Source organism: Miniopterus natalensis, chromosome 3 (assembly GCF_054644295.1).
Source record: "Miniopterus natalensis isolate mMinNat1 chromosome 3, mMinNat1.hap1, whole genome shotgun sequence".
In the NCBI taxonomy this organism is placed as follows: Eukaryota; Metazoa; Chordata; class Mammalia; order Chiroptera; family Miniopteridae; genus Miniopterus; species Miniopterus natalensis.
In genome coordinates this window covers 73403082-73461490 of record NC_142083.1, presented here as the reverse complement: position 1 = coordinate 73461490, position 58409 = coordinate 73403082, and the positions used below count along the sequence as shown (strand labels likewise).

At 47.4% G+C, this 58409-nt stretch overlaps 7 protein-coding genes across 18 annotated transcripts; 3 read left to right on the top strand and 4 right to left on the bottom strand.

Annotated features, from left to right (window-relative positions):
* Window positions 1-3103: 3103 nt before the first annotated feature.
* On the bottom strand, window positions 3104-6863 carry MBLAC1 (metallo-beta-lactamase domain containing 1). Its single transcript, XM_016217821.2, has one exon. It carries the CDS (start codon window positions 6754-6756, stop codon window positions 5944-5946), a length of 813 nt encoding a protein of 270 aa, XP_016073307.1. The 5' UTR covers window positions 6757-6863; the 3' UTR covers window positions 3104-5943.
* Window positions 6864-8028: 1165 nt separating this feature from the next.
* CNPY4 (canopy FGF signaling regulator 4) lies at window positions 8029-11912 on the bottom strand. 2 transcript variants are annotated; one of them, XM_016217822.2, is made up of 6 exons: window positions 11673-11912; window positions 9428-9554; window positions 9233-9329; window positions 8887-9009; window positions 8282-8399; window positions 8029-8189 (listed from the first exon to the last, which is right to left on the bottom strand). In XM_016217822.2, the coding sequence occupies exons 1-6, from the start codon at window positions 11788-11790 to the stop codon at window positions 8035-8037; spliced, it is 738 nt and encodes a 245-aa protein (XP_016073308.2). In that variant the 5' UTR covers window positions 11791-11912; the 3' UTR covers window positions 8029-8034. The 2 variants fall into 2 exon arrangements, with proteins under 2 accessions (XP_016073308.2, XP_087671685.1); XM_087815559.1 differs by lacking the exon at window positions 8887-9009 and having other exon boundaries at window positions 11673-11871.
* A 106-nt stretch (window positions 11913-12018) lies between these two features.
* On the top strand, window positions 12019-20638 carry TAF6 (TATA-box binding protein associated factor 6). Of its 5 annotated transcripts, none has more exons than XM_016217819.2 (15): window positions 12019-12216; window positions 15533-15747; window positions 15848-15934; window positions 16088-16241; window positions 16449-16505; window positions 16603-16722; window positions 16939-17084; window positions 17190-17267; window positions 17380-17481; window positions 17588-17770; window positions 18091-18165; window positions 18298-18423; window positions 18953-19126; window positions 19372-19569; window positions 20108-20638. In XM_016217819.2, exons 2-15 carry the CDS (start codon window positions 15592-15594, stop codon window positions 20486-20488), a joined length of 2037 nt encoding a protein of 678 aa, XP_016073305.1. In that variant the 5' UTR covers window positions 12019-12216; window positions 15533-15591; the 3' UTR covers window positions 20489-20638. The 5 variants fall into 5 exon arrangements, with proteins under 5 accessions (XP_016073305.1, XP_016073306.1, XP_016073303.1 ...); XM_016217820.2 differs by lacking the exon at window positions 12019-12216 and adding an exon at window positions 12252-12580; XM_016217817.2 differs by lacking the exon at window positions 12019-12216 and adding an exon at window positions 13216-15129.
* Window positions 20639-21108: 470 nt separating this feature from the next.
* Window positions 21109-25161, bottom strand: AP4M1 (adaptor related protein complex 4 subunit mu 1). The gene is made up of 15 exons (XM_016217809.2): window positions 24962-25161; window positions 24772-24860; window positions 24306-24412; window positions 24134-24230; window positions 23892-24002; window positions 23723-23803; window positions 23442-23504; window positions 23279-23345; window positions 23136-23189; window positions 22881-22987; window positions 22687-22781; window positions 22353-22397; window positions 22066-22116; window positions 21802-21913; window positions 21109-21621 (listed from the first exon to the last, which is right to left on the bottom strand). The coding sequence occupies exons 1-15, from the start codon at window positions 25017-25019 to the stop codon at window positions 21397-21399; spliced, it is 1362 nt and encodes a 453-aa protein (XP_016073295.1). The 5' UTR covers window positions 25020-25161; the 3' UTR covers window positions 21109-21396.
* A 190-nt stretch (window positions 25162-25351) lies between these two features.
* Window positions 25352-32946, top strand: MCM7 (minichromosome maintenance complex component 7). Of its 4 annotated transcripts, none has more exons than XM_016217804.2 (15): window positions 25352-25459; window positions 26611-26690; window positions 27021-27185; window positions 27356-27480; window positions 27555-27735; window positions 28032-28169; window positions 28692-28841; window positions 29032-29146; window positions 29220-29351; window positions 29593-29676; window positions 29987-30380; window positions 30652-30735; window positions 31404-31572; window positions 32267-32376; window positions 32565-32946. In XM_016217804.2, the coding sequence occupies exons 1-15, from the start codon at window positions 25429-25431 to the stop codon at window positions 32764-32766; spliced, it is 2160 nt and encodes a 719-aa protein (XP_016073290.2). In that variant the 5' UTR covers window positions 25352-25428; the 3' UTR covers window positions 32767-32946. The 4 variants fall into 4 exon arrangements, with proteins under 4 accessions (XP_016073290.2, XP_016073292.2, XP_016073291.2 ...); XM_016217806.2 differs by lacking the exon at window positions 25352-25459 and adding an exon at window positions 26121-26139; XM_016217805.2 differs by lacking the exon at window positions 25352-25459 and adding an exon at window positions 26294-26440.
* COPS6 (COP9 signalosome subunit 6) lies at window positions 32292-36459 on the bottom strand. 2 transcript variants are annotated; one of them, XM_087815557.1, is made up of 10 exons: window positions 36379-36459; window positions 36043-36168; window positions 35705-35836; window positions 35294-35382; window positions 35126-35188; window positions 34763-34810; window positions 34572-34686; window positions 34387-34479; window positions 34201-34301; window positions 32296-34059 (listed from the first exon to the last, which is right to left on the bottom strand). In XM_087815557.1, the coding sequence occupies exons 1-10, from the start codon at window positions 36446-36448 to the stop codon at window positions 33919-33921; spliced, it is 978 nt and encodes a 325-aa protein (XP_087671683.1). In that variant the 5' UTR covers window positions 36449-36459; the 3' UTR covers window positions 32296-33918. The 2 variants fall into 2 exon arrangements, with proteins under 2 accessions (XP_087671684.1, XP_087671683.1); XM_087815558.1 differs by lacking the exon at window positions 35126-35188 and having other exon boundaries at window positions 32292-34059.
* Window positions 36460-40853: 4394 nt separating this feature from the next.
* On the top strand, window positions 40854-50436 carry ZNF3 (zinc finger protein 3). 3 transcript variants are annotated; one of them, XM_016217725.2, is made up of 6 exons: window positions 40854-40975; window positions 42111-42203; window positions 44424-44521; window positions 45627-45718; window positions 46004-46130; window positions 47949-50436. In XM_016217725.2, the coding sequence occupies exons 3-6, from the start codon at window positions 44467-44469 to the stop codon at window positions 49016-49018; spliced, it is 1344 nt and encodes a 447-aa protein (XP_016073211.2). In that variant the 5' UTR covers window positions 40854-40975; window positions 42111-42203; window positions 44424-44466; the 3' UTR covers window positions 49019-50436. The 3 variants fall into 3 exon arrangements, with proteins under 3 accessions (XP_016073211.2, XP_016073212.2, XP_016073210.2); XM_016217726.2 differs by lacking the exon at window positions 42111-42203; XM_016217724.2 differs by lacking the exons at window positions 40854-40975; window positions 42111-42203; window positions 44424-44521; window positions 45627-45718 and having other exon boundaries at window positions 45727-46130.
* Window positions 50437-58409: the final 7973 nt, after the last annotated feature.

Below are 58409 nucleotides of genomic sequence, written 5' to 3'. Positions count from 1 at the left end.
GGGGACCAAACCCACAACCTGGGCATGTACCCTGACCTGGAATCCAACCAGCGACCTTTCGTTGCACCGAACAACACTCAACCAGCTTAGCCACACTGGCCAGGGTGCACCTTTATTTTTGAAATGTTCTCATGACCAATGAATATTTGTCACAAAAAAATTGTTTAGACTGTTTAAGGAGCATGAGGAGAAAGAGGAGCCCTTAAAGGGGACTGGGAGGGAAGTAGACATTAAGGGAAGAACAGAGCAGTGTGTGGTCAAGAAATCCAAGGAAGAGGGTGTGGATTGCAAATTTCAAGAAATGAATATCGCCCAGCTGGGCGTGGCTCAGCGGTTGAGCATCGACCTAGGATCCAGGAGACTGAGGTTCAATTCCCAGTCAGGGCACATGTCCAAGTTAGGGGCTCGATCCCCAGTGGGGAGGGGGCAAGCGCGCAGGAGGGAGCCGATCAATGACAACTCTCTCATCATTGATGTTTCTCTCTCTCTCTCTCCCTCTCCCTTCCTCTCTCTGAAATCAATAAAGATATTTAAAGAAAAGAAAGAAAAGAGAAGAGAAAAGAGAAAGAAGGAAAAAAAGGAGGAGAGGAGAGGAGAGGAGAGGAGAGGAGAGGAGAGGAGAGGAGAGGAGAGGAGAGGAGAGGAGAGGAGAGGAGAGGAGAGGAGAGGAGAGGAGAGGAGAGGAGAGGAGAGGAGAGGAGAGGAGAGGAGAGGAGAGGAGAGGAGAGGAGAGGAGAGGAGAGGAGAGGAGAGGAGAGGAGAGGAGAGGAGAGGAGAGGAGAGGAGAGGAGAGGAGAGGAGAGGAGAGGAGAGGAGAGGAGAACACAAAAGAAAGAAAAGAGAACACAAAAGAAAGAAAAGAAAAGAAAAGAAAAGAAAAGAAAAGAAAAGAAAAGAAAAGAAAAGAAAAGAAAAGAAAAGAAAAGAAAAGAAAAGAAAAGAAAAGAGAAAAGAAAAGAGAAAAGAAAAGAGAAAATCAAGTGTTTCTGGATGGTAAAGTAAAATGAGCACTGAGTGTCTTTTGGATTTGTTGATTATGACATTCATGAGCAATGTCACCCAGAACCATTTTAGTGGAGTGGTTAGAGTGGAAGCCAGACTGAGTGAGACAGTAAAAGGAAACTTATGAAAAGGATTCAGCAAGGATATAAAGGAAATGTCTGGTAGGGGTGGGCAAGGGACTGCTCCATTTCTGGAGGTGAGTCTGGGTGCAAATGCTGTGGAGTTCTCCGGTAAGGCGTCCTGAAGCAGAGATAGCTGGATGATGGTCTTTGCTTTCTCTGTGAGTAAGTGCTGCCCCCTTCTGGGAGTGAGGAGGGAATGGTGCGGTGTGATTAGCAGCTGCTTCCAGGAATGGCAGTATAAAAGGACTTACCAAACACTGAAAATGACAACTTTTAGCATTACCAATTCATGCACACACCCATCGTAGTAGATTACAACAACAAATGGCCACAAATTCTTTGTAACTTCTTCTATCAAGAGGTGGAGGGTATTTTCTCATCCCTGAATCTGGACTTGCCTTATGGCTTGCTTTGAAGGTGATATAAGCAATATTGTGCAATCTCTGAACCTGGACCTCAATTGCAAGTGGCCTTGCAGCTTCTGCCCTAGCACTGGGAATCCCTCTGCCACCATATGAACAAGCCAAAGCTAGCTATTGTAGATTGAGAAACCACGTAGAGAGAAGCCCAGCCATCCCACCAATTCCAGCTGAGGCACCGTGATGGGAGATGAGGCCATCCTGGATCACTTCCAGATGAACCACAGAATTGTAAGAAATAATCTTTGTTCGTGGCTTTAAGCCACTACTTTTTGGGGTGGTTTGTTGTACAATAAAAGCGAATTCACTCATTCTTTAGATGATTTTTAAAGCCTATTCATAACTGTCTGGTTGTTTCCAGTCATTATGCTTTTGTCTGAGTTTTCATGCCCTCCTTGAGCCTTATAGAATGTAAACTCAAGAAAAAAATCTCTCTCCAAACAAGCTCTTGTTTTCTATTACTACAAAAGAAAAAATACAAAACCCAGTGTGTGTGTGTGTGTGTGTGTGTGTGTGTGTGTGTGTGTGTGTTGCTAGGAAGTTTAGAGCCAAAACAGTGTTCAGTATCTGGAAGTATCCCGATAAAATTTTCAAGTTCCTGATAAAATTATCTTCACCTTCTACCTGGTTTCTAACTTCTTTTTAATCTTTATGTTAATTATACTGTATTATATACATATATCTATAGTAGCCACTTGGAATCCTTTTTGAAAATAGACACATTTAAAATTATGAATAATCCCCTACCTAAACTCAAGCTTTTAGTCCTCAGCATGTCTTCATTCTTATCACAGTCATTTGTCTCTCCAGTAATGTGACAAGCAATGCTCTCCTTCAGGGCCTTTCTCTGATCCAGAGCCAGATAGCAGCCAAGAGAAGGAGCAGCTTGAGTGAGTCCATCTGGAATGGTCTGGAGTAGAGGGCTAGCTGACCTAGAGGGTTATGTCCATAGCTGGGATTAGCCTCTCCCTAGAGTAGTTAAGGGATGGCCATTGGAGTCTAGAAGCCTTCATTCACATGCTTGTACTAACATTTATGAACTCACTTCATTTAATTTCCCTATCTATTTTAAGAGGATGGTTATAGTTCACGCACGTGGCACAGAGTAAACACTCAAAAAATGTTAGCTTTTTATTAGTTAGCCTATTATATTTTTCTTCTTCCCTTGACCCCCATATCACCCTGGGCTTCTGGCCACCAAACTCTCTGGCATCTACCACTGAGATATGAAACACCTTGGTGTCCTATTCCAGCTGTTCCTTCTGCACTGTTGATAGCATCCTGGGCTGCCTAGCTGGCCATGTCATCCACATGATGGACTCCATTGTATGGCAGTGAAGAGTATCTGAGTGTCACTGCCGTGAGTGGCTGTGACAGGAGACAACAGGACACCTGAAGCCTCATAAAGAAAGAGGTGATTAGGGAGGGCTTTGAGAGATACCCCTTTGTTTGCATAAGTGGACATGATGCTGGAACTTCTCAGAGGATGGGCAGGGACAGACACCTAAATCCTGGACAAGGAGTCAGAGCTGGGCAACAGGTAACAGATACCCAGGTAGATCAGAAAAATAGCATGTATTTATTTAACGGCACTTATAGAAAAACACTGAGCTCTGGCACATTCAGAGAAGTGTCTTGCATAGTTTCTGCTCTTACCGGGAACAATGGAGAGAGGACATTTCCAGAAAAATGACCAAAGCCAGGCATACCGAAGTTTCTGTAGATGAGCTGAGCTGAGCCTGGATAGTGGAGAAGACAGGGAAGACAGCAGGGAGAGAACAGAATCAAAGTCCTGCAGGAGAAAAAGGGGTTGCGGGCTTGTCTGGAAGGAAGTAGGCAGTCCAGCCAAACTGGAGCAGACTTTGACTTGGAAAGAATCAGGAGAGAAAGTTTGGGTTATTCTGCAGATAATGTGGAGCCACTGAGTTTTTATGAGTAGAAGAATCTAATCATATAGGTCAAGTGTTCCTGAGAGTTTTCACAAAAAGCAAGCTTGAAAGGAACTTCTAAGAGTACACTCTGGGCCCAACTTCCTAATATTTTAAGCACTGCTTTCCCTGTTATCAACCCTCTCTCCACACCATCCTCACTGCCTCTAATAAATCATTTCCACCAGTGTTTTTATCAGTTCAGAACTCCTCTTGCTGCAAGCAACTGAAAACAGTCAAAGCTTAGGCAGGAAAGGAGTTGATTAGCCAGCCCAGGTGAATGATGAGTTAGGCAGTGGGTTTGACTTTCAGTGCTCAAACTTGTCATCAGGTCTGTTTCTCTTAACTGCTCACTTCGGCCCCTACTGTTTAGCTTCATTCTCAGTCTCCATTTGGTGGCCCCGGCAGCAGTGAGCTGTCTGGACAAGCAGCAAGATGATCCACCCTCCCATGTCAGTCTTGTAGGAAAAAAACTAGACTCTCTTCCACTAGCCCTAGCAAAAACCCTAAGATTACCAAGACTGGACTAGGTTAGGTGACCTGTCCATCCTAGAGACAATCAGTGTGGCCAAAGAGATGTGTTGTCCCTGAACAACCAGGCTTGAGTAATAAGCAGAATACCTATGTTCTGGAAAGTGAGTCAGGATTGGAATTTATGCTTATACAAGGTAGGAGTACATAGCTCTAAATAAACCAATTTCCCTCTCTTGTCCTCCCCACAGCCCTGAAATCAGTGGACCTACCTACATGCCACATATCAGACCAGGCTCCTGATGGCTATGGAGACCACTCAGGGCATAGTGCTGCATTGGCAGGCCCACAGCTGGCCCCTACACACCCTTTGCACACCAGTGGCCTCTCTGTTCTCCATGGTCCAGAACCTGGCCAGGGGCCCCCACACTGTGGTAGTGCTGGGTCTACTTTACCACCTTCTCTGTGTCCATCTTTATCTGATGACTGATAGGGATCGGGGCAGCTGTGGTTGCACTCTTGTGGTCATCAAGTTGGTCAACACTGCTATAAGTCCATGTATGGCAGTGACTGGTTCACTCTCGAGGTGAACCAGCTCCTCTGAGTTGCCTTTGCTGACCTCTGTGTGGCCTTTGTGGATGCCTGGGAAATGACCTCCAGCCTGGCCCTGCCCAACAGCATCCACCCAGGGAGGCTCATCATCCACAAGGTGGACTTTCTCCTCTCCTTCATCTGCCACATCTAAGCACTCTGCCGTTCCTAGAGCTGTGTGGATAGAGGGCATGGGGAACGGGACAGTTGTGAAGAGGACCACAGCCATAATAGGACTTCTGGAATACGGGCCAGGTGTCATCAACTTCTCTCACCTGGAAGACTGCAATAGCTTCCCAGCCACAGCCAATTCAATTCTTGCTCCACTCCAACCCCTTCTCCATTCAGAACAAGAGTGATTGTTTTAAAACATAAATGAGACCATTGAGTAGGTCATTGGCCTACTCAAAAGGCAAAGGCTTCAACCTCAGTAAAAATCCAAACCTGCCACCATGGTCTACAGGGCCCTGCATAATGGTCCTGCCTAACTCTGCAGCTTCATTTATTGCCACTCTTCCAACAATGGATTCTTGCTGTTCAAGCAGGTAAAGCTGTCCTGCCTCAGGGCTTTTATATCTGCTGTCCCAGGGACTGGAATGCTCCTCTTCCAGATCCTCCTATGGCCAGCTTTCTCCTCGTTCAGTTCTCTGATCAAACATTATCTCCTCAGAGGCTTTCCCTAACCACCCTCTCACCCCAGCACTTTATCCCCTTCTCAGCCTGTTTTTTCTCATATCACTAACCACAACCTGTAGCTATTTGGTTTACTACTATTACTGTTGTTGTTTACTTGTCTGTCTCTATAGAATAATATCCATAAGGGCCAGGGAGTTTGTCTAACTTGCCCACTGTTGTATCCCGGTACTTGAGACAAAGCAGGAGTTAAATAACTATTCATTGAATAAAATTAATGAATGAATTAAAGTCATATGATTGTGGTGTTACTTCTGTGCCCTGCACCTTCTCTCAGTAACCTGCATCTCATGAGAAATAAGCAATTGACCAAAAGGTATCCCCGTTTGCTGTTGATTACATTTGCATGACTGTCACACATATTAATGCTTCACATTTACATTAAGGCAGTATGATTTTCAATGTACTTTCCTATTTTTATTTGGGACAACTCTCCCAAGAACATTCTCCCACTTTACTAAGGAAGCCCCCAGAGGTGGCACACAGCTGATCCATCCTTGGTCCTAGTTTGGTTGCAAAAATAGTGATATTGGTGACAGCAGTGGCAGAAACACTCTGTCCTCGCTGGAAAACCAGCCTTCTGGAAGGACTGGAAGTGACCACTCGGACTCCTCGGACTCTGGCTGACTGGGTCCTCTCGGTATCTAGATGTCAGTTTCTTGGCTGGATGGTTGGGTGGGAGGGCTTCCCTGACAGGAGTCCTGTCTCTCCCAGGGCTTATCGGTGCATTGTCTGATCCATGTTTCCCACGGGACCTTGCCGGCTGTTCCCTGGATCCTTTGTCTCTAGATTCCAGGTTTCCCTGACCACCCGGAAGGGAGCTCCGTGACCAGGCACGACCACATCTGCAGTGCCTAGGACCCTCTTCCGGCTCCGTTCCTGAGCCACCGGGTCTTCACTCAAGGCCTGCCACGAGTCCCCGTCCCCATCGCGTTCAAACACATCGCCCACCACCATTACGGTGCCCATGGCCGTGCCCGCCACCACCACGCTCACGTCCCGCTGGCCCCCATGGCCAGGGGTGGCCCACACCTCGAGCCCGGGCCCCAGCCACAGGGGCCTCTCCTCCCCCAGCCCGTGGGAGAGGTAGAGGCCCCCGGGGAGGCAGAAGTCATGCGAGACCAACAGAGCCGCTCCTGGAAACAGCCCGAGGTTCCCGATATGATCTGAGTGTCCGTGGGTCCCCACCACCAGAGTCACGTCTACAGGGGCCACACCCTGCCCCGCCAAGGCCCCCAGGAGCATCTCCCGAGCCCAGGGACCTCCGGTGTCCACGAGGATGGGGCCACGGGCTGCCTCTTCCAGGGCGGTCTTCGCCTCGCCGCCCTCAGGTGGGGGCTCTCGGGGGCTGGAGGCCGGGCCCCAGGCCCGGGGCAGTATGAGGGTCACGGAGCCATCAGCGCGCACTGCGCCGCCAACCCCCTCGGGCTCCGCGTAGCCCTGCAGCAAAACCACCACCGAGTACGGGTCGCCAGGCACCCGCAGAGGGGGTTCTCCGGGCAGAGGCTCGGTCCGCACTGCACTGCTCATGGCCAGAGGAAGAAAGGGGAACTATGGATCACTGTCCAGTCCCCTCACGTCCCCAACGCGCCCGATCCTCCACTAAGTGGCACCTCCAAGTCTCAGTTCTTTGCCACCCCCTCACTCTCACAGTGGTGTCGCCCTCCACCCCCTTCCGAAGATGGTATCGCCCAACCTTTCCTTCCACTTGAAGCCGCGGGTCCTTCAGTCTTCGGCCCCCGCCTTGCAACTCTTGCGTAGTAGGTCCTCGCTCATCACCCTCCCAAGATGTCCTTTTTAGTTCCCTCACAATAACCTAAGCCGCGCTTTACCTTGGGCCCAGTTCCACGCCTCTTAGGTCTTGCCTCATTCTGAGGAAAGAACGGAAATCGGAAAGACGCGAAGGATTTTGTCCTCTGCGAGCTCCCATAAGCCCAAGTATGGCGGCCGAGGGGAGCCGCGCTCGGAATTTTATCCCGGCGCTTCTCCGGCGTGCGTGAGCACGGGCTGCACAAATCCAAGTCTCAATACTGTCCTCAGCCCGGGTATCCCTGCCAACCTCCTAGGGCTGGAACATTACAAAGCACCATTAGCTCCCAGGACGGCAGCCAACGGCCCTATTCCCTGGGCGGGGCGCTGCCTCATCAGCCGGCTATGATGTGTGCATGGCAGTTGCTTGAAACTGATCACAGCTGATACTTTTTTTTTTTAAACTCACGATATAGAAAACTTGAGACCTGTGAAATTATGTGGTGGCCATCGGTTAGATTAATATGAAGTGGACCAAGTACCCCGCCTAAATTTATCAACCCCATCCCGTGTCCCCTCTTCAGTTTGTTGGCATGTAGCCTGGACCCAGGCGGTGTATATAAGTCGCAGAGAAGGTCCTTCTGGCTTCTTCCTTGTAAGGGTCTGAAAAAGGCAAAGTGAGCTTCCCAAGGCCCACAACTCCTTTGCCACTGCTGACCTCTGGGTGGGATTGGGAGTAACAGAGATATTTAAAGGGGGAAAGCCTTCAATATTGTCTCCACACACACATACAATTAAGGGGGCTAGATGGCAGGCATAGGGCTCATCTGTTGGGGCAGGGCTTCCACCTACTGCTCACACCTTTCTCCCCATAGCTATGCCATGCTGTACCATCAGGATCCTTCCTGAGACCAGATGGCAGAGAACAACTACAAGCTCTGGGGTGGGTCACTCACACATACACACACACACCCTTAAAGCTGTGGGGCAGGGAGAGCTCAGACTTCAAAGTGTTCTTCTCCATGACCCCTACCCTTCCTGGGGGCTCAAAAGCAAGGGTCAAAGATCTTCTGGGTCATGCTTGGGGCGGCCTGGTGTGCTAATCATCTCTTCTTCCTTTTCCTTCTCCTCTTCCTCTTGATCTTGCTCCTCCTCTTCTGTCTTCTCTTGCCCATCTGTGATTTCCTTTCCAGTCCAAGTTTCCTGTAGACATGCTAAGTTGGGTGATAGAAAACAAATTAGATATTGGTCGTGGGGGTACAGGATGTTGTGGCCTGGCAGGAAAGGGGCCAGCCCACACACTTACCAGTTTCAGCAGCTGGGAGCACATGACCTTCACAAAGAAAATGTTGCAGGGGCTGCTCCTGATGGTGGAAGTACCAGTCTTCCACGACTTCTTCAAACTCCTCCAGCATTTTCTCACACTGGTCAAGTGGAAGGGTCAGAAGCATATCTGCTCTGTTGAGCTTTGGAAACCTTCCTCTTTGCTCTTTACTACCTGTCTCCCCAACCCACCTTGGAGAAGCAGGTATCCAGGAGGTTAAACTTGGCTTACTAGATGTGTGATCCTCATTCAATCAACAAACATTAACACAAACTCTACCAAGTAGGTTATTAAACTCTAAGTCTCAGCTCCTTGCCTATAAGGTGGGAAATGGTAATTAGGTTGTTGTGAGAGTAAAAATAAGGCAGCAGCTGAAATGTATGTGGCCCCAAATTTGCACATAGTACTTAGTAATTGGTAATGCATATTATTAGCCTCCATTATTACTTCTTGATATGCTCCTGGCTACATCAATCAATGACAGTCCTCACTCTGCCCCCTTCTCCCTGCTCAGAGGTTGACCTCCCTAAGATCTAGCTCCCCTTTCAGGTTCCCTTCTCACCTCCTTGGGCTGTATTCTATCCTACCTGCTTCTTGAGGAATGTGACCTCCACGCTGGGCTCATCCCACAGCTCCAGAGGGATCCCCAGATCCACTTTCACCCCCTTCTGCACCAGGCCTTTCAGCGTTGCCATGGTCTGACTCTGCCCCTGAGAGATGGGAATCTGGAATCAGCCCAGCCCACTACCCCACTTCTTCCTTCCCCTTTCTACCATATCAGCTTTGTTAACCACTGCAGTCTGAGGGGTGAGTTCCATGAGGGTGAAATGAGGGAGTCTAAAGATGAGGAGGGGACACTCAAGAGCTGAAGAAGGTAGGCCCCAGAGGATATAGGTCTGAGAAGTGGGATCCTGCCTTGGGGAAGAGTCTCACCTTGGCATATCTCAGTGAGCCCTTGCGCTCAGCATGAACACTGTAATCCAGGATCTGCTCACATAAATTCTCCAAGGCCTCTTCTAGCCTTGTCTCTCTGCGGGGAAAGGGGAAACAAAGACTCCCTAAATATTATACAAGCTCCCAGGGCTCCTTTGGGGGTTGAAAGGTGGAGGAGCACCAAGAAGGACTCACGAAACGCTGTAAGGGATGTGTCTCTTTCTCTTGCCCGTGTCTAGCACCTGCCCCAGCTCCAGCACCTCTCGAGATCGGCCAGTACGACTCAGCTTTTCCTGTAGCTCCAGGCTTAGCAGCTTGCACACTAGATGTCCAAAGGGGCGTGAGAGACAAACAAACACACCAGCAACTCATTCTGCAGATGAGCAAAAGCAGCAGAGCCATGATGGTTACAAGTGCAGACTCTGGAGGCAGCCTGATTTATAATCCTGACTCAGCCACTTACTAGCTGTGTAACAATCCTGCTGTACCTTGGTTTCTTCACCTCTAAAATGGAGATAATAATAGTACCTCCTCTTAGGGGTGTGGTGAGGATTAAAAAAATCAATCCATGTAAAGCCCTTAGAATAGTGCCTGCACATAGTGAGCAGTGTATAAGTCTTTGCTGTTGTTCTGCAGTTATTGAGCTCCTTCTGGATGCACAAGAGCAATAGAGAGCAATAAGATCCACCATCCCCATCCATGAAACATTGCCAATGTAGTGGGGGACAAAAAAAAAGATGGCAGTATGGTGTGATGGATCCTACACTAGGGGTTAAGACCAAGAGACTTAATCTCATTAGGAAATGCAAAATTCACTCAATGGTTAAGTATTGCCTTCCTGCTAGCCTGGGATTTCCTTAAGGGTGAGCATTGCATCTGTTCCACCACTGTCTTTCCAGCACCTACCATGTGACCTGGCACTTTATAGGTCCCAAGAAAGGGAGTGGCCTATACAGAAATGCCAAGTGAACTAAACACAGGGGCAAGTAACAAAAGTGCCTAAAATGTGCCAGGTACTACTCTAAGACCTGGGAGACACAGGTACTCTCTTTTCCTCCAAGGGCTTACAATACAGTGGGAGGTGACAAAAAGAAGACTTCCAAAGGAGGTGACATTTAAACTGGATCTTGGAGAACCACATACAGAAGGGAGAGGGTTATTCCAGGCAACAGGAAAAACAGGTGTGAAAGGATAAGGTAGGCTCACTGGCTGCTGAGTTCAGTGTGACTTCAGCATGGGCACTTTGGGGATGGGAGTTGGGTTATGGAAATGAAAGAAGGGGGGGGCATCATAAAACAAACAGACATATGCTCTGCCCTAAAAACAATTTTGGCTGTATTTGCTCACTGCAGGAGGCCTCCACTGGTTTAAAACAAGGACTAACAAGATTGGGTCTGTGTTTAGAAAAACAGACAGAAGAGTGGGGGCACAAGGGAAAGGAGAGTAGAGATTAGGTCCAAGTCTTGAGGAACAGTGATATTGAAATGCAGGTTAAAAGAAAAAGAATCCAACCCTGCCGACATGGCTCAGCAGTTGAGCATCAACCTATGATCCAGCAGATCACAGTTGGATTTCTGGTCAGGGCATATGCCCTGGTTTTGGGCTCGATCCCCAGTGGGGGACGTGCAGGAGACAGCCAATCAATGACTCTCTTATCATTGATGTTTCTATCTCTCTCTCTCCCTTCCTTACTCTGAAATCAATAAAGATATATATATTTTTCAAAAGAAAAAGAATCCAGGGAAGAAATTAAAATCAGGAAGGCAACAAACTGGGAAACCAGAACACTCAACGGCCAGCTCTGAAGTGCCCTCTCCCAGCTGGGCCCCACATTTAATGAAGTCACAGAAGATGCTGCTCACTGTAAAGTCCATACAGTACACACACACCCTTTGGAAAGCCTCACATGTATGGGGAACCTCTCCCAGTTGTGTGGCTTCCTCTTTCATTTATGAGCTTCAAGGGCTGATTTACTCATCTCAAACCCCCTCAGGAGAGTTCGGGACCTGTAATTTGGGACTGGCTCTGCCGAGGTAGTGCAGAGGATGCCCAAAAGTTGAGTCTCGCACCCCGCCCCTGCAGGATCTCCAGATTTAGGTCTAGTGGAATGGGGAAAACACACGCTGAAGATGCTCAGTAGAGTGGGTGGTCCCGCGCAGATAGTCCCTGGACTACAATTCCCACAAACCATTGGGGCCCGAGCCAGCCAGAAAAAGCGGGCTCTCTCAGGATGTCTCATGGGAACTGTAGTGCCATAGTTTTGGGGGTAGCACTATTAGGTTCCCTCCCTTGATCCCATTCAATGCCGCCTTACTCCACCAGAACCTTCCTCAGGTCTTCAAGGAGGTTGAATGACCCACCCATCACGATCCATTAGGTCCGGCCCAAACAAAGGAGGTGGGGCAGAGAGATGCAAAAAGGGGCTACTTCCTTCAAATACCTTCGCATTTGCTGGGCAAGCGATCTGTGTCATGGTCCTCATCCTTCGGCGTCCCAGCCCAAGCTGGGACGTACGCAGTCAAAATGAAAAGCAACATTCCCAACCGCACAGGTCCCATGACAAAGTGCTGTCCACAACTAACCAACTTCAGGAAGGCAGCGGGCCCTTTTAATTCCGAGGGAGTTCGCGGCAACTTTAATAGTCTTGCCCGTGAGCAGGGGAGGCGCACGCGCAGTGCAGACCCAAAAGGGGGTGGGGTCACCTGCACTCAGGCTTTCCCGGCCTAGGTTGTGTGGCGCCTCGTGAAGGTCCTGGCAGCCGGGTAGTGAAGGAATAAACAGAAGTAATTACAACAGAAGTGTTTGCTCCTTACACGTAGATATCGAAACAGCGTTTTTATGTCGTTTCAGGCCGTGAGTCTAGAGGACTTATTCCTGCTCGGAGAAGGGCTAGGACTTGCTCCCTGTCTCTGCCAGGACCTGCTCCTGGGAGGGGGCGGGGCCAACATGGCGCCGAGCGCCGGGTGAGAGGCGCTTTGGCTGCGGTGAGAGTTTTTTCATGCCCGGGGTGCTCGGCTGGCGGGGGAGGGTCGAACGGTACTCTGGACTAGACCCCTTGACGGGCCTGTGTGGGGACCTGGAGGAAGACGGTTGGTTGTGTGTCCGTACGCTTGAGGACTCTGTGTGTTTGCAGTGGAGGGATGTTGGCGGATGAGGTGGGCTCTCTCCTCCTTTCGCGCTGGACCCGTTGCCTGGGGACCTTCGACCTGTTTTCCTCCTGGGGGAACTACGCACATGTAGCTCAACTTAATCCTCCTCTGTGAAGCCTTTCTACCGACTCTACTGACCTGAGGGGCCGTGGAGTGTTTTGAGCCTTTTCTGGCGGAGGGTACCTCAGGGTATTGAAGGGTTAGTAGCAGTTCTCCGGGACGCTGGGACACGACCGCTTGTATACCCAGCTCCAGGCACGGAGTATGTGTTGAATAAATGTGTTGTCGGCAAATAAGACTTACAGAAGTAGGGGAGGAGAGCTGGGATGGTTTGAGAAGAACCAAATTCTCTTTGGCGTCCATCTTCTTACCCCTTTAGCACGTCCCCACTCGGCCCCACCGGCACCCCGCAGTCAGTTTTAAACACTTTTGACATTAGTCTTCCTAATACCAGCTTCAATGCGAGCCACTTTTATGTTGGCTGCAGAGTAGATTCCAAGCTTGGGCCTGTACTTGTTCATCTTGATAATACTGGTACCGAGTATGTATTGAGCCCTTACATCTCTGAGCCTCACAATTCACTCATTTATTCAACAAATATGTATTGAGTATCTACAGTGTCTCAGGCAACAGCATTCCATATTGGAACACATCAGTGAACATAATAGACAAAGATTTCTGTCCACATGGTGCAGGAGGGGGAAGTATGGTGGTGATAAACGATAAGAAATAACATATATATTAGATGTTAAATGCAGGGGGGAGGGATGTGTGGTATTAAATAAGGTGGTGGAAATGGGCAGCCAAGATGACATTGGGAAAGAACATTCCAGGCAGAAGGAATAGCAAAGGCCATAAAGCAAGAACGTCTCTGTCAAGTTTGAACAGCAAGGACAGTGGCACTGGATCAAGCTGGAAGAAGGATGGAAAGGAGGTCAGAGATGTAATGCAGAGAGGGCCTTGTAGACCATAAGAATTTTGGATTTTACTCGATGGCAAATGGGGAGCCATTACAAAGTTTGGACAATGACCCAGTCTGATTTATAATTTGACAGAATCACTCTGGCTGCTGTGTTGGGAGTAGATGTAAAGAGCAAGGTTGGCAGCTGGAAGACCTTATCAGAAGGCTATTGAAGTTATCCAAGTGATAAAGGAGACCTGCAGTGGGAATGGAGGAATTAGGTTGGATCACCTAGTGGATTTGATGTGAGGGCTCACATAAAGAATGAGCTCCTGGATGAATGGTGTCACTACAAAGACAAGGAAAGTGAAGGCTGGAATAGGTGGGAGGGGGAGATCAGGAGTTCAGATTTAGTGGAGATTTTAGGTGGACAGTTTGATATACAAGTCCAGAGCTAGGAAGAACGCTCTGGGCTGGGGATATAAATTTAGCCATCATCAGCCTATAAGTGATGCTGAAAACAGAGAGGTTGAGGTCACTAAGTGAATAAGCGTAGCTAGAGAAGACTAAGGACTGAGCCCAGGACATTACAACATTAAGCAGGTGAGGAGGAAGAACCAGTAAAGGAAACCAAGAGGTAATGGCCAGTGAGGTAGGAAGAAAACCAGAAGTTGGTGCCACAGTGGAGTAAAGAAGAGTTTTCAGAAGGTAGTAGTATGCTATGTGCTGCTTTGAGGTTTAAGAAGATGAGGACAGAGTAGGCCTTGGATTTGACAATGTGGAATCATCTGTGACCTTGAGAGGTTTCAGGGATCTAGGGGAGCAAAGCCTGATTGGAGTAGGTTCAAGAGAGAAGGAGAGGAGAATTAGAAACAAAGTTAAGACAACTTTTTCAGGGAGTTTTATTGCAAGGAGGGGCCAAAAAATGGAGTATATCATATAGAGAAAGTGAAATAAAAGATTTTTTAAATGTATAATTTAGTGAGATACACATAAAACTCACTGTCTTAACCATTCTTAAGTGTAATTTAGTGGCATTAAATACAATCACATTGTTGTGTAACCATCACCACCATCCATCTACAGAACTCTTCACATTGTAAAACTGAAATTCTGTCCCTATTAAACAATAACTCCCCATCCCCCATCCTCCAAACCCTGGAAACCACCATTCTAATTTCTGACTCTGAGTTTGATTACTCTAAGACCCTCACACAAGTGGAGTCATACCACATTTAACCTTTTGTGACTGGCTTATTTCACTCAGCATAATGTCCTCAGAGTTTATCCATGTTGTAGCATGTGTTCAAATGTCCTTTTTAAGGCTGTATAATAGTCCATTGTGCATATATATCACTTTTGTTTAAGATAGAAATAACTACCTTTTGTAAGCTGATGGAAATGATCTAGTAGGTTGAGAAATTTATGATTCAGGGAGATGGTAGAAACCCTGGAACAATGTTGGAGGTGGTGACAGGCATGAACAGTTTATAGTAGCAGGTGAGAAGGCAGGGTATGTGGACACCAGTTCCACTTGGTGGGTAGACGTGGTAAGTCTAGAGGTCCCTTCTGATGGCTGAAAGTGAGGAAGGAGAAAAGGTGTTACACAGGACAGAGGGAGACTGACTACACTGAGGTATAGTATGCTTGTCTGGCAGCATTAAGGGCCCATTTGAAGTTTATGGTCATGAATTTAAAGTGGTAATTAGCCATGATGGTTGTGTGTTTTTCTCATCACATTGAATTGTACAAGTATACAGGCTCAGGGTTGGGAGGGTTGTATTTAACCAATATTGTATTTGTGTCAAGAATGAATAACGATGCAAGAAGGGACAAGAGAGATGAAGGTACGTGCAAAACCACCTTAGGAAAAACGTGTTTTCCATATTTTATGGAGCAGAAACCCAAACCAGGGACAATTTAAGTAACCTGCCCAAGTAATACAGTGAGGTAGTGCTAGGGCTGGGATTTAAATTGAGGGCCAAGATCATTCTACTATACCTCACTTGTACAGTGCCTGGCATAGTATCAGAGCTCAATAAATTATGTTGAATTGGATTGGATTGCTACCTCCTTCCGTTACACCCCGTACTGACTCATGGGAATGGACAGAAAACACCCACGAGTGCCTTCCCTCCTCACATCCTTATTATCCTCCCGTTTGTTGTGGCCTCTCCTGGGCAGACAGTCCCTCTTCTTTGGGTCTCATGTTTCTTTTTATCTCTTCTGCCCACCCCATCCCCCTGGCAGGGTCTCCATCTCTCCACCCTGGGGCATCATCCTTCAGGGGAGGGAGGAGCAGCTCCAGAATGGCTGAGGAGAAGAAGCTGAAGCTCAGCAATACTGTGCTGCCCTCAGAGTCGATGAAGGTGGTGGCTGAGTCGATGGGCATCGCCCAGATTCAGGAAGAAACCTGCCAGCTGCTGACAGATGAAGTCAGCTACCGCATCAAGGAGATTGCACAGGTAATCTGGCCCTTCTACCTGATCCTGCATTGTATTAAGGGTGCCACCCAGGCCTCCTTCCTCAGGGTCTCAGGCTGACATTTGTTTTCCTACCCCCCAGGATGCCTTAAAATTTATGCACATGGGGAAGCGGCAGAAGCTCACCACCAGTGACATTGACTATGCGCTGAAGCTAAAGAATGTTGAGGTGATTGGGATACACAGGACTGAGACAGGCAGGGGGTGGGGAGGGCAGGATGAGGAGAGCAGTCCTTCCAGATACTGCATTTGCCTTCAGCGACACCTCCACGGGCTCCCTTCTCATCCCAATGTCTGTCTGTCTGTCTCTCTCCTGATACAGCCACTGTATGGCTTCCATGCTCAAGAGTTTATTCCTTTCCGGTTCGCCTCTGGTGGTGGCCGGGAACTGTACTTCTATGAGGAGAAGGAGGTTGACCTTAGCGACATCATCAATACCCCTCTGCCCAGGGTGCCCCTGGATGTCTGCCTCAAAGGTTAGGGGAAAGGAGAGCTGGGTGGCAGGGGAGGAAAAGGCGGTGCAATGCTTATGGGTTTGAGGAAACTCAAGAATGAAACCCTTAGTGTGAGATCCCTGGTGAGTTGCAGGAAGTGGTAACAGGAACGAAACAAATTCCTTGATGTGGAGTGACTCCCTAGTATCCATGTCCAGCAGTTCAACTTGACACCTTCCTTCCTCATAGCTCATTGGTTAAGCATTGAAGGCTGCCAGCCAGCTATCCCAGAGAATCCACCCCCAGGTAACCTCCCTGCCCAGAGCCCACTCCTGTCTCTCTCCCCTTTCTTCCTTTACATCTATCACTCTCATCACTCTTGTGACTGACTCTTTCCTACCAGCTCCCAAAGAGCAGCAGAAGGCCGAGGCCACAGAGCCCCTGAAGTCAGCAAAGCCAGGCCAGGAGGAAGATGGACCCTTGAAAGGCAAAGGTCAAGGGGCAGCTCCAGCTGATGGCAAAGGTCAGTAGTGTTAGGCCAGGCCTCTTCTGGCTCTTGCCCCAAAGCTAGATGGTCATTTGCGAAGAGGGTGAGGTCAGCCAGAGAGCCCCAGAAAGGATCAAGCAGCCTAAGGGAAGCCAGGTCTCCCTGGAGAGGGGAATGGAAGGTCAAGGTTTGTCTGGTACCAAGGCTCTTCTGAAGCTTTCTTTTTCAAACCTATCTTCCCATTTCACACAGGAAAAGAGAAGAAGGCACCACCCCTGCTGGAGGGGGGCCCTTTGCGACTAAAGCCCCGAAGTATCCATGAGTTGTCTGTGGAACAGCAGCTGTACTACAAGGAGATCACCGAAGCCTGTGTGGGGTCATGTGAAGCCAAGAGAGCGGTGAGGCCCCACCCTCCTGCCTTTACCTCAAGGCTCCTCTTGGAGGCCCCACAAATTCTTCCCATGATATCTTCTCCCACCTCACTCATTCCCCTGCTCCCACAGGAAGCCCTTCAGAGCATCGCAACAGACCCAGGGCTCTATCAGATGCTGCCACGATTCAGCACCTTCATCTCAGAGGGGGTGAGAGGATTCAGGAAGGCTAGGCCCTCAAATGAGGTTCCAGTGGGTGAGGAGATGGCAGGGCAAGCTCATCTAAAGGGTCTCCCTGCCCCATCACTTCTCCCTCCTATAGGTCCGTGTGAACGTGGTGCAGAACAACCTGGCCCTGCTCATCTATTTGATGCGCATGGTGAAGGCACTGATGGACAACCCTACGCTGTATCTGGAAAAATACGTGAGTGGTCCTGCCCACCCACCTCTTATCCCAGGGTTTGGAGACCTTACTGCCACCAACAGGAAGCCCTTTATCATAATTAGCTGACTCTCCACCTCTCCCTTAGGTGCATGAATTGATTCCAGCTGTGATGACCTGCATCGTGAGCAGACAGTTGTGCCTGCGGCCAGATGTGGACAATCACTGGGCACTCCGGGACTTTGCTGCCCGCCTGGTGGCCCAGATCTGCAAGCATTTCAGTACAACCACTAACAACATCCAGTCTCGGATCACCAAGACCTTCACCAAGGTGAGCCAGGAGAATAAGGAGTGTAAGCCCTTTCACACCTCTACCTCAGGGTTGTCACCAGGACAATGAAAGCTTTACCCAAACAAGTGGTGGGTCAGCTGTGGCTGGGGAAAATGACACTAAAAACAAGGGGCAGAGTAGAGGGGGGAAAGGAAGTGACACTGAAAACAAGGGGTAGAGGGCAGGAGGACTGGGACTTGAGCCATATGTATCTGTAATGTCTTAAAAATCTATAAGGAAAGTGTGTTCATGAGACCTGGGTCCTTACCAATTAGCCTTTCATGCCTATTTATCTGGATTTATTTTCCATCCCCTTACAGAGCTGGGTGGATGAGAAGACTCCGTGGACCACACGTTATGGCTCCATCGCAGGCCTGGCCGAGCTGGGACATGATGTCAGGCCCCAAGGGGAAGCACTGGGGGAGGGAGGCATCATGAGGTCATAGTGGGAAACACCTCCAACACTACCACCTGGGAGACTCTGTGGTGACCCCAGGGCCCTGGCTTCTCCTCTTCCTTTCCAACAGGTGATTAAGACTCTGATTCTGCCACGGCTGCAGCAAGAGGGGGAGCGGATCCGCAGTGTCCTGGATGGCCCCGTCCTGAGCAACATTGACCGAATTGGAGCTGACCACGTGCAGAGCCTCCTCCTGGTGACCAGAGCCCCTTGCCCTCCCCCTGCTTCTTTAATCTATCCCCCCCAACCCCCAGTCACACACACAGGTACAGTGTTTAGCAAGCATGTGGCATCTTTTATTCACTTAACCCATCTTTGCCTCATACATTCAGAGCACACCTCAAGAGTCCAATACTATTAAGATGGAAAACACCGAGGCACAAAGGAGTTAAATAAGAAACAAGAGGTCTTAACTCTCAGCCTGTAGCTTTTACACTGCACTGCCCCTGATGCTTCTGCATCACTAAGGCAAATGCCCTATGGACAAGAACTACCTCTCAGATATTACTAGGGTATTTAGCATGTTCTCTGTTTACACAGTTGGTACCTATGTTTTCTTATGAAGAAAAACCACAGCATTCCTTACACACACTGCTATGCCAGCAGTTTGGCCTTCAACAAGAACATACTGAAATGATGGGTAATATCCTTTTTCACACCTTCATCACATTTCTGAGAGTCCCGGCGCTCTTCCTACCTAGGTTTTTTTTTTGCCTTCTCTGCAGAAGCACTGTGCCCCTGTTTTGGCAAAGCTGCGCCCACCACCCGACAATCAGGATGCCTATCGGGCAGAATTTGGGTCCCTCGGACCCCTCCTCTGCTCCCATGTGGTCAAGGCCCGGGCCCAAGCTGCTCTGCAGGCTCAGCAGGTCAACAGGACCACCCTGACCATCACTCAGGTCAGTGACAGTTCAGGGAGGAGGAAGGGTGACCAAATGGAGAGGAGGAATGAAGAAAAATGGTGATGGGAGAGGGAATCAAAGGCATGCCCCCACTGAGGCACAAATTTTGTAAACCCCAGAGCCCTCTGAGTCAGTCTTGGAGGCAGCTAGGCCCCCAACCCCAGTGAGACCAACTGAGGAGAAAGAAGAACATTTCTTTATCTTAGATGTTGACATTTTCTTCTCGCCTCTTCTTCCTATAGCCCCGGCCCACACTGACCCTCTCACAGGCCCCTCAGCCTGGCCCGCGGACCCCTGGGTTGCTGAAGGTCCCTGGCTCCATTGCACTGCCCGTCCAGACACTGGTGTCTGCACGAGCTGCTGCTCCACCTCAGCCTTCCCCTCCTCCAACCAAGTTTATTGTAATGTCATCATCCTCTAGTGCCTCATCCACCCAACAGGTATGTGGAGCCCTATGGGACCAGGGATGATGGGGAGCATGTCACCATGCAGCCCTGAGGGGGCCTGGGGTTACCTCAGAATACTCTGAGGGGCCCCAGAGTAGAACCCAGCCACCTAAAAGGAGCACTTCCCAGGAGCCCAGGCGGTCATAGCTTCCCCCCAAGCAAAATCAGAGGATAGTCCTGGCTGGTTTGGCTCAGTGGTTAGAGCATCAGCCTGTGGACTAAAGGGTCTCAGATTCAATTTCTGGTCAAGGGACATGTACCTGGGTTATGGGTTCGATCTCCACCCTCAGTCAGGGCAGAGGCAAACAATGTGTCTCTCTCACATCGATGTTTTTCTCCCTCCCCCTCTCCCTTCCATTCTCTCCAAAAAACCAACGGGAAAAATATCCTCAGGTGAGGATTAACAAAAAAATAAATAAAGTAAAAGGTCAGAGGATAAGTTATTTGATTGGAGCAAGTGAGGTATTCCCCCAGGCCTGGGGAGTAGAGAGGACGCAAGGCAACAGACACTGACTTTCCGTTCTTCTCCCAGGTCCTGTCCCTCAGCACCTCAGCCCCTGGCTCAGGCTCCACCACCACCTCTCCTGTCACTACCACGGTCCCCAGCGTGCAGCCCATTGTCAAGCTGGTCTCCACCGCCACAACTGCACCTCCCAGCACTGCTCCCTCTGGCCCTGGCAGTGTCCAGAAGTACATAGTGGTCTCTCTTCCCCCAACAGGGGATGGCAAAGGAGGCCCTACCTCCCATCCTTCCCCAGTCCCTCCCCAATCCTCAGCCCCCTCCCCACTTGGGGGCAGTGCCCTCTGTGGGGGAAAACAGGAAGCTGGAGATAGCCCCCCTCCAGCTCCAGGAACTCCAAAGGCTAATGGCTCCCAGCCCCCTGGATCTGGGTCCCCTCAACCTGCCCCTTGATGCTGTCACACATCTGTCAGCCTTCTGTCCTCCAGATTCTCTCTACGCACACATATGTTGGGTGGAGGGAAGTAGTCATCTGCTTCCCTCATCTTAACTTTCTTTAGATATTGTACAGCCAGCTCCTCATAATAAAAATTTGATTTGTAAGTTCTGATTCACCTCAGTTCTTCCTGTGTCCGATACCATGGGAGGATCTAACCCACTGAACCCTCATGGTCTCTAAGACTTAGGACTCTTCCAGCCAGATCCATAGCCACAGGCCAGAAGAATGGAAAAGACAATATTGTCAAGAAATCAAAAAATTCCTGGAAACAAATGAAAATAAACACACAACCCAAAATCTATGGGACACAGTCAAAGCAGTCCTAAGAGGGAAGTTTTGATGCCTACCTCAAAAAGCAAAAAAAAAATTTTTCATAAACTAACCCTACAACTTAAAGAATCAAAAAGCTCCCCTGTGAAGCCATCCAGACCAGGGCTTTTGTTTGCTGGGAGTTTTTTGATTACTAATTCAATTTCATCAATTGTTATTAGCCTATTCAGGTTTTCTGATTCTTCCTGATTCAGTTTTACATGATCTCACTCATATGTGGAATCTAATAAACAAAACAGACTGAGGAACAAAATCGATCCAGAGACATAGAAGCATGGAACAGACTGATGAATCTCGGTGGGGAGAGGTTAATCAAAGAATTTATATGCATATATGCATAACCCATGCACACAGACAATAGTGTGGTGAAGGCCTGAGAGAGGGGGCTGCAGATGCGGGGTGGAGGAGATAAATAGGGGGAAAGGGGGATATCTGTAATACTTCCAACAATAAAATAAAAAAGAAAAGACAGTATTGTCTTTCTTAACCACAGGCCATCACCTTTACTGCCAGTGTCCTTGTTTGGGAAGCCTCAGATCCGAATCACATAAGCATCACTGTGGCTTAGGTGTCGTACCCACTTGTGGGGGTTGGTGTTGCTGCAGTGTCTGAATGCCAGCCTGAGGAAGCGAACCTGGAGGCCGGAACACGTGTGCCGGGGAAGTTCAAAGGAGAGGCTCGCAGGGCCCAGCCCCAGAGGAGAGGCTGAGATGGAATGCTCTTGACCAGGAGGCCCAGGCAGACCTGGGACTTCCATCTGTGAGAGATAGAGGCAGAGAACGGGTGCTGAAGGCACACAGAGGAAGGTGGGCAGAGAAGCCAAGGGGCCAGGAAGGTGACCATATTGGTGGGAAAAATGCAGCTACATTAGGAGGGATGAGTCAGGGCTGAAAATGGAGGAGAGAGAAGAAGGCTTTACAGAATCAGCAGCTGATACCTGGAAAAGGCCTGAGAGCTGAGAGCCTCCTTGCACTCGAGGCAGGTCCCAGCGAAGGGCTCCATCCCCCAGCTCTGCCTTCTGCTCTGGGCTACTCAGCTCCTGAGACAGGCTAGAGTTTGGAAAGGTGCTAGGCTTAGCCACTGACTGCCTCTGGGGCAGGCCAGTTTCACCACACAGTATACACTCTCCTCCCCAGTGCCATCTTGTTGTCCAGGGAAACTGGTAAAATGACCCAAGACCCCACAATGCACACACACTAACCTGACCACCCCTCGAGGCAGGGGAAGATGCAGCCTGATGTTGAGAGCCTGGCTGCAAACACAAAAAGAACAGAGTCAGCCCCAGAAAAGTAGTGACTTGTATCCACTCTTCATTAATGTCACAGCTGGAGTTCAGCACAAGTGCCATCCATCCCCTTCCCAAACTCTCAAGCCTCTAACTAAACTGATTCCAAGGCTGGTGGCTGAATCTGAAGGCCACAGTGACAGGTATCTGGGCTGTCTCCTACTCCCCATAGCTGAACTAGTCTTGGCTACCCCCACTCATACCTCTTTGGGGGCAGGTCACATCGTAACTTCAGATAAACCTGGAGCCTGGGTGAGAGGGTACAATACTGTTACTCTGGCCATATCCCACTCGCATCTCACCATCCCACACTGAAAGCCCCCATGCATGTGCTGAAGGAAGCAGACAGAAGGGCTGAAATCTACTCAACTCCACTAGTCACTAGTATTTATGGGGTTGAGTACACTGTGGGGAGGGTGCCTTTTTCTAATTTGTACCCTATACCACTAACCACCATCATCCGCAATTAAGTCTTGGGAACATATACCTGTTGACTTGGATTCCGGAGAAATTCTAGAACAGAGGAAATGGTCTCACCTGCCTGAGCCTCGGTCCCACTGCACAGAGGGAAAGAGCCGGAAGGGGAGCGGGGAGGGAAGATCATCTGAGAGTTGGTACCGCATCACAGTCAGCTGAAATGAGGGAGGAATGACAGTCAGTTTGGTCCCCTCACACCTGAACTGCCTCCCTTCCCTTGGGTAGATGGATATGCTAGGCCAGCCCATCCTGACCTCGCCCTGAGGTGGCTGCAAGCGGAGTATTCGATGAGACTCAAACTCATCCAGGTGCACCGAGCTGTGAAATGAGACCTCATCCACCCGAATTCCTGGCCCATAACCTAGAAAGAGAGAGAGACTCCTCTGCTAACCCATATTTTGGGAAAGAAGAGCAGAGGTAGGATGGGGATCTGTCTCTAATTTCTCTCCATAAAACTTCTGATAGCGACCTAAATGTTTGTAGGAGAGAAAGACCCACTTTCTCCTCACCTCTCAGTTCTGACTTCCCCACACAAAATTCTTCTGTCAAGCCAATGCGCATCTCTGTCAGAGAAAAGGACATCAGAAAAGGCCACCACCACCAAAGAGCCCGTCTCAAACCCAATCCTGGGCCCAACCTGCAGACTTCTCACCAGAGCCGCTGGGAAGAAAGCTCTTGAGTCGGATCTCTCCCTGCACATCCACCTTCAGCAACGAGCCCTGAGAGTGGCAGGGAAGTTAATGCCCAGAGGTGACCTCCCCAACATGTTTCCCAGATATCTGTCCTCAGCTCCAGGGCTGGGGGCCCAAACTTACATTAGATGCTATCAGTACGGACAGTCTCTCAACCACATCCAAAAACACTTCATTCTTTTGGCTCTGAGGAAAAGAGGGCATTTGGGTAGTTGGAAGCTGAATGGCTTGTATTCTAAAGTGGACAGAGCAGTGGAGGCTAGGGCCTGCGGTGGGGACACGAGGTAAAGGGAGGGATTGGATTATCCAAATCTAGGAGAGGCAGAAAGATATGCATGGATCTTGGACTCTGGGATCCCCTAAAAAAAAATCAGAGGGTCTGATCCTGTGTAGCCCTCCCTCACCTGGTCAGAGCGGCTGGACAGGACAGGGCGGCTGGCTGCACTGCTAGGGACCACTTTGCTCTGTTGTGTCTCAGCTCCAAACTAGAAAGCACCCAAAGCAATCAGTCCTCAAGGTCTGACACTCCCTGCCAACCCTCCCTCCCTCCTGGTCCTCTTTCCCTCAACTGACCAAGCCAACACTGCTGAGATCAAAGAGGCTGAAGGGTTTGCTAACCACCGCCTCCGTCTGGATGAAGTTCCTCAGCATCTCTGTGGATGTGGTCTGTACGTAGCCATAATCCTACAGACAGAGGAAGGGTAGTCTCTGGATGGCCAGTGGAGGGAAGTGGTGAAAAGGAGTGGACTTAGCCTCACAGTCAAAGCATAGATCTTCAGGGAACAGGGACAATGAGGGAAATCCTTGGACCTTACCAACACTTCATCCAGGAGTTCATAGACAAGAGCCACGTTGCGGGAGATGGTCCCCTCTCCCAGAGAACCACAGTAATCGCCCAGGAGGGTGGCTAGCCTGAGGAAAAAGGAGTGTCCATCTCTTCCTCCTCTCAGATCCCAACACCCACCTGCTCAGCCCTACCCTCCTCACCGATAGAGCAGCTCTAGGAGGCTGAAGGGAGAAATATTTTCTGAAGTTGTGGCCACCAAATAGAGACCGCTGTGTCTGATGTGAATAAAATGACGGTCATCGTGGTGCTGAGGCAAAAGCGGGGGAGAAAGGATCAGGAAGAGAGTTGCGCTTAAGGGTCCACGAGACTTGGGCTGGTATACCGATTTCCCTACTTCCTAGCAGTGACTTTGGGGTGAACTAGAAACCTCCCTAGGGCCCAGTTTCCCAAAGTGTAAGTGGAGTTAATGATAGTTCCTTCCCCAGAAGTGCTGAAGATTGAGATATGTGAGGAGCTATTAGCGCTCAATACACTTTCTTCAATGTTTTTTGGAGGAATGCATGGCCCTCATCCCCATGAGAAAGTTCTCAAGGATGCAGCCCGGTGGGCGGAAGCGCGCCCCCTATCAAGGCCTGCCGGGAATACCACTCCCACCAGTGTGGTTACCATGACAACGGGGGACTCCTCTCCGGGCAGTCCCGTCAGCTTCCGGTAGAAGAGCTCAGCCACATCCCGGCCGCCACTGTCCCCGCGGACTGACGGGTTGAAGGTCAGCTAAGGAGCCGGCGACACAGGCTGGCTCTGGGACACTATTCCCACCCAGACCCACCCTCCTGAACCTGTGGGTCAAGGATACAGTCCTTGTAGATGAGTGGGTCCCCCTTGGAGGACAGAATGAAGAACTGGGAAATCATGGCAGTTCTGCAGAGTAAACAGAGAGACAAAAGTTGGGCCTGCGCCACCCAACGGCCCCGGAACAAAAGGACGCATGTGGGCCGGCCCTTTAAGAGCGATTCTCCGACGCGGGAAATCCGGCGCCTGCCCCGCCTTGCCCAAACAGTCCCTCTGGACACCCGCGCCGCTTCCCCGTCACTCAGCCCAGGCTCGCCCGGTGATTGGCCGAAGCTGGAGCCCGCGGCGAAAGGGGGGAGACAGAGGACCACCTTTTGGATTGGCCCTCCCGCAGCGACGCCGGTCACGTGTTGAGCGACGTTTCGCGCCAATTTCGGTTGGTCATCCGCAGTCAGCCGCGGGAACGTTCGCTGCTACCGGGGAGTGAGAACCTTGAGCGCGCCAACTGCTGCCTCACGGTCCTCAGCTGCGATGGCACTTAAGGACTACACGCTGGAGAAAGGTGAGGGTCTGCAAGCCTGAGGGGGCGTCCGGAGGGGGAGCCCTCCCTGTCAACACCTGTTGATGTGATCTGGGTTCCTGGGGGGCTCTTCGGTGCACGAGGCCAGAGCCCGGGTCCAGAGGCGGCGAGGCTAAGGCACACGGTGCCTGGGAGGCGCGCGGAGACCGGAGGTCGAAGAAGAGCTGGTGATCGTGTCTGGGAAAGGAGTGGGGGCGGCAGGTAGCCCCGCTGGGGGCTCGAGTGCGGAGGGTCCCGCCTAGGAGAGACCGGGATTTCAGGATACCCTGGTGCGTAGAGTCGGGCACCCCCAGTCCCGCTACCTTCCGCGACCCTTGGCACTCCAAGAAGCCTTGTCTTCCCGAGATGTCGAAGCCCCGGGGGCGGGCCAGTGGAGGCCGCTGCGCGCAAGGATTGGCCATTTTAGGCCAACCTACAAGCGGAAGTGAAGACGGGCGGAAGTTGCGCGACGCCTGTGGAGGGAGTGCCGTGTGTAAACAGTGTCCTTCCGCGCGGTAGCATCCAGGAGAGCGCCGGAGGGTGGGGGCGTGCCTGGAATTAGGGGTTTTAGTGCACTGCAGAGAGGAGGTAGCGGGGCGCAAAGGGGGGGACGACGGAGTGGCACTGGACCAGCCGGCCAATCGCCGGACCGGCTCCCGCCCTGGGCGGAGGAATCCCTAGCTGTGAGGCGGCAGCATCTGGGCCCATGTGCTTCTTTGTTTACTAAGAGCGGAAGCAGTGGCGGGAGAGGGGGTGGGGTGGAGGATGGGACTAGTGGCATAGATTTAGGGGACCGAAAGAAAACGAGGAATCATAATTATGGAAGAAAAGCTAAGAACCTTGAGACTTGAGTTTGCTGCTGAGAGTGGGAGGCTTTTGGGAAAGGGCGCTGAGATTTTTAACGAAGGCAGACACTGGAATTCCCCTGGGGGGAGGGTGTTGGGTAATTCTCTGAATTGCCAGGTGCCCCTAATTCTTCTCTAGGTAAAAACAGACTTGTGGAAAGTAGTTCTGCCCAGTTTGGGGGGAATTATGTAGGGTGATTTAAATGTTCATATAACTGGTCACTTAAAGAGGTTTCTTAGATTTCAATCGGGTTTGCAGTAAGCTTATCTGAAAGAAAGGTTGATCATGATTTTGCATTTACATTATAGAAAAGGTGAAGAAATTCCTACAAGAGTTTTACCAGGATGACGAGCTTGGCAAGAAGCAGTTCAAGTATGGGAACCAGTTGGTAAGTCTAAGATTAGAGGGCATGGAACCTTAAGGAGTTGTAAGAGGTGGCCTGGCTTATTTCAGCAAGTACATTTGTCTGTAAATGACATGTGTTTAGTGTGGTATCTGATAACCTGGTGACTATAATACTACATTTATGATAATTAAGGTGTTTTTGGGTGTTGAGAGGCTGTATTTTTCGGCCTGAGGAGTGAGTATTGCTCTGTCTCACACTGCCCTTTTTCCCGTGTGGAGGCCTGGAATCTGTGTTCTGAGCTCACAGTGATGGGTCCTTGCATGAGCACAGTAAACTTAACTCTGAGGTGCTCCTAACTCTTCCCCACCCCAGGTTCGACTGGCTCATCGGGAACAAGTGGCAATGTATATAGACCTAGATGATGTGGCCGAGGAGGACCCTGAGTTGGTGGATTCAATTTGTGAGAATGCCAAGCGCTATGCAAGGCTCTTTGCTGATTCTGTTCAAGAGCTGCTGCCTCAGTACAAAGAGAGGGAGGTGAGTGTTTGCAAGAAAATGCAGGGTAGGGAACTTAGATTTCTTTTACAAAGATTCTCATATATTAATGTTTTCTGAGCTGGCAGAAAGGAGGGCAATGATTTCTGCCTGGTGTTCTTTATGCCCCATCCTGCCACTGATTTTTCCCAGCTTCTTCCCTCTGCCTGTAGGTGGTAAATAAAGATGTTCTGGATGTTTACATTGAGCACCGACTGATGATGGAGCAGCGGAGCCGGGACCCTGGGGCAGCCCGAAGCCCCCAGAACCAGTATCCTCCTGAACTCATGCGTAGATTGTGAGTGATCTCAGTGGGGAAAGGTGTGGGAATTTGTTCTCCAGGACCTTGCTAGTGACTATTTTCTCTCTTAGTGAGCTGTACTTTCAAGGCCCAAGTAGTAATAAGCCTCGTGTAATCCGGGAAGTACGGGCTGACTCTGTGGGGAAATTGGTAACTGTACGTGGAATCGTCACTCGAGTCTCTGAAGTTAAACCCAGAATGGTGGTGGCCACTTACACTTGTGACCAGTGTGGGGCAGAGACCTACCAGCCGGTATGTATGAAGTAAGGAATATGCTTAACTTTGTTACTGGTTTTTGTAAGAATTTTGTCTGTTGATGTTTATCATTTTTTCTGTTTATCGTAAAAAACATCTGTGTTGCCGCCTTCCATTCTTTTTCTGGTATATAGAGGTCTTTCCACCCATTTGTGTTCTTGGTACCTGTCAGTGTTTTCCCAGAATAATTCAAGATGTTCTTGACAGTTCCACGATGATGAAACGTGATTCAAGTGACTAACTCTAGGTGGCTCATTTTCTTCTGACTTCTCTGATGCTCTCTTACATCCTAGATCCAGTCTCCCACTTTCATGCCTCTGATCATGTGCCCGAGCCAAGAGTGCCAGACCAACCGCTCAGGAGGGCGGCTGTATCTACAGACTCGTGGCTCTAAATTCATCAAATTCCAGGAGATGAAGATGCAAGAACATGTGAGTTTGGGCTATGTTGCCCAGGGAAGGTGGAGCTTAGGAGTCCATTTGAATACTATAGTCACTCATGGAGTAGAAGAAAGAATAAAAGAAGGAAAAGGTGAGGCAGGGAAGTCACCTAGAACAGAAGGGAGGTTTTTTTTAAATATATCTTTTCAATTTCAGAGAGAAGGGGGGGGGGAGAAACCTATCAGTGATGACAGAGTCTTCATTGGCTGCCTCCTGTATGCCCCCGGCTGTGGATCCAGCTCACAACTTGGGCATGTGCCCTGACTGGGAATTGAACCACAATCTCCTAGATCCTAGGTCAGTTCTCAACCACTGAACCATGCCAGCCGGGCTCACTGAAATTTTTTGATTGAGCTGGGAAGAGGTAAAGGAGATCTCTACTTTGTATTTCTGTTGGCTTGTCTGAAGCTGGGTAAGCCAACAAGTAGAAGAATGGAATGCCTAGGCAGGAGCTTAAGTCCTTGGGAACCTTATGTTTCTTATTCCTTGCCTGTGCACCCTTATCCCCCATAGAGTGACCAAGTACCTGTGGGAAATATCCCTCGTAGCATCACGGTGTTAGTAGAAGGAGAGAACACACGGATTGCCCAGCCTGGGGACCACATCAGTGTCACTGGTATCTTCTTGCCCATCTTGCGCTCTGAGTTCCGACAGGTGGTACAGGTAAGAAAGGGAGTTTGAAATGGGGAAATGTTCCCTTTTCCCCCTTGCCTACTCACTCTCACCACACCCACAGATAAAACTATTAACAGCAAAACAACAGAACAAGGTTTTGTTGGGAATGCCTGAAGGAATCATGTGGATGGGCAAGTTAAAGGGACTTCATTCATACCTTGGCCTTTTCCTATTCAAGGGTTTACTCTCGGAAACTTACCTGGAAGCCCATCGGATTGTGAAGATGAGTAAGAGTGAGGATGATGAGTCTGGGTCTGGAGAGCTGAGCAGGGAAGAGCTGAGGCAAATTGCAGGTGAGGGACTGGAGGAAAGACTAGGAATGTTTCTTCCTAGCACTTTTTTTCCCTAATCTTCATTTTCCCTCAGAGGAGGATTTCTACGAAAAGCTGGCAGCCTCAATTGCTCCAGAGATATATGGGCATGAAGATGTAAAGAAGGCGCTGCTGCTCCTTCTGGTGGGAGGTGTGGACCAGTCTCCTCGGGGCATGAAAATCAGGGGTAAGAGGAAATGAAGGAGAAGCTTGGGGTAAGGGAAGGCATTTGGAAGAAAGGATGATAAGAACTAGTATCCCTATAGATCACAAAATAAGAGTTGGCATCTTTGGCTTCATGGGCACAGGGAGGGATCAGAAGAAACAATCCTGGGTATGGGGGTGGAGGCAGACTTCAGAAGTTTGTGTTTTTTTTCTGTTGTTGGACAACTTGCATTGAAAGAATAGTCACAGGGATTTCCTTCCAGGCAACATTAACATCTGCTTGATGGGGGATCCTGGTGTGGCTAAGTCTCAGCTCCTGTCTTACATTGATCGCCTGGCCCCCCGCAGTGAGTAATCAGACTCTGGGGGAAGAGGGAGGTAAATGTAGAAGACAGAAGTAGGATTACCATGTTTACTTCCTTCCTTGGGGTTTGGAAGGTGGGAGAGGGTTGGGGAAGGGAGATATTGCCAGCACCAGCACCCTATAGATTTTTACCCAGGAAGGCCTGGATGAGTTTAAGTAGAGTAAATCAGTGCAGGCCTCACCTCACTGTCCCCATTACTTGTGTCCTTTGCCCTGTTCTTGCTCTTCCTTGTTCCTTTCCCTTTTCCTAAACATGTCTGCTTATTTCCTATCTTCCTGATCCTGTCATTCAGGCCAGTACACGACAGGTCGAGGCTCCTCTGGAGTGGGGCTTACAGCAGCTGTGCTGAGAGACTCTGTGACTGGAGAACTGACCTTAGAGGGTGGGGCCCTTGTACTGGCTGACCAGGGTGTGTGCTGCATCGATGAGTTTGACAAGATGGCTGAGGCCGACCGTACAGCCATCCATGAGGTCATGGAGCAGCAGACCATCTCCATTGCCAAGGCAGGCATTCTAACCACGCTCAATGCCCGCTGCTCCATCCTGGCTGCCGCCAACCCTGCTTATGGGCGCTACAACCCTCGCCGCAGCCTGGAACAGAACATACAGCTTCCTGCTGCACTCCTCTCTCGATTTGACCTCCTCTGGCTGATCCAGGACCGCCCTGACCGAGATAATGACCTACGGTGAATGAAGTTCAACACTCTAGACATACCTTAGAAATGATTGGGAGGGAGGGAGACAGGAGAAATTGAAAAGCCCTCAAATTCTCATGAAAACTGCTCCAGTTCTTAGGGAAATGGTGGGTCTGAGCTAAAACTCTGATAAGGATTTCTTGGAAATGTTTCTCCCTACCACACTTTGAGGAGATAGAGCCCAGGGAAGGAAAGAAGACAGTTGGGGCACAGGGTGTGTAGCACCAAAAAGAGTGTTCCTCCTTGCCTCCACTGTTCCCAGGTTGGCCCAGCATATCACCTATGTGCACCAGCACAGCCGGCAGCCTCCTGCACAGTTTGAACCTTTGGACATGAAGCTTATGAGGTAGGAGAGCTGAGTAAGGAAGGACAGGTATGCTTCACTAGTCACCATGTATGGCAGTGTCTTGGGCCTTCTGTGTTTCCTGAAGTTTTCAGTCTTCCTACTACTTTGGCTGCCCTATGTCCTGGGTCAGAACATTGAGTCTAGGTTCCCCCCAGCCTGGCCACAAAAGAACTCATATCAGAACCAGTCTTTCACACCACTGGCCTGTCTTGAGTGAGGCAGGTTCAGATTTTAGGCAAAGCTGGGTCCTGCTCCAAGGATACTTGATGCCACTATTTCTTCCACAAGTCTGTGCAAGGGCTTGGAGTGGTCCCTCAGGTTTTTCTTCCCTGTTAACTATTCTCTTCAAGTAAACAGTTATCTTAAAGCAAACAAAATATATTTGTTCCCCTTAGCCATATCATGTTCAGAGGAGAGGACTTGACCATTTCTAATGACAGGTGGATTTGTCTTTCTTATGCATAGGCCATTTTCCTTAAAAGTCGGAAATAATTTGAAGTGCACCAAGAAATCCATCTGTGATATTCAGGCCACACATTAGATAATCCACTATTTTGTTTTCTTCTACTTAAAAATTACCCCCAACCTCAAGTTTTCTTAAACAGGAAATGCGGAAAAAACATACTTCCCTCATCTCCCTTTTCTGCTTTCACACAAACCTCTCACAGACGATACATAGCTATGTGCCGGGAGAAGCAGCCCACGGTGCCAGAGTCTTTGGCCGACTATATCACAGCAGCGTACGTGGAGATGAGGCGAGAGGCTTGGGCTAGTAAGGATGCCACCTATACTTCTGCCAGGACTCTGCTGGCTATTCTGCGACTATCCACTGCTCTGGTGAGTGCCCAGTTCCTGTTCTGCTGGAGGGTTGTCTGTTTTGGCACTTACTGGTCAGCCTTTGGTAACATTGTCCTTTCTCATTGCCTCCTCCCTTCCACTCAGGCCCTGCCGGGGCTAAAGTGCTGACAGTGCAGATAGTGGTCCTCTCCGTGCTACCGCACTGTGGGTACTTGCTGCTCCAGCAGGGCACGCACAGCATCAGTGGAGGAAAAGGCCTTCTCTCTGCTCAAACCTCACCAGGGGGGTGGGTGGGGTGAATCCACTTGGACCTTAGTCCTCGGGGCTCCAAAGTGCTGTTCGTGCAGGTAGTGTGATTACCTGACCTACTGCTGAGCTAGCACTTCCCGAGCCCCAGGGATACCTCTCTGCTAATCGCTTTCTAGGCTGAACTCCCCAGGCTCCATCTGTGATGATGGGAAGCCCACTGGAATTCAGAAGGGTCTAGTCTCCCTTGCAGGACAGCTGAACACCGGGACTGGCCAGTGTTGAGAGGCGGAGACTTGGGCAATTGCTGGACGCTGCCCTGGGCATTGCACTTGTCTCGGTCTGACAGTGCCGGCCCCACACTGCGAAACTCTGTGGGGGAGGGGAGGGAGCATCTACTAGTTTTGTGAGTAGGCAACATAGAGGGGGATTCCCTGACTATTCCACTCCCCTCCTCCTGTTCCATCTGTCCCTACCCTCTGCTTAGGCACGTCTGCGAATGGTGGACACAGTAGAAAAGGAAGATGTGAATGAAGCCATAAGGCTAATGGAGATGTCGAAGGACTCACTTCTGAGTGACAAGGGACAAACAGCTAGGTGAGTGGTTCAGTGGAGGGAGAAATCAGGAGTCACCTTGACTTTCTTGAGCAGACCATTTATCGTTGCAGCTTCTGCAACTACACATGTATGATGGTGGGTCAGAATTCAACACCACTATTCTCTGACATGTTAAGTGCTCTTGTTTTTATACCCCAATCTTACACATCCACACTTCTTTCCTTCAGGACCCAAAGACCAGCAGATGTGATATTTGCCACTGTCCGTGAATTGGTCTCAGAGGGCCGCAGTGTCCCGTTTTCCGAGGCGGAGCAGCGCTGTATATCTCGTGGTTTCACACCTGCCCAATTCCAGGCAGCTCTGGATGAGTATGAGGAATTAAACGTCTGGCAGGTCAATACTGCCCGGACTCGGATCACTTTTGTCTGATTCAAACCTGCTTGAGACACTGGGGTCTACTCTGCATACCATTCTTAAACTCTCCTCCCCCTTCCTTTAAAGATCTAACAATGCCCTTGAGGGGAAAGGATCCCTTCTTTTTCCTGAGCTGCACTTGTTTTATTCATTCCTTTGTTAATAAAGTTTATAGATTGCTTCCTTCTCTTAAAATGAGGTATATGTGTTCTAGATTCATATCTTGTTCCCTTTATACTGGTCTTTCATCCACTCAGTAAATGTACTGAGTAAAGTACCTGCCAGGCACCAATACCGACATAGGATGCAGTGAGGAATGAGAATCCCACTGTGCAGAGACTGTTTTCCCTGGATCTCCCTTCTGGACTCGTGTATATTGGGCCTACTGCTGTGTGCCACTCAGGTTCTGAGGATACAGCGGCAATATGAAACAGCCTCTCCAAGTCAACTCTCCATTTCTACTTTCTGAAATACCCTCTAGCAGACATTTCATTGCACCTCCCTAGTCCCCAATTCCTACTTGAAAGTCTTACTCAGGGGGTGATGCAAATTAGGGACCTGGAAGAAGGCATGCGGAAATGCAGTGCCGGGCACAAGTAATTGCATAGAAAAGTCCCCATATTTATATCACCTGGCTTCATCTATAAAATAGGGATCCTAATCCTGTCTCAGAGGGCTGAGGTGCCTAGAGATCAAGCATATACTCAGTGTAGCAAGCACTCAATAAACAGTAATTGGGAAACCTCTCTTGGTAATACTCACTGCCCATAGGATCAGGCTTTCAGCTGTCCCTGATAGAAATGTACTTAATCTCCCTCCCGCTCTTGAGTGAAAAAGTAAGCTTGGGAAAGTAGTCCTTAACAGTCTACCTGACCCAGATGTGGAGTCACTTCAAGTGGCAATGAACTCCCAATCACTGAAAGTACGGAGAGCTGATGATAAAGGACTCCTGCCTCTCTGAGCAAAGCTGAAACCAAGGGCCTCCTTTAAGATAGCTGGTACCTAACAGGACAGAGGTGTATGGTACCTAACAGAGGACAGAGCCACTGGAAGGGGTGCTGAGGGGCTGCTCCCCTTTTATTAATGACAGGTTTCTCTAAAGGAGAGTAGCACCCCTCCCCTCTGGGACAGTTGTCTGATCCCTGTACATCATTTCTTCAAGTATCCTCAGAAGAAGAGCCCCCGCATACGCCTGCCGATGCCTTGTCGATCATAGAGGACATTGAACTTGTTCACGAACTGGTTCATGGTGTTGCACGTTTTGGTGATGGTGCCAAGGTAGGCCATGAGCCCCACATCATTGCATTGCTGGGAGGGAACAGAAAGAACCAGTTCCCCAGGGGATCTAGGTCCCTCTCAGCATGCCCAGAGAACAGTTGAGTCCCCATGTCCTGCATGCAGAAATGACAGCATTAAGCCCCACCTCCCCATTCTGGGTTTTACACTCACATCATAAAAGTCTGTCTTGAACTTGTCTGTGCTGAGTACTGGGAGGCAGTGACACAGAGCATAGGCCTCCCGTAGGATCTCATGGTTAAAAGGGACCTCTCCTAAAGGCACAAAAAGGCTGCATTAATGTGGATGTTGTCACTTTCCCAGGAGAGAGGAAAAGTGCCAGGGAGACCCCTGTCCTACCTGCTTCAGAGGCCTTGACGTACTCCAAGATGAGCTTGACACGGCTGTGCAACATCTTGATAGCGCTGTGCTGTGCTATCAGGTGTTCAGCTACTGCAGGGGGACAGGGACAGGCCAAGGTTGAGAAGGCTTGTGACCACACCTTCCACCCCCACTTCCAAGGACACCTGTCTAGCCTCAGTTACCAGTGGAGTTCTCTCCACTCCCTGTTGCTGTCATTCGGGCCACATGGTCTACACCAATGCGTTCAGCTTCCTCTGTAGCCAGAGTATAGGTCAGTTCAGCAAACAGCATTGTGGCCTATGGAGCACATAGGTAGAGTCAAAAGCAGGAAACACCAGGGACGGGATCTGAGGGTTGAAAGGTAGGGCATTACCTCTCCATTGATTATATCGATGACAGACTCAAAAACACTGACAGGAAGCTGTAAAGAGATGGAGAACAGCTCTCACATCAAATGCACCTGAACCTATATACTATGTGCCAAAAATTGGGCTTGGCCCTTTCACTTTAGATTTTCTCATCAAATAAACCTAATGACAGAGGGATTATCCCATTTACACACGAGGAAAATGCAGGTTAAAAGTTAAATGACTAACCCAAAGTTACACAGCTGATAAGTGGCTGAATGGAGATTGAACTCAACAGACATGCCACACAGTAAAAGACAAGGGATGAGGATAAAAGATGAGCATAACAGACAAGCATGACAAAGTGAGCATGGGACCAGTGTACTCACGTCTGTGTGCTTGGTCATAGGGTTCAACTTAAGAAAAAGGGGGCTCTCGATTATCTCACACACCTGGAAGAGGAATATGATGATGATGGACAAGAGTGGTAATGCCCATCCTTCTTCCCCTCACCCTCGATTCTCTGCCCCGGCATGCATATGCGTGAGCATGTATACCTGCTTATGGACGTGGATGTCGCAGGGATCAGGTGGCCCCCCTGTGGTATACCAACCCAGAAACTCCAGCTCCTTGAATACCTGTTTAACTACAGAGAAAGGGGCCAGAGCACAAAGTATTTCTTTAAATCATCCTTCCTTAATTTGAAGCCACTGGTTTATTTTCGCCAGTTTGTCCCCTTCCCCCCTCAAATCCTAGCTCAATTTACAATAATCCCTTCTATCTTTTCATCCTTTATTTTCTTTGGGGAGAATACCTGAATATGTTCTTTTTCTAAGATCTCTTCAGCTACTCTGTCTTCACTTTTCCACAGTACTCATCCCATGTCCTATTTATTTCTTCCCAAACCCCTCCATCTTCCCCACTTTTTTTTTCTCCCACTCCTCTGCCCACTTCTGTTCCCCTCTCACACTGCTCCTCCTTGGTGTAATAATATTCCTTGTCAATGATAATCTTCTCTTCCACGGTGTGTGACAGCAGTTCAAAGGAGTTCATCACCTCGATATTTCGGCCCTCCTGCTTCCCGATCAGAGCCCCAATCACTGGGGAAGAGAAGGGCACATAAGAGGTGAGGGTAAGGAATCCTGAAACTTCCTATCATTATATCCTAAGGGTCTGAGGTCAGTGTGAACCAAGCACTGGGGAAACAGTGATTTGGGCGAGGGACAATTGGCTTCAGGGAAGGACGGCAAAAACATTATTTGGGGGAGATGACCAGAGGAGGTTACAGAATAGACTTAACACTCACCCTGCATAGGCCGCCCTTCCTGGGAGCGCATGCGAATCCAATGGTCTGAGATGTTGAGAATCACGAGGGGATGAAGAGCGACTGAAACACTCCCAGTCACTCCGGAGGCCATCACGCTGGGGACTACTAAGGGTGGAGGAAAAGGAGAGAGGATGAGAGTCCAGGCCCCACGTCCTTCGCCCGGAGACGGCAGAGCCTGGGCCATACATCCCTCCCGGCAGTTATCCCAGCGGGCGACGTTCCGTCCGCCCTCCCGACTTCTTCCAGGATCCAGGAAGGCGGTCTTGACGCACCCCGAAGGCCGTCTCCAGAAGCTGCCCCCACGGGGCCCGTTACCTGCTGTATCCACCTCCATTCCGCTGCTCCCACCCGTCCCGTTCGCTGCAGCCGCAGCCGCCGCCGCCATTTTCCCCCGCGCCCGCCGGCCTCGGTCCCGCCCCCTCCCGGCTTCTGTCCGCCGGCGGCGCATGCGCAGTGTGCCCGGGGCGCGCGCCTAGTTTGGCGCGAGGCGGCCGCGGCCCTTCCAGCCTGGCTCCTGTTGGCCTCCCTGCCAGCGGGGAGAGCCCAAGGCCCGCACCGCCCTGAAACCAACAGGTTTTCGTAGACTCTGACCTCGCCTCTCGGCTGAGGATGACCTTGAATAGATTCCCTGACCCCAACCATTTCTTCTTCGTCAGTAAAATCGAAATACTGCCCAGCTCCCAAATCTATCGCAGAGTGAAGGCAATGTCATGTTATTGCCCTTAGAATAAAATTCAAGCTGCTAGCTGCGGCCTGCAAAGCCCTGTATAATCCTGTCCCTGCCAGCCGCCCCTGATCTTTACTTTTCTGCCCCTTCTGGTCCCCATGTTTCAGCCACACTAGCCCTCCCATCTGTTCTTTCACACGCCCAACTCCTACTTAAGGGCCTTCTGCTGTATTCATCATTGTAACCCTATGACCAACTCGAAACCTTACACTTGGGTACCTAAATAATTTTTTTTTTAATTTTTAAATTTTATTTTTGTTCAAAATATTACAGATGTCCCTTTTTCTCCCCAATGACCCGTTCCACCCCGTCCCATCCCCCTCCCCACCACTGTCCTTGTCCTTGGGCTGTGCATATATGCATATAAATTATTTGGTTACTCTCTCCCCCTCCACCCACCCGCCCTCCTCCATCCCTATGACATTCGTCAGCCTGATATATGCTTCTTTGTCATTCCTAAATAAATTTTGAATAAATAGATGAATAATTTGGGGTGGAGCCCGGTATTGAGTGGCTCTGTCTGTGGGTCCTTTCATTCTTCCAAATATTAGTATTACCTACAGTACTAGGAATATCCTCAGCATTTTCTAACCCTTCCCATCCTCCCTGCACTCTCCGTTTCCATGAGTCTCACCTCTGGCAAAGACACCACTCCAAACCTCTCCCTACTTACACATGCAGTCAAATTGGGTACACTGCCTTTACCCCTTCTGCTGCCCCAACATATCTGGCTGGCTCTTTTAATATGTGTCTGTACCTCACCCAAAGTGTAAGCTCTATAAAGCAGGTAGAGACCTGGTCCTTAACCCTGCGGAGCCTACTCTAGTGCCCAGAACTAGCAGGTAGAGGGAGATGTTTTCTAGTGATAATGGTGATTTATGTGAATTAAGCAATCTTTCCATTTAGAAGACTGGATAAAGGGAAGTTGAAGAGCCAGCAACCCTCAAAGGAAGGGGCCTGAGAAATCCTGCAGGGAGAGAGGTCTTCTGGCCAAGGGGAAGTGAAGAAAAAGTTTATCTCATTCTAATCCCCAGTGAAAAACCTCTCAGCTAACTAAGATGTTTATGGAAGAAAAGCATATATGCCTTACTTCTCTTAGGAAAAATGAGGTCAGAAAATGTATCTCTTTTTACATGATAGGCAGCTTCTAAGGAGTATAATGCTTCTCAGCTAGATTGAACACTAAAGGCAAGGATTATTCTGGTGTTAATAAAGTTGATAGTTTGTGTTGCTGTTTCTCACATTAAAGTACTCCTTTGTCTTTTTGTTGTTTCAAATGCTTTTAAAACACTGTTCACATAATTATATAACTCATAAAACTGGTTATTGTGAAATTCAAGGATGATTTTGAAATTGAATCAGTTGATTATACACACTTTGGAAGGAATCTCACTGAGAATTTCTTAAAAGTGCATTGTATTGAAAACTACCAAGAAAAACTCAGGTTGCAATTGTGTTAAGACAGCTATCTCACCGTTCTCTTCCTACCTTCCAACAAAACTAAATACAAGCATAACTTCGTTGTTATGTTAACTTTTCCTTCCATAGGGTTGACGTAACTGGGCTGGTGGGGAATATCTGATCAGAGAGTCTGCAAAGAGAAGATACTGAGAACTGAAGTGAGGGCATTCCAGGAAATAACATAGACTGGGTCACCAACTGCTTTGAGTCTTTGGTGTTGTCAAGAAATTCTACTCTTTGCGGTCAGGGATTATCCATCCATCATTCATTTACTTAACAGAAACAGATATTTAGGAGTGCCTACTATGCGGCAGGCATGATTCCAGGTGCTGGGGATACAGCACTGAACAAAACAAAGTTCTGGCTTCATAGAACTCACATTCGAGTTGTAAGAAACAGACAATAAGCACATATCAGGATATTAAGAGGGATTGGAGGGGTGAAATTTTACATGGAAGGGACGACCGAAAAGGAGTAAGGGAGTAAGATATGAGGATACCTGGAGGAAGAGTATTCCAGAGGGAATAATTACAAAGGTCTTCTTCAGGCAGGAGACTGCTTGGTGTGTTCCAGGAATCATGAGAAAGTCAATGGCTGGAACTGAGTGAGTGAGGGAGAAAAGAGATGAAATTAAAGAGGTGACAGTCTCATGGCCCATTATTAGGACTTTGGCTTTCAGTCTGAATCAGCATGACCTGATTTGACTCTAGGCTGTAAAGGGTCACCCAGTCTGATACATAGAGATTGGATGGTAGGGTCATAGAAGCGTGAAAGTAGAGCTATTGTCCTAATCCAGGCTAGAGATGACCACAGTTTAGACCTGGGCAGTAGAGGTAGAGATGGGAGATGACTCAGGCCTGCAGCTATTTATCTACCCCGGTGCACCATTAGAAAAAGAGTTCCTAGCCTGGCAACTATAGTTAGTGATACTATATTGCATATTGGAAAGTTGCTAAGAGAGTAAATCTTATAAATTCTCAAAAAAAGAGAAAAGAGAAGAAGCAGAGAAATAAAGGGAAGGGAAGGAAAAGAAAAAGAAAGGAAAGGAAAGGAAAAAGAAAAGGATGTCTCTTCTGGAGCTCAGTCTGGGCTTCAGTTCCACTTGCCCCCTCACCCAGCTGCCCTGGACAGGGAACAACCTGTCCAGGATTCCTCCTTGTGAGGGCATAAAAGTGAGTGAAGGTGAGTGAACCACTAAGCCTTGCCCCTCAAGCATTGCACACATTCACCCAAGTCTTTTCTGCTCTCATCCCATGTGCAGGTTTGTCCTCACTTGAACTCTGATGGGCTGGAATGTTTTCTTCAGATTTTAGTACTTTAAGGGGCCGTTTTTACGTAAAACTGTTGGGGAGGGGACTATCCCCCCACCTTACCCCCCCTTCTTGAGTTCTTACAACTGAACTAATAATAAAATTAATATAAGGCCAGATTAACAGAAAGGAAAAAAACAATTTAAAATGTGGGCACAGGACCTGGCCAGGCATGGCTCAGCGGTTGAGCATCGACCTAGGATCTAGGCAATCAGGGTTCGATTCCCAGTCAGGGCACATGCCCCGGTTGCGGGCTTGATCAATGACTCTCTCATCATTGATGTTTCTATCTCTCTCTCCCCCACTCCTTTCCTCTCTCTGAAATCAATAAAGATATATTAAAAAAAAAAAAATGTGGGCACAGGAGATCATAGATGATGGTCAGAGAAATGATAGACCAGTCATCTTTTTATACTTTTTAGACAAACAATAAATGTGTGAAAAAGCAACAGGACAGGTTCAGGTGCTTGTTGGTGAAGAATCTAATCTAAATGAAGTTTGGGCTTGGGTAGTAAAATAATAACACGGTTTTTACCTTAAGCCTCTTCCCCCTCCCCCGCTCTGGGTTCCCTAACTAGCGATAAGGGTGTCTTTTCCTTTAGGAGCAAGAAGGGCTCTTTTCACAGGGGAGTCTGATCTGCTTTCATGGGGGCACAGAGCAGTCAGAATGTTCTTCTTGCACTGGCAGTTTCTCAAGTACCTTTAATTCAAAATAACCAATATGCTATTGTAGGATATTTTGCGGCAGCCTGTCTGGTCCCAGATAATACAATTGGAAAACTTTGGGAGCCTAAACTTGGTTTATTTGGGAATTTCAAGTGAGGCTGAATTTTTTATATTGGTGAATCCTCCCCAAGTTTATTAGAGCTCGGTTCGCTCAGACACTGGGCGTTCCCCTCCGCCCTGCTGCCCCACCGGAGACCCTGTGTGCGGCCGGCGCTGGTCCACACTGTTTCCCCCACGCCCCACCACGCCCCATCCCGCACCCTCTCGCTGGCCGGCGACGCCCGAGCTAGAGCCCTGAGGCGGAGGCGCGGGGCGTCCTGACCCAGCCGGCCAGCAGGGAGCGCTGCGCGGCGGCGGGCGGGGGCGTGAGGCCCGACTGGCCCGTCAGCGTTTGGGCCCTGCACCCTCGCCGCACCACGGACGCCGGTAAACCACCGAGAGGAGGAGACCTCCCATTTTCCTAGACAAAACAGGTGGTGGTGGGGGAACGGGCATGGGGGGGGTGGGGAAAAGAAAAAAGAAAAAAAAAAGACCGACCCGGAAGCGAGACGAAGGGAGCTTCCGTTCTTTGTTCTGTCCCCGGTGTGTGGGTCTGTGACAGTGTCCAGCGGGGCCCGGTCCGTGTCCAGTCCCCCCAAGTCTTCCGTCCCTGGCCCCAGAGGGAGTCCGGCTGCCCTCGGGGCTCGCGGTGAGACGGAGGCTGTGGTCGTCGGGGAAGGGGGTGGTGTCCGTGCCGCTGCGGCCCGTTGGGTCCCCAGGCCCGCCCGGAGCAGGGTGCTGAAGGCGCCGCTCCCTCACCCACAGCCGGCCCTCGACTCCGTTTCCCCAGGGACGCCCCTGAGCGGTACCCTGCGTGGGAGGGAGGAAAGGGGTTCCGGTTCTGGCTGGGTGACTTCGCGCCCAGCTCGAGCACTTAAAAGTTACACTGTGGGTGCAGAAGGGCCCCGCTCTTTAAAACAGCTGATGACAGCGATACCAACTTGATAGTTCTCCGAGACGCTTTTAGTTGAGGTTCACATAGTTATTCGCTCTCGCGGCAGGAGAGGAGGTCCGTTTTTATTTTACCTGGGTTTTAGGGTCAGAGAATGAGTTCTTCGAAGAGAGCACAGTTAGAACTAGGTCTGGGAGGGAGTGCAAACTCAGATTACGGGAATAATTCGCTAGCGCCCTGTAAATCGAGTCTTTTATGGGGAATGGTGCAATTGTGATTGGCTCCCATTTGCAACTGTTTTAGATCCCTAATTTGATCCGCTTTTGAAGTGAGAATGAACACAGACCCTGTGTTTACAATCTGAAGGGCATGTGTAAACTCTACCAGAGGATTAGCAGGATGAGGAACGTGAAATCTAGGGACTAGTTTGAGAAACTATAGGTATTTATCCCCAAGAAGAGATGTTTGTGGAGAGTGGGCATCATTTGGTTTTGAACAGTTGTGTGGAAGAAGATCCTATCACTGAAGCTCCATAGGGCACTTAGGCCTCTGAGGTGAAGGTTCAAGGGGATAGATTTTCAGTTTACCATCTCTGGTGGCTAAGCTGTGCAGCAACGGAACAGACTCCTTGCTGAAGTATTGAGAGTATCTAGCAAGTTAACTGACAATGTTAGGAACTTTAGAAGGTGTTTCTTACACTGAATGGGAGGTTGACTTGGAGAACTTTCAGTTCCCTTTCAGCTTTCTTCAGAGGTGCCACACAAATACCAGTTGTGGTCTTAATTGGTATTTTTTAGCATACATGTCTTCTTCCCCCCCTTATCTATAAATAGTTATATTAGAAGTGGAATTTATGTATTTTAACACCCCCCCCCCCCCCTTAACCATACAGTATTGGCATCAACTAAAGTCAGAATTCCCAGGAACTTAAACAGAGGCTTGCAGTAATTACTGCTCTGGCTTTCTAGAGATAACCCCAAAGAAGGTAAGAAAGAATCCAGCAGGTAAAGCTTCCCATGACACATTTCACCACCCGGTTATCTTTCTCAGTCCCCAGAAGCAGCTCCAGGGAGAGGGGTTGGCAGTGGAGCAGGGGAAGGGCCCTGCCTGCACCTGAAGCTGTGGGAGCACAATGGAGATTTTTCTTTCTATGAGAAACATTGTTTACTGATCCAGACACTGGGGACTTGTTCTCAACAATATGCCTTTGAGTTCCAGCTTTGGTTAACCAAGCTGTGAGGAGGGAGCTTTTTTTCTCTGGAGTCAGAGCCTCTGATTTTCCTTTCTAAGGAGAGTTTGGACTGAGAGCTGATTTGTTAAGATGTCTGCTTATAAACAGTCCTCGAATTTGTAAAGTTGGTTGATAGGAACGAAGAGATGGTTGGCTCTGAGACATAGTTTAAAGGACCTAGCTGGGAGAGTGTTAGTGGCAAGAGGGTATGTTACCCTCCTCAAGCTGGTGGGCCTGGCTCATGCCTGATTCAGTGCTTTTCACTGTGTAATGGTGTTGGTGATGGGCATTTTATATCCCTTTGTTGCCCAAAGACTAGAGTTCTCTGAACTCTCAGTGGTTCTCAGACCAGCCCCTCCCCTTTTTATGCCTTATATGAATGTAACGGTCTGTGATGAGGAAGCAAATACTGTTTGCATTCCTGGTTTTTTACTCTTTTCAATGGTGCTTTGCAGTACAGTTGACACTCAGCAGATGTTTGTTATATGAACGAATAAAAAGAGGGGTGTAAACAAAATCCAGGAGTGTGGGGGGTTTTTTTGCTCTTGTCTAAGGATAAGGATGTTCTGCTGGCTGCTGCATCTACTCTAGATCTGTTGGTTTTTTGGGGGGTCTTTTTAGAGAGAGAGAGGAATGGGGGTGCAGAGAAACATCGATTTGTTGTTCCACTCGTTTATACATTCATTGGTTGCTCCTTGTATGTGCCCTGAATGTGGATTGAACCCAAAGCCTTGGTCTGTTGGGACGACGCTCTAACCAACTGAGCTACCCAGTCAGGGCCTAAATCTCTTGATTCTTGAAGTGGAACCTTTTACTTGAGATCCAAACCTTAGTTTAGGTGTTAATGTTTTTTATTCACTAGAGCCACAGAAAACATCTCTTTTGATTGTTGTAGCATCTGGGGATTAGGGACATTAGTAGGGATAAAAACAGAGTAATCAGTAATCTTGTGTTTTTAAAAAAGTATTGCTCCCTGCTTCAGGGACTTGTAATCTAACCGAAGGAAATGTATTAGGAGAGAAGGGAAATAAAAAGAAAGTTGGCTGATACCTTCTCAGTGAGAGGAAACATAGCAACTAGGATTAGTCTTTTAGATTTGGGTGAATATATATACTCAGTCCCTGTAAAGAGACTCAGGAGGACCACAAAAATGGCCCAAGTTCCTTGACAATAAATATCCCACCTTTGACTGGGACTGGAAGCAGAAAACAATTTTAGAAAGAAAGGGGAGGAAGAATTTATCTTATTTAATTTAATAGAGCTGTTTGCCCAAGTTCTATGAGCTAGGTGGTGTTCCCCAAGGTTTTTAAAAATGAGAGACAGAGAACGCATTAAGCTTCTCTGATCTCTGTTATTTGGGTGTTATTTCGTGGTCCCTTTTCCTCTAAGGATAACACCTAAATTTAATATAACAGCTAGAAATCTAATAAAGTAAATTTTTTTCTCCTACCAAGTCTAATGTTTATGAGGGATTTTTTTCCTCCTCTGTAAACAAATAGCTTTCTCCATTATCTCAAATATTCTTAAAATGTGTATGATGCATTCACATTTTTCAGTCTATATGTGCACTCTCTTTTCACTTTACTCTGATACTTTTCATTTTGATAGTTGCTTAGTATTTCATTCTATTAATATCATTATTTGGCACTGGTATTCTCCGTTTTTTGTTGTTATAGATATCCCTGTTTGTGTGGGGAGCCAAAGGTGGGATATTGGCAAGGAACTTTGGCCCTTTTAGTGATTCTTGTGTGACCTCATTATAGGGAGTGGGAGTATATTCACCAGGGTCTTAAAGACTAGTCCCAGTTGCTGCATTTCCTCTCATTTCTTCTCGTTCTTGGGTACTAACTAAAATGCTAGTTCCCCTCTCTGTATTCTGGATGTGGGTGGTTGTTTTTTTCAAAATCTTTTAACCTTGAACTTTTGCTTCTGCTGTGCTTCCTCATTCTTACTCAAAATCTGCTTCTTGTCCAGCCTGCAAATAGGAGACCAGAGACAGGAGCTTCTGGCCTTACCCATGGAAACTCAGGCTGATCATGCATCTCAGGAACCTCAGGCCCTGCTTGAGAGTGGTAAGGAATAGGGGATTCATTGTTTCTTTTATTCTTTCATTCAGCAGTCATCTATTGAAATCTCAGGTACTAGGATAACAAGTAGATTCCAGACATGATTATGACATAGGTTTTGCCACTCAGTAACTCACAGTCGAGTGAGAATTATTGTACAGCTTGATAGGTTTTATAGCTCAAGTCTTTTTAAGGACTCTGGATTTCTTATGAAGGATTAAGAAAACTGTGACAGTCACCAAATTCTATTTTCCAGGGGCTTTGTAGCAGCCAACTTCATAGTCCTTGTTTGTGCCTTTTAGGATCATGTCATTAGAGGAGGGGAATCATTTTGTAGGTCACAGGCAAAAGGATAAAATGGATAGGAAGCCACGAAAGTATTTGTATTTTGCTTTCATAGACTGCTTTTATGACTTTGGAGCCAGTTTCATTCCTAATGGGTATTCCCTTGCTTGTGAGGAGAAGCATTTAGGGACCTTTTTGTCTGGGTCATTCTGCAGAATTAGTCTCTAGGGATTTTGAGCCTCTGTGGGATAAAAATATTAACCTAAGAATTACAGAAAAAGATAGGTGATCAAGTACATAAACAGGAAACATTTATAGTGTTTTGAGATTTGTAGATTTGACCTGGGGATGGAGAACAGCTATGAGTGTTAGGTCCTCAGTCATGGATGGGGTGAAGCTCCTAGTTTGCCTTTGGTCTAAGAGAACTTCTTAATGCCGTAGTTTGAGTTCAGAGATGCAGAGAATGATGGAAGGGATATGAGCAGGACAACCTGTTTCTGGCCAAGTTTGGGAGAATGGACAAGAACACATTCATCACTAACAATAAGACTGGGCAAGTTTCATTGAGAGTAGGATGGAGGGAAAGGAAGGGACTGGGAACAAAAGTAGAGAGCAAGAATCAACAGGGCTTTAGACATCTCTCTTTAGGATGGGCCCACACTAAATGTGCCTGTTATAAGCACCCTTAGTAGCTGTAGAGGAAATGAACTTAGAAATGTCACAGGAGTGCGTCCTAGGTTGTCCCAGGACCTTACGAGTTTTCTGAAGGTTGAGAGGCCAGACAGCAGCAGATAGACTCACTCATAGACCCTTTTATTGTCCTTAGCTCTTCCTTCCTCCAAAGTTCCTGCATTTTCCAACAAGGACAGTCTGGGGGATGAGATGTTGGCAGCTGCACTCCTAAAGGCCAAGTCCCAGGTAAGGTGTGGTTCCCCTTAGTCTCTTTTTCTTTCCCATTGTGTTGACATTTTTGGTGTAGTAACATCCCATTAAATGCTCCAACCACGATATTCACTCCATCAAGACTATGGTCCCTTCCTGCTGAGTAATGGACCTTTCTTTCTTGGACTTTCTTCTCTCTCCACCCTAATCTTTCCCCAGCTTCCCAAATATGTGGTATTCAACCCCATCCCAAATTATTTTTTTGGTGCTGCCAGTCCTACCCCTCACCCTGAAATTGCATGCAGGAATGTGTTTTTTCAGGAATTGGTGACATTTGAGGATGTAGCTGTGTACTTTATCCGGAAGGAGTGGAAGCGTTTGGAGCCTGCTCAGAGGGATCTCTATAGAGATGTGATGCTGGAAAATTATGGGAATGTGTTCTCACTGGGTAAGGAGTTATGCTTTCTCAATAAAACTCCCTTGGCATTTCTTTGCTTCCTTGTTTACTAATAACAGTTGAGTCAGTGAAAATAATTAAGGATTGTCTTAGTCTCAGAAAATTCTAACAATAATAATAACTTCCATTTGTACAGTACTTTGCAGTTTATAAAGAGGTTTCATATATATTCTCTCATTTAATCCTCACCGTAACACAGCAGTTGAGGTAGCTAGAATTATCCTCATTTTATAGGTGAGGAAAGAGAGGTCAGAGGTCTTAAATGTTTTACACATGGTCCTATCGCTGGTGAGCAGCAGCCCTGGTCTTTTAAGTCCAAATACAGTACTTTTTTCCATGTTATTCTTAGGATTTAACATATACTCCAGAATGTTTTCCAAAAGATTAGCATATTGGGATCCCTGAACATGTGAGGTACTGCTCTGTGCCCAAGTGAACATTCTGGAACTCTATCTCCTCCCCTTCTCTGTTGGACTACCTCTAGGGACTTGTTGCTGTGTTCATGACCTAGTGCAGCTGCTGCTCTTATAGAATTTAACTTGATATAGGGAGCAATTCCCTTTTTAACTTTTAGTCTGTGGACTGTTAATTCCTTGTCTCTCACCCATTTTCAGTGAAAACATTTTTCTGAGCAGTGCCAGAAAAATTCCCATTTGAGACCTCCCTGATATTTCCTTTCTGTCTGCTGTAGATCCTAGGTCTGGGATTGATCTCTGGGACCACTTGATATGAGCAGGGTAAACCTTGTCCCATGTCTTTTCCCATGAGCAGGATTCCCATTTCTGTATTTTGATATAATTTCTGGGCTGAGGAAGAGCCAAGGGTCCTGGGTTTGAAGGGAATTGAGAACAGAGAGGTTCTGAAAGGTACCTGTTCAGGTGAGGGAGAAATAGCTATTTCTGTCCCTAATACTTTTTTATTGACAACCTAAAAATGCTAACATCTGGACCCTTTATACTTATTCTCTGTGCATAAATTTCCCTTTATTATTATTTTTTAAAATTTTATTTTTAAATACATCTTTATTGATTTTAGAGAGAGGAAGGGTAAGGTGGAGAGAGAGAGAGAGAGAAACATCAATGATGAGAGTCACTGACCAGCTGCCTCTTGCACTTCCCCTACTGGGGATTGAGCCTGCAACCTAGGCATGTTCCCTGACCCAGAATCAAACTGCAATCTCCTGGATCAAAGGTTAATGCTTAACCACAGAACCATACCAGCCAGGCATGAAGTTCCTTTTAGAAACCCGAAGACAGTGAAAATAGAGAAATCAAATAAGGAAATTGTTTACATATCCTCACATCATAGCATAGCCTTCTAGGCCTAGGTCCCAGAGATGGACTCTGTCTTTTGTCTATTTTCATGGATTTGACACAGCTACAAACATGTTCTTTCCACTTTGGGGCTGTAGGGGTCACTAGTGACCTCAACCCTTCTGTTCCTTCCTGCTCTGCTACTGGTTCTCCTCACCTTCCCCACTTTTCTTAAGTAGTTCTTGTAGTCACCATCTCACAAATTATATCTACAGTCTTTAACCTCTCCAAGGACCTTGTCACTTCATTAAACAGCATACCCTTCCCTATTTCTACCTGATCCACTCTCTCCTTACAATCCAGTTTTCTCTATATTTCTAGCTGTTTTCTCGATTTTGCTTCTTGCCTTTCTCCTTCCCTGTTTCCTCTTCTCTTATTCTGCCTTAGCTGCATACAGCCTGGGCAGATAAAAGGCATGCACGTGGTTATCCTGTCCTGGTTTTGATTTCTTTCTTCCACAAGGAACAAGTGATGTTTGTATTTTGTATTGTGCCAGATGGTGAGACCAGAACTGAGCATGATCAAGAAATTTCTGAAGATACAGGATCACATGGGATGCTCTTGGGAAGATTCCAAAAGGATATTTCTCAGGGTCTTAAGTTTGAAAAAGCCTATGAAAAAGAAGTCAGTCTAAAGAAGCAGCTGGGGGACTCTTCTGGAGAAAGACTGCATAGGAAGATACAAGATTTTGGTCAAGTGACAGTTGAGGAAAAGCTAACCCCTATGGGAGAGAGAAGTGAGAAATACAATGATTTTGGGAACAGCTTCACTGTGAGTTCCAACCTTATTTCACATCAGAGACTTCCTGTAGGAGACAGACCCCATAAATGTGATGAATGTAGCAAGAGCTTTAATCGAACTTCAGACCTTATTCAACATCAGAGAATCCACACTGGGGAAAAGCCCTATGAATGTAGTGAATGTGGGAAGGCTTTCAGCCAGAGCTCACATCTGATACAGCATCAGAGAATCCACACTGGAGAGAAACCTTATGAATGTAATGATTGTGGGAAGACCTTCAGTTGTAGCTCTGCTCTCATTCTACATCGAAGGATCCACACTGGAGAGAAACCTTATGAATGTAACGAGTGTGGGAAAACCTTTAGCTGGAGCTCCACCCTTACTCATCATCAGAGAATCCACACTGGAGAGAAACCGTATGCTTGTAACGAATGTGGGAAAGCCTTCAGTAGGAGCTCCACCCTCATTCATCACCAGAGAATCCACACTGGAGAGAAGCCCTATGAATGTAATGAGTGTGGGAAGGCTTTCAGCCAGAGCTCACACCTCTATCAGCACCAGAGAATCCACACTGGAGAGAAGCCCTATGAATGTATGGAATGTGGAGGAAAGTTTACGTATAGTTCAGGCCTTATTCAGCATCAAAGAATCCACACAGGGGAGAATCCCTATGAATGTAGTGAGTGTGGAAAAGCCTTTAGGTATAGCTCAGCTCTTGTTCGTCATCAAAGAATTCACACTGGAGAGAAGCCTTTGAACGTAATGGGAATGAGCAAAAGTTCTCTCAGAGTTACTGCTGAATTAAATATGAGAGAGTCTACATGAAAGAGAGCTACACACCTGTTTTTCTCACTTCCTCTTGAGTCTAAAGAGCTCCTGCCTTACTATAAAAGTATGAACAACTTAGTGTGTGTCCCAACACAAAACTTTCACTTTAGAGACTGGGGCAAATTGGGCAAATCATCCTGGCACAGTGATTAGCAAACTAGTCAGTTTCCCCAGGAACAATACCAGCCTTGAAAAATTAGGAGGCAAGCAGCAGATGAAGTGCTGGGAATAGAGAGAAGCTCAATCACCTTCCACTATGGACAGGAGTTTGCACTAGACCATATTTCTAACACCAAGGGAGCCTTTCTTACCAAGGTGGGGATGGAAGCACAATAGGAATAAAATTGTAAGGATTCCTCTAGTTGGAGTCAGTATAGTCAGCACAGAAGGCAATGGAAAGCATGTTCTGAGTCCTGTTACTTGCTAACAGAGGGAAAAGGAGGCTGTATTTGGAAGCCACTTCCTAATCCAGCTTTAAGTTTTGATAAGGAAATAGCAGTGCTGAGGGATCTGTTATTTGATTGGGGGTGAGGAGGGGCAAAAGAGGTTTCCATTGGTAACTATCCTTTATGGCTTTTGGAGCAGCAAGACCAAGTTTCCGAGAGCAGTCTGGCAATTTTGGAGAATCCCTGGTCATTCCATGTTGTGATAGGACTAATTGGGAAATGCATCTAATCAGTGAGTCTAGCATGACTGAGGAAGTGGATCAAAAGCATTTAGCATTGGCCTCTGTTTTCTTTCCTCTTCTCTCCCTCTTCCTCTCATCTCATCACTCCTGTGATACAAAATGATTTAATTCAAACCCCCAGTGACTAAGGATGCTTTCAAGGAGCTCATTCAGCCAGCTTGCCCTGCCCTCTGTCACCTATGACCTGTGACATCTGGCCCCAGCAGCCACACCTCTCCTGACCCCACTTCTGACTTCAACAGCAGAGTATGAATGCAAACAGCAAAGCCCAGAGAATGAAGGCTCTGGTCTGAGCCTGGCGGCAGGGCTCCTTGCTGGGTTAGGATGGAGTTTTCCCAGCTGAAGGGATGACCTTTCATGTTTTCCCAATCCTGCTCATCCTGTAGCATAAATGAAGTGCACTATTAAACAGAATAGTTTTTCAGAAGGAGAGAATGAGTGTGTTTTTGTATAGGGTCCAAGTTTATTTTAGTTTAAACAGGAAACTGATTGTAAATAGAATCTTTAAAAAATAATCTTAAAAATTTGTTTACAGCCAACCATTTCTCTCTCAGTCACAAACATGTGACCTCTTTTCCTCAGGATTTCCGTTATATTCCTCTAGATCAGGGTTGAACAACGTCTAGCGCCTGGGCCGTATATGACCCTCGGAATCATTTGGTCTGGCCCTGCCAAGGCAACTGCAGGCGGGACTTGAAATTCAATAAATGTAGGAGCTTTTTTCATAGCTAATTTTTAAGTTGGTGATTTTGTATGACCTGCAAATGATGTTATAAATATCCAAATGGCCCTTGGCAGAAAAAAGGTTCCCCACCCCTGCTCTAGATACTACCCTAGACTGTTAGTCATTTACACAATCTCTCCCATCTTTATATCCATGGACAGGTTTTTTGTGTGCAGCATATTGTGTGGTATGATACTTAAAACCAGCAACTAAAACTAGAAAGGTGTTACTGGGTGTATGTTGGGTAGCAATGGGCATGTTTAGATTTCTTAGTTTGACTATTGGTGAAAGGATGTTACAGTCACAGAAAAGGCTGAGATGAAAGTCTAATGGAGAAGATGAGGAAATGTTGAACTCTAGCCTCTCAAGAATTTTGGATCACATATTGTGATCAGCTCATGTGCTTTTAATTTCTTGTAAAATTTTTTTTAATTGATTTTAGAAAAACATTGATATGAGAAACATAGATTGGCTGCCTCCTGCGCTCCCGCTAGTGGAGATCAAGCCCACATCTTGGGCATTGCCATGACCAAGAATTGAACAGTGACCTTTTAGTACATAGGAAGATACTCAACCATCTGAGCCACACTGGCCAGGGTGTGTTTTCTTTTGTAGTTCTTTTTATTTTTTAAATATGTTTTTGTTGATTTCAGAGAGAAGAAGGAAGAGAGAGATAGAAACATCAATGATGAGAGTCATTGATCGGCTGCCTCCTTCATGCCCCCCACTGGGGATGGAGCCTGTAACTGGGGCGTGTGCACTGATTGGGAATCAAACTGTGACCTCCAGGTTCATAGGTCAACGCTCAACCACTGAGCACACCGGTTGGGCCAGGATGTGTTTTTAATTTCTTAAAGCTATAATGAAACATTGTTTTGGCTCATCTCTGACATTCATCACATACTTACACAGATTGTTTCTCAAAGTGTAGACCATGACTAGGTTGCTTGTAAGTAATGCAGATTTCCAAGCCCCAAATCAGACAAAATTATTTCTGAGGATAGAGCTTAAAAATCTATACTGAAAAAGAAAAAATAATAATGGAATAGAGAAAATTCCTAGGAGAAGATAAACTTGAGCTAGGTCTTATAAAACAGATAATATGTGGTAAATAAGAGGTTCCAGGCAGGACAGTTTGGGGTGGGCTTGAGTATGGTCACTTAATGCGGAGCTCTGGGAAAGACCCCTAAGCAGGAAGGGTTAGCCCCTTCCCTGCCCAGATGCTGAACCCTTCACTTCCCGTAAGACTTAATGACTCAGTCCTTCAGACTCTCTCAGTGGGACCTGAGACTGAGCAGGGACATTACATGAAAAGTGTTTTTAAAAAATATCTCTGAAACAAAACATTTTATTCACCTAAGTCCCTGATTATTCCTATTCCCATCATGATTCCTCTTTTCTCATTCCCTGAGCATTCCTTAATGTGAGTGATACAACACTGTTGTCTTTCTGTGTCGTTATCCTTGGAACCCATTTACTTCCAAGGCCTCCACTATTCTATGCAAGTAAGTTTAAAATCTGCTTGTGTGGTACTGATCTCTCCAAACTCCAGTGTTCGGTCTCCAGCAGACTGCAGGGCATTTACACTTCGATCTTTTAAAAGTTTCAATTGATGTGTTTCAAACCAGATATGTCTTTTCCATAAACTACCCCCTCTCAAAATTTCTGCAAACCTCTCAGAGTCACAACTCCTGAGTTTTTTAACATTTTTATCCACCTACATCTAACCAGCAACAAGTCCTGGGCAGGTTCAGTAAGCATGGAGTGGACAGATAGAGATTGTCAGAGGGGAAGATCAGAATTGAGGTCATGGAGGAAGTGGGATTTCCAAGTGATGGTAATAATAGTAGCTGACACATGGCATATGCTCTGCCTGGCCCCTTTCCAAGTATTTTTCAAATATTAAATCATTTAACTCTAACTACAACCTGTGTGTAAGGCAGGTGTTAGTATAACGCCATCTTACAGGTGAAACAATTGGGCTTGCCCAGTGGGAGATGACAGTGAGATCAGGGTTGCTCTACTTAGTGGGAGGCTGGGCCACAGGCTAGATGGCTTGGATGAGGAGATGGGGAGGCACCCACTTGTGAAGAGAACCTTATCTAGGCAATGGTCTGGTCCTGTCAGTTATGATTCTGCAATCTTCATAGTTCACCTTCATTTCCATTGCTATTAATACCTGGATTATATAGTCTCCTAATGGATTGATATCTTTATTTTCTCTCATTACAAATCACTCCCCAAAGCACTACACACATCTTGTCACTTTATCAAAAAATTTCAACAGCTACTCTTACAGAATAAAATTCAAACTCCTTAGCTATATGTAGTCAAGGCTTTCCTTGAGCTGGTCTCCACATAAATGTATGGCCTTAACTCTTAGTGCTCCTCTTCACACATCTGAAAACCAGATGTGTGAAAAGCCAGAGCTGGCAGTCATTAGAGCAGTAAAAACATTTTATTCAGAACTATTGCACTAGGGGGAAAGAGACTTCAGTAAGAACTGGGCCCTGCCCTGGCCAGGTGGCTTGGTGGGTTGGCGTGTCACCCCATACACCAGAGGGCTGCAAATTCGATTCCTGTTTGGGCACATAGGAGAGGCAGCAGATCAGTGCTTCTCTCGCTCTCTCTGTCTCTTCCTGCCTCCCTCCCTCCTTCCCTCTCTCTAAAATTAATGAGGGGAAAAAACGTCCTCGAGTGAGGATAAAAATAAAAAAGAGCTGGCTCAATTCTGAATACAGCATGGCCAAGTGGGAATTTATAGCCAAGGAGCAGGGTGGGATTCAGTAGATGAAAATTTTCCCAGAGGAAACATTCAGGGAGAAGAAGGGTTTGGGCTAAACTTACCTAACAGGATCCTTGCTGAAGACAGGCCAGGGTGATTAGACGTTGCTATGGAGTAATGGTGGAGGATCGGGGACACTTGCTAAAGTGACTTAGCTGGGTTCTTGCTAAAACTAGATTTTATAAGAAAGTGCACAGATGGGCCTAGGATAAGGTTCAGAAGCCTTGAATAAGATTTGGTCAAGAAGAGAATCTTTGTCACATCAAATAGCAAGATAATAAGGCCACATACACATCTTAGGTTCATGCCTATGAGCTTGTTTACTCAACAATGTACTCATATCTTGCTCCAGCTCCTCACAGCCAATCAAATCAGAGTCCAAGAGGGCCTGAGAAACCATTTTCAATTTCCCACTGCAGAAACTTTCAATAGTACCCCTTGTAATACTGTCAGGGAAAAGAGGCTCATTGCACCAGACAAAAGCAGGCAATTCCACTGTTGAACATTCTGATTGCTGGAAATTAAGCTGAATTTTGCCTCCTTGTAAGCTTCTGCCTTACATTGATAGCTTCGGGTTTTTTCTTATCTGTGAAATGAGGAGGATGGGCAAGATTTCCAAGGACATAATATCAGTCATAGCAAAAGCAATTTCATTCCTAACTACCCCCACCCATCCCAAGTTATACCTGTTCTTTGAGATCCAACTCAAATAATTCTGAGAAAGGATATTATGTGATAAGTTTCCAAGTAAGGGAAAAACCTGGTTTTACCTGAACATTTCAGCTGGCACAAGTGTGAACCATGGAGTGGTGATGGAGAAAAACAACAAATTTCTTTTTAATTAAAAGGTCATTTTGTTGTTTTTAAAAATATATCTTTATTAATTTCAGAGAGAGGAAGGAAGAGGGAGAAAGAGAGAAATATCAATGATGAGAGAGTCATCATTGATTGGCTGCTTCCTGCACACCCCCAACTGGGGATGGAGCCCACAACCCAGGCATGTGCTCTGGCCAGGAATCGAACTGCAATTTCCTGGATCCTAGGTCAATGCTCAACCGCTGAGCTGGGCCAAAAGGATGTTTTTGAAAGCTCCCCAAAGATATTTTCTTTTAAATTTTTTATAAAGTTTAAAATTTTTCTACTTTAAAAAATAAAAGTTCAGTCAGGTGCATTTATTTTTAAATATGTCAGTAATGAAGAACTGAAGATTTTGAATAAAAAATTACAGGACTATTTTCTACATACAAAGAGAAATATGGTCAGAGAGTGGTTTGGTTTCTCCAGGAATAACAAAGGATTCTTATCCTCCTCCATAGGCATATTTTTTGTGTATTCTCTGCTTTGGTTGCTGACAGCATCCACTTCCCAGTCAGCCAAGCCAGAAACCTGGGAATTGTTCTGGATGCATTGTTTCTCCATCTCTTCACCTGTACAGCTTGTCTATCAATATCCCAGCCCATCGTGTCTTGCCCATTCCTGGGATTTATGCATGGGCCTAGGCCTTAGTGGGTCTTTTTGCTTCTAAAGTCTTCTCCAATCCATTCTTCATACCTATGCATGAGTGTCTCTAAAATTTTATTGGATTATAGTACCTCAAAACCTTTCGGTGGCCCCTTCCCATCCCCTAGGTCAAAATTCAGATTCTTTGTAATGACACAGGGCTTTTCATTTCCTAGTCCTGCCTACTTCCCCATCCTGCCTCCTAGTACCCTTCTCATCCCAACTCCCACCCTCCTCTCCCCCACATATTTTACGCTGGAGTGATGAGACTGGCACAGATACTATTACATGCCTCTGGGCTTTTACACATACTATTTCTTCTTCCTGAATGCCTTCCCCTCTTTGTTCACCTAACCACCTTTCCGTGCACAGGACAACACTCAAATAACAGCCACTCCAGCCGGGCTGCACAATAATTTTTAAAAATTTAAAAATGTCTACCTCATGGATATATCCAGTACAGAAAAGAGCGCATGTGTGTCCTTGATGTTGATTTGATTAGACAGGAAGAAACTGTGGACTGTGGCTCAGAGAACATTGTATGTTAAAGGCGGGGCTGATAGATCTGCATGGAAGATGGTTTGGGAGGCTCTCGGAGGGGCTGGTCAGAAGGGCAGCCAGCGGGTAACCAGGTCCCTGGAGCCTGCATGGGGCCCTGTGCTGAGACATCGGATTCAGAAGGGGCCCACAGCTCAACCTTGGCCTGGAGCCCTGAACCCCCTGGCACGACACCCACTTGCCTGCCACACCCAATCTGCGGACCCCAGGATGGGCCCCTTAGGAGGGAGCTTGTATTCGGGTGTTCTGCGGAGCTGGGCAATGAGTGACTCGCTGGGAATACCAAGGTGTCAGCATCTCTGGCTCCATTCAAACCCTGCTACAGATTGTGGTGCAGGATCTCCAGGATCCTGGCCAGGTTTCCAGAGTCCAAGGGCCTCGACACTTCTGGAGTCAGGCAGTTGGGAGCAGGGCCTGCAGGGTGAGCTCCCCAGGTGACTTCAATGCATGATCAAGTTTAGGAACCTGGGACTTGCATCTTCTTTCTGGTCAAGTGGCAATCCTCAAGGTGAATGCCTGGATAGAAGTAGAAAGGAACAATCTGCTCACTTTCCTGGTCTGCAAATCCACTAGGAAAAGAGGTAGACAACTCTGTTTAGGGTCAGATTGTAAACGGCCTTACATGGCAAACTAAGGACTGGTCTCTTTCCTACAGTACAGGGAAGTCAAAGGAGGTTTTGTAAGCATGCTGATTCAGTGAAAAACATGAGAGTGCTTAGTTGTAGCTGAGTCCCACCATACAATGTGTCTGACAACAAAGCCACTGGGGCCTGAGGCTGTGTAGATAGAATGTAGTAGGGACACATGGAGAATCATGCTTGGTTTGGCCACCACACTCAGAGAACATTAGAGCTAGCAGTAAGCAGAAGTGTGAGAATGCTCAAGAAAATTGGGAAGGGCTATGTCAGAAGAGAGGTGATGAGGGCTGAACAGGGCCAGGGACCAGGGAGGGGAAGCTGCGGTGAGAGAGGTTTGGTCCAGTGATCAGGTTGTCTGGAGGTAAAGGGATGAATTCAGAGAAGTCATCCCCATCACTGGGTTCTGGGGCTTGGGAGTCTGAGAATGTTGAAAAAGAGACTGGGTGTTAGAGCAGACATTCAAGCATATGAAAGGTTGCACAGTCACTTTACTCAATATTTATTGAGCAGCTGTCCAGGTACCATTCTAGGCTTGCAGGTTCAGCGGGAACAAAACAGTCTCTGGAGCCCCTGTTCAAGTGGGGACAAAAATAATAGGTAAGCAAAGAAGAAGAGGTGAAGTAGTAGAAAGTAAGGTCAAAGAGGTAAGGGGATGTGATGGTTTCATGTGTCAACCTGGCCAGGCTACAATCCCCTGACATTCAATCAAACACTAATCTAGGTGTAGCTGTGATGTGTATTTAGTCAATAAGATCATCCTAGATAATCTGGGTGGGACTGATTCAATCAGTTGAAAGGCCTTAGGAGAAGATCTCCTTTTCCCAGAAGAAAGTCTCTGGTTGGCAGCAGTTTCAGCTTGATCCGGAGAGCTTCTGCCTGCCTTCCTGATGGCCTGCCCCCACAATCAACTAAACCACTTCCTTACAATAAACTTCTTAGTCTCTTTCCTCTGACATAGTGGGCCATGTCATGTAAGGCAGTGTCAGCCACTGTCAGGAGTTAGACCTATTCCCTGAGTGAGCCCGGAGTCCTGGGAGGGCTTAAGCAGAGTGGCCATGATCTGACTTCCACTGACAAGGGCTCACTCTGGCACCAAGGAGTCATGTTGGAGAGCAGAAAGGTCTGGATTAGGAATGAAATTGATGTGCCCTAAAGATGGGCTGTTACTGAGCTGTGGCTGGAAAGGTAACAGGGACTCAGTGTGTTTATTTCTTTTGAGTCAGCAAATAGTATAATGAACTCAAACTGTGATCAAGTCCTGGTGGAACTGAGACAGACTAATCAGATCAGATTCTTAAACTCATGGGCATTACCTATTAAGTCATTTCCTATTTGTCTTGACTTCACAATCTGTTTTCAATATGCTGTCTTACCACAAACCTAAGCACATTCTCTGATGGTTCACTAAACTGCGGTTGCAACTTGTTTTATATAGAGATGGTCCTTATATGTATAGAGCAAACATGGTGGGTTATGGACTCAAATGTTCATAGCTTTGCCCCTTGACTTGCTGTGAGTGACCCTTTGGCAAATTACTCTTATATTCTCTAAGCCTCAGTTTTCACTTCTACAAACAATAGTTATTTTGTAGAGTTTTGTGAGGCTTAAATGAGAGCATGCCAGTAAAATACTTACACAGATGCTGCACAAGGTATGTGCTCAAGAAACATTACTAATCATTTATACCAGTAGAAGGGCCTACCAGGAGCAAGTCATGGTTTAGGGAGATGCCAGACAGGTCCCATGGTCTTTCTAGTCAGAAATGACAACCCTCAAATAATTTTTAAAGAGTGTTTACAAACTTTTAGACTAATATCCTGTTTGTTATAAGAGTAATTTTGAGTTTAGATATATTTTTGAACTACCATAAAATATCTTCTGTCTTTAACATACTCCAAATTTGCTCAAAAGATTGACTCCACAGTTACAGAATATGATTCAAACATCTGTTTGAGCCTTTTTTTTTTTGGTAAAAAATAGTAATTATTGCATACACCAAGTATAGCATACCTTTTTTTTGGTGATATTAAAAATTGTGGTAAGATATACATAAATTTTACCTTTTAAAAAATAATTTTAAGTGTATAATTCAGTGGCATTAAGTACATTCATAATGTTGGAGTCTTTTTTTTTTTTTAATATATCTTTATTGATTTCAGGAAGAGGGAGAGAGAGAGAGAAACATCAATGATGAGTGAGTCATTGATCGTCTGCCTTCTGCAGGCTCCCGACTGGGGATCGAGCCCGCAACCCGGGGGCCTGACCCCGATCTCCTGGATCCTAGGCTGACAACCACTGAGCCATGCCTGGCTGGGCTGTTGGAGTCTTTTTGATGCATCAAACTTACAAGGTTTTCCTGAAGTACGAATTTGGGTGACTGCATATGCCTGATGTAGGATGCCTCCCATTTTATAACAACTACAGGACCCCCTCTGTTGTGGAGATCCTAAATGATTATAACCTGATATAGCCCTGGCCGGTGTGGCTCAGTTGGT

Bases quoted from the DNA above. Each gene is read 5' to 3' on its own strand.
- COPS6 (XM_087815557.1), bottom strand. From the start codon at position 36,448: ATGGCGGCGGCGGCTGCGGCTGCAGCGAACGGGACGGGTGGGAGCAGC. The intron at 35,837-36,042 runs GTGAGTGTTAAG...TCTCTTCCCCAG, and splicing joins GGAAGGGCGGCCTATGCAGG to TGATTGGGGCTCTGATCGGG. The intron at 34,480-34,571 runs GTAACTGAGGCT...GTCCCCCTGCAG, and splicing joins GAGTGGAGAGAACTCCACTG to TAGCTGAACACCTGATAGCA.
- MBLAC1 (XM_016217821.2), bottom strand. From the start codon at position 6,756: ATGAGCAGTGCAGTGCGGACCGAGCCTCTGCCCGGAGAACCCCCTCTG.
- TAF6 (XM_087815555.1), top strand. From the start codon at position 15,328: ATGTTGAATTGGATTGGATTGCTACCTCCTTCCGTTACACCCCGTACT. The intron at 17,085-17,189 runs GTGAGGCCCCAC...CTGCTCCCACAG, and splicing joins CATGTGAAGCCAAGAGAGCG to GAAGCCCTTCAGAGCATCGC. The intron at 17,268-17,379 runs GTGAGAGGATTC...TCCCTCCTATAG, and splicing joins GCACCTTCATCTCAGAGGGG to GTCCGTGTGAACGTGGTGCA.
- MCM7 (XM_016217804.2), top strand. From the start codon at position 25,429: ATGGCACTTAAGGACTACACGCTGGAGAAAG. The intron at 27,186-27,355 runs GTGAGTGTTTGC...CTCTGCCTGTAG, and splicing joins CTCAGTACAAAGAGAGGGAG to GTGGTAAATAAAGATGTTCT. The intron at 32,377-32,564 runs GTGAGTGGTTCA...TCTTTCCTTCAG, and splicing joins GACAAGGGACAAACAGCTAG to GACCCAAAGACCAGCAGATG.
- AP4M1 (XM_016217809.2), bottom strand. From the start codon at position 25,019: ATGATTTCCCAGTTCTTCATTCTGTCCTCCAAGGGGGACCCACTCATC. The intron at 22,988-23,135 runs GTGAGGAGAAAG...CTCTCTTTCTAG, and splicing joins GGGGAAGTCAGAACTGAGAG to GTTATGGGCCAGGAATTCGG. The intron at 22,398-22,686 runs GTGAGACCATTT...CCTCTCACCCAG, and splicing joins TGGGACCGAGGCTCAGGCAG to GCTCCAGGTTTATCTGAAGT.
- ZNF3 (XM_016217724.2), top strand. From the start codon at position 45,794: ATGCTCCAACCACGATATTCACTCCATCAAGACTATGGTCCCTTCCTG. The intron at 46,131-47,948 runs GTAAGGAGTTAT...GTATTGTGCCAG, and splicing joins TGGGAATGTGTTCTCACTGG to ATGGTGAGACCAGAACTGAG.
- CNPY4 (XM_016217822.2), bottom strand. From the start codon at position 11,790: ATGGGACCTGTGCGGTTGGGAATGTTGCTTTTCATTTTGACTGCGTAC. The intron at 9,330-9,427 runs GTGAGTCCTTCT...CTTTCCCCGCAG, and splicing joins CACATCCCTTACAGCGTTTC to AGAGACAAGGCTAGAAGAGG. The intron at 9,010-9,232 runs GTGAGACTCTTC...CCCATCTCTCAG, and splicing joins GCTCACTGAGATATGCCAAG to GGGCAGAGTCAGACCATGGC.